Genomic DNA, 72,089 nt, shown 5'->3' on the forward strand with positions numbered 1-72,089 from the left:
GTGGGCACCACTAGCCACAGCACCTGGGCAACAGAAAATGACCACACCGGCTGCCAGCAGCTCTAGGGGCACCACCAGCCCAGCCCCTGGGCCTTCACCGAGTCGCTGCAATGCATCTTCCACCCCTCCAACCACCAGGAAGACCCACTCTCAATCCGGAACCTGCCGCAAAGGGCCGGCCGGCAACATCCGCACCTTCTGGCAAGCCCAGCAGGCTGAGAGGCACACCAGAAAACACAGGTCCAGCCAGCCCAGCAGCCAGACAGAACTTCGAAGATTACCACTCCCTCCAGCAGGAGCAGCACCCAGCACCTCTTCCCATTCGAGTAGGCAGAGAGAAAAAAGAACAGGCGGAATGCTGGGTAAGTGCTGGTTCTGGGGGGGCGGCATACAAGTCCCAGCATTCCTCTGTTCTATTTTCTGTCAGGGAGTAATGAATGTGACGAGGACTGGAGGGACCTGGGGGTAATGGAATATTACAGCTTGCTGATATATTTATGGTTGTGAATTTACATTTGATACTAAAAGACAAGTGTGAACTCGCAAATGCAAATATATGCACACTTAAATAAAACTTCAGTAAAATTGGTTCCCAAAGTGCAAAAACTACCTCCAGTATCTTAAGTCTCTACTTATTTTGCAAAATCAGCATTGGTAAGTCTTAAATTCATTTGATTTCTTTGAGCATCCTTTTATTTTTCTGTAAATCATTTAGTAATCTAAGGTCCTCGTTAAGAGTGGGCGGGTCACCCAATAAAATCTTACACCATGGGATTTCGAATGTATTAACTGAATCAAAGAGCAACAATTACAAGGTTTGGAGTAATAACATGTAGATTTTGTTTTTTACTACACTAAGCATGCATTGCATGTTCTGGCAATTATCAGGCATTTTAACTGTGATAAATTTCAGCAAGTTTGACCTGCCAAAGTTTGCTCAGGGAAAATTGCAGGGTAGGGTAACAGGACTTATCGAACAACCTGAAATTGATCAGGCCGCTCTAATGAAGGCCTGTGTCTTATAAATAGCAAAAAACTGGAAAAATACCTCAAAATTACTTTCCACTTACCATGTAATATGTAATTGATATTGAAAATAATCTGTGGATGAATACTCATAGGCTGTCATTTTAATTATAAGAAAACAGGAAAGCTGTACAGTAACTCTATCGTGCTCTGACCTTAACCCCCTCCCCCTCCAACATCTTCCCTGAAAATCTCAGCTTTGTGGTGCATCTTCAGAAATTAGTGGGCCAATGTAGGCGACTACAGTTTGGGTGGCAAACCATTGACTAGTTATAGAAACACTAAGGGGGTCATTAGGATGACGGGCAGACTTAGTCCGCCCACCATCGTATCGGAATTCGGGACCGCCCGCCATAAGGGCGGGGGTCCCGTGGGGGATATTAGGATGCGCCCGCCACAGTGGCGGGCGCTTCCTGCATTTATAACATTGTGGCGGGCGGTGCTCTCTGCACCGCCCCCCACAATGCTATAAATGCATGTATGCATTTGCATACACAAAGCGGCAGGCACCGCGCGGTGCCTACCGCATTGTATATGCGAATGCAGGGGGGTACCACAGGTACCCCCCCGTTGTGCACCCCAACCCCTCCTTCACTTTGGGGGCCCGCAGGGGGCCCCCAAAGTGAAGACCGCATGCCTTTCTGTGGCGGCATCGCTGCCACGGAAAGGCATCTGTCCTGGCCCATCGTAATATGGCTGGCGGTGTCTAAAAGACACCGCCACCATATTAAACCTTTTCCACCCAGGCCGCAAGGCGACTAGGGCGGAAAATCGGCGGACGGTCTTTCCGTCCGCCGTGGTCCCCCCTGCCATACTAATATGGTGGGGGGGATTCAGGAGAGGATGGCGGGCAGATTACCCCCTCCAGGCTCGCGTTGGCTACCGCCAGCCTGGCGGGGGCAATCCACCCGCCATCCAAATGGGCCCCCAAGGGTGGTGATGAATGATTTGCAAATGGGAAGCCGGTCCCTTGTGGGCCCAATCGAGTCTGATGATGCTGGCTAGCATGTAGCGTGATCGTAGCGGATGGTGCTTTCCTGTGCAGAAGTGTGCTCTTTCTAACAAGCAACATAGCTTCAAATTCTCACTGGAGAGAAATATCCTCTCAATATGAGTCTAACAAATGACCCTATCCAATCCACGTTTTTATTTAACAGTAACATTTTAATTTAAAAGACATTTTCCCCCCAGGGTGCGCCCTGGAGAAGAAGAGACCACATACATTGAAAACAGGAGCAGAATGAACATGAAATTCTTTGTCAGTGGACTGAAATGAAATTGAAAGTTCCCTGACATCAAAGGAGCTGTATTGCCTCATATAAAGCCCCAATGTTTCTTTAATCAAGGGAAATAGTCTGTTCACACTAAGCAGAGAAATAATTTTGAAAAGGAATGCATTAACACTGACCCCAGCAGAAAGACCATATAAAGCATGTTCCATGGGATTTTCTTTGATACTTTGGGGTCCTAATTATCAGCAAATGATTGATATCGCTAAGGTTTACTTTCTGTGCTGGAGTCTGAGGCTGGTGGAAAATTGCCTACTTTACTGCGTGTCAGTACAGGATTATGGGAATAAACCCTTTATAAGATCTCATGCAAATTGAATCCTAAAGGATTTCTTACCTTCCTCTACTGTCATTTTCTTCATTGTGTATTGCACCTTATTTTTAAACCATGCATTTCATAGGTGATCCAATCTCAGTGGAAAACAAATGAAATTCACAATTAAATGCATTTTTACTGAAAAGGCTTTTATATTGTACTTCATGTTTGTGTAACTTATATATTGGCAAGTTAATAGTAAGCACCTTCCTCATTAAAGTTAAAAAAAATGTATGCAGCTGTTTGCTATTCGAACAAACAAGACAGTGCACTCTCTTATCGCTTTATGTGCACAAATGTTTCAAACCAATACAATTTAGTAACATTAAGTGCCAGTTTGTGATGAGGGTGCTTGAATTTGTTAGAGGTATTTGCAGGATCGGAAGCAGCTTAGTAGCTGCACTAGTATTCGAGTTTAGTTTTGCATTCTGTTAATTACTGACGGCAAAAAACAAGCATTATCAAAGTCAACAGGTCTTGCTTTACTGTGCTACCACCTGTAAACACTGGCATTCACAAACATTGCTTGCATGTGTGACATGCATGAATGCTCTCACGCACCTTTAAGCCAGGCTTATTGAGTTTGCCAATCGCCGGAAAAAAAAGTACCAAAATAGGATACCTTTCTGTTTTTAATACATATAGGAGAAACATAATTGAATGTGACAGTGTGGTGGATGAGTGTCCTTTTCAGATGTGAAATAATCATCTTGTGGTTTAATAGAAGAGTTAACTTGAAGGTGAAATGACATACTAATATGAGGTGAGTAAAAGCCTACTCTATGTTCTGTGATTTTCCTTTCTAATGTATTTGTTGTGACCCATGGAGCACATGAATATATATTGGCTCCTTTTGTTAAATATACTGTGGGCAGTCTTATGGTATATAATGTTTTGTAATACCACTTGGTCCTTCCCATTATTCCCCTGTTCCCTAGTGGACTTGGAACATTCCATTGCCATTGTTCGTTCTGTTTTACAGTTATGGTAGTTATTTGGGAGTAATGGAACCAGCTGTGTAGGGGGCAGCAGCACAACGTCACCCCCTTTTCATGTTGTCGCAGTGAAATACTGTCCCCCTTGATGCCAAGCGGTGACAAGAGTGCTAGAAGGTCAGCAGCCAATCAAAAGTTGAAGGACATGTGTTCAACTTAAGGTGAACTTTAACCACCATTGAACATGTGGTTGAATACAAGGAACTGCGGCTACATCGAAGTAATGTTTGGGCAAAAGAAGTTCTTCCGTGAGGTGAAGATTGTATGTTACATTGACTGAAATATAAACTTTGCGAGCGTAAGGAAGTCCTCAAGTGAGGTTAACATTACCTAAGGTAATTGCCTAAAGTATACAGATTGCGTGTGAGTAAATTCTTGAGTGAGGTGAAGATTTACAACATACAAACGCACACATTTTTATCAGCACACATATGGGAACTGGCTGAGAGAGTGCAGCATATCTGGCTAGGTTTGGGCCCACCTTTGACTATGTGCAGGTATGTTATTTCATGGCGCAAGCACAGAAGCTAAATGGGAAAACCATCACTTGTACCCACTCTGTAATTCCCTTAATTACGCACTATTAGCGACTTCATTAGCTGTAGTGCAGAATTAGTGGAGAGTTTGTGTGCGGCCTGAGAGGAATTGTGCCAGTGAAGTGTGCGCAGCATTATTTACAGGACTCAAGCCGGTGGTCTGTGAGAAAAGCGCCAGAAAAGTGTGAGCGGCAAGAGATGTGCACAGCTTGGTCAAGTTTCAACAGCTGAGGAACATATTGGAAAGCAGAACAGTGCTCTGTAGTAATTTTCTTGTGATTGAAGTGTGGCAATACCAGTGAGAGGAATAGTGGTAATGAGATGGCACAGCACTAATTTGAGAATCAAGCCCATGGCCTGCAGTCGCCGCCGTTGTGGCTCGCGGGTGGGGTGCGGGGGGTCACGCAGGGAGGGGGGATTGCCCGGGGGGTTAATTTAATAATAATAATACAAAAATTAAACATATCTTTCCGCCAGCCGGGTCCCGCGTCTTCTCTGCTCCTGCTCTCCTGCCTCTGGCAGGAGCAGGAAGCAGGCCGCCAGGCTCCCTCCCCTAAGCCAATCATAATGCTGTAAGCAGCGCTGTGATTGGTCAGGATGCCGCCTCGCCAGGGTCTTATGGGGAAGCCATGTTCTCCATGCAGGCTGCATTGCAGCCTGCATGGAGATGGGCAGGGTGCACATGACTGGTATGGGCAGCCCCAGAGGTGGGCACACCATTCCTCCCCTGCACTGCTCGCAGGGCAGTCCCACCACCCCGTCCGCCCACAAACAAACATAAAATGGTAATAACTTTCAGTTCTTAGTATTTTAGGTTTCTGCTTCTCGCACTGTGAGAAATCAGTGGGGCGATGCTCCTTCACTCTAGTGGATGAGCTAGCCCTGATGGCCTGAGTGAACATTCAGCCAGTAAAGCGTGCACAGCATTAGACACCCACAGTGTGGATCTAGTATACAGCAGAGGGGCTACGGTGGTAAAGTAGCTCAGAAAATTGTATTTATCTTACTTGCATATGAAGTGTGTCAAGTCCGGTGATTCCTGTGGGGTGAATTAAGCAGACGTGGAACGAACTGTCTCAGCTTCCCTATTCCGGCTGGAGTTGCAACACCCCTGGGTGGGGCTGAGATATTAGCTTCTCTTTATAGAACACACCTCATGAGGAGATTCATTCTAACAGAGTGACATATATTCTGATGACAAATAGTATGAAGTTATGCTAAGCTTCGGGGATAATTTTCAGATAATTGCATTTCTCTGTTCATAGCTATAAGAAGTGTACTAATGTAACTCTACCATGGCTGTAGCTAACATGTTAAACACAACTGGAGGATCCTCAATACTGGCTCACTAAATATTGAGCAGCCAGATTTGCCTTCAAGCGCACAGCTAACCTACGAGACCAACTGGTTAACACACGGCAACGGCCCGAGAAAAACTCCAGAACACCACTCTGTGGAATCTACCCCCTGTATCAGGACATTACCCATGTGGTTCATGTAGTGCCTGTTCCTCCACTAGACACACTAAAACTCTTCAGATGGAGGATTTCTCTTGGGAACAATGTGAACACATCAATTGCAACACCAAGATTTGCGTATATATGATCACATGCCCCAGTCAACTCAGATACATTGGGATGACCACTCGACCCTTAAAGACCAGGATCAGTGAGCACGAGAGTACCATCTGTTGCGGCTGGACGGCAACCAGGATGACAAACCACTTTATCAAAAAAGGACACTCTTGTGAGGAGATACAGTGGACCGTCCTGGAGCCTAATCAGACATGGAGCAATACTTCACTCCTAGACGTGACCAACGCTGGGTTCATCCCCTTCGCACACACACAAAGGGCCTCAATGATGAGATTCCCTTGGTCGAACTGTAACACTCTCTGCACTGACTATGTTAGTCACTGACTTCAACAACATAAGCCCCCGCCCTCCCCGCTCCTGAGATGTAGGAGTTGGCACTGCCTGACTTTCCAATTCTTTGTCTTCTACAACAGTCACACCATACCCCTCCTCTACACCTTCACCATAGCCTCACTTTTTCCTTACAGCATATATGGGGATTGCCCCTCGTCTTTACACCACGTTCCTCCCTATGTACCTGCATCATGCCATTTTCCCTCCTGTGTTATCTACACAGCAGGATCCTCTAACTGGCCGTGCATCATATGACCTCCTTTAGCCTATTGCGAATAGTGGACATATTTCTCATTTATATTTCTTTTATGCCTTAATTCCCTTTTTGGCAAGCATTGCAGTGTCAGTTTGAGAGTAGGCACACCTCACCCCGTGGCAACCACAATAGGTAACCTCCTCCGGGTCTCAGCCACAACGTGCAGGTCTAAAGTAGTAGCTCTCTAACAACGGGCAGGTCTAAGATAGTAGTTCTTTAACTTCACGCAGGCACAATATGCAGGGACACCAACACTGCACCGCTGTGCATGCTCGCCTCTTCACTCCATGACGAGGAATTGCGGAAGGGGGAGCCGCCCAACCGCCAGCACAGTGACTATATCTGGGGCACTCTCACCTTGGCCAGACAACATGCAGGCCGGCGTCAGGACGGGTAGGTGCTGGAAGCAAGAACTCTAACAGAAACTGTAAGTAGATTCACAAGACCAATGCCGCCCAGCTCGCACAGAAAGTCGCTGATGTACTATCGCTGTGGTGCGAGTGTACTGTTCTCATCATGTGTTCTACTCTCGCACTTTTCTTCCCTTAGCCTGTTAAGGTGCAGGTCTACCTACGCACTAGCCTGTGGAGCAATTCTCCACATGACTCTAGGTAAGGGCATTTTCTCCCCTACTATCCACTAACAACTACGCAGCAGTGTTTCAATTATTTTTGCATATGAAGTGCTTGACTTGCGTGCGTTGGTCCTACGGGATGGGCATTCTTTTCACGGCGCAATACCACTACTAGCAACGCGACAGTGATTTTATCATGGTATTTTGAATACTCAGCATCACTGGATCATTGCATAATTTGCGCGCTTTGACATTCTAGTCACGGCGCTTACTCTACATATATTAGGATGGACAGTTGGTGTCAGGATGGCAGACCGGGAAGTGGGTGGAGGGAGGGGGGAGGAGTTGGTTCACTTTCCAACATTAAGAAAGGACGCATAGAGACAATAGTCTACATATATTAGGATGGACAGTTGGTGTCAGGATGGCAGATCGGGAAGTGGGATGAGGGAGAGGGGAGGAGTTGGTTCACTTTGCAACATTAGCGCTTGTTTATATATACACAACGTTGGATTCAAATATTGTTTTTAATCGAAAGGCCAAACAGACCCTATCGATTTGCTTGCTGCGCAACAACTACAATTGCAAACACAACAATGATGGACAGAATGTGGATCAATGTCACACATTCACCCCAGTCCAAAGATCTGGGCCCAAATCCATCGTTTTTCCACTCCACACCACCCTGGGTTAGACAATGGCGATATGCAAATCAGCGCTGACCCTGTGCCCCATGGGAACAGTCCAGTCCGAACTACAAAAGCCATGTCCTTCCCAGAACGGAAACAAGCATCCGAGGACCGGCCCGGTTTCGAGGTAACACCTCTCATCAGCCCGGCTAGCTTGATTCCAGTGGTGTGGAGTGCCTGGGACTCACGTCTGAGCATCCCCAGTACACTTAGAGCGGTAATTGCAAACACAACAATGATGGACAGAATGTGGATCAATGTCACACATTCACCCCAGTCCAAAGATCTGGGCCCAAATCCATCGTTTTTCCACTCCACACCACCCTGGGTTAGACAATGGCGATATGCAAATCAGCGCTGACCCTGTGCCCCATGGGAACAGTCCAGTCCGAACTACAAAAGCCATGTCCTTCCCAGAACGGAAACAAGCATCCGAGGACCGGCCCGGTTTCGAGGTAACACCTCTCATCAGCCCGGCTAGCTTGATTCCAGTGGTGTGGAGTGCCTGGGACTCACGTCTGAGCATCCCCAGTGCACTTAGAGCGGTAATTGCAAACACAACAATGATGGACAGAATGTGGATCAATGTCACACATTCACCCCAGTCCAAAGATCTGGGCCCAAATCCATCGTTTTTCCACTCCACACCACCCTGGGTTAGACAATGGCGATATGCAAATCAGCGCTGACCCTGTGCCCCATGGGAACAGTCCAGTCCGAACTACAAAAGCCATGTCCTTCCCAGAACGGAAACAAGCATCCGAGGACCGGCCCGGTTTCGCGGTAACACCTCTCATCAGCCCGGCTAGCTTGATTCCAGTGGTGTGGAGTGCCTGGGACTCACGTCTGAGCATCCCCAGTACACTTAGAGCGGTAATTGCAAACACAACAATGATGGACAGAATGTGGATCAATGTCACACATTCACCCCAGTCCAAAGATCTGGGCCCAAATCCATCGTTTTTCCACTCCACACCACCCTGGGTTAGACAATGGCGATATGCAAATCAGCGCTGACCCTGTGCCCCATGGGAACAGTCCAGTCCGAACTACAAAAGCCATGTCCTTCCCAGAACGGAAACAAGCATCCGAGGACCGGCCCGGTTTCGAGGTAACACCTCTCATCAGCCCGGCTAGCTTGATTCCAGTGGTGTGGAGTGCCTGGGACTCACGTCTGAGCATCCCCAGTACACTTAGAGCGGTAATTGCAAACACAACAATGATGGACAGAATGTGGATCAATGTCACACATTCACCCCAGTCCAAAGATCTGGGCCCAAATCCATCGTTTTTCCACTCCACACCACCCTGGGTTAGACAATGGCGATATGCAAATCAGCGCTGACCCTGTGCCCCATGGGAACAGTCCAGTCCGAACTACAAAAGCCATGTCCTTCCCAGAACGGAAACAAGCATCCGAGGACCGGCCCGGTTTCGAGGTAACACCTCTCATCAGCCCGGCTAGCTTGATTCCAGTGGTGTGGAGTGCCTGGGACTCACGTCTGAGCATCCCCAGTACACTTAGAGCGGTAATTGCAAACACAACAATGATGGACAGAATGTGGATCAATGTCACACATTCACCCCAGTCCAAAGATCTGGGCCCAAATCCATCGTTTTTCCACTCCACACCACCCTGGGTTAGACAATGGCGATATGCAAATCAGCGCTGACCCTGTGCCCCATGGGAACAGTCCAGTCCGAACTACAAAAGCCATGTACTTCCCAGAACGGAAACAAGCATCCGAGGACCGGCCCGGTTTCGAGGTAACACCTCTCATCAGCCCGGCTAGCTTGATTCCAGTGGTGTGGAGTGCCTGGGACTCACGTCTGAGCATCCCCAGTACACTTAGAGCGGTAATTGCAAACACAACAATGATGGACAGAATGTGGATCAATGTCACACATTCACCCCAGTCCAAAGATCTGGGCCCAAATCCATCGTTTTTCCACTCCACACCACCCTGGGTTAGACAATGGCGATATGCAAATCAGCGCTGACCCTGTGCCCCATGGGAACAGTCCAGTCCGAACTACAAAAGCCATGTCCTTCCCAGAACGGAAACAAGCATCCGAGGACCGGCCCGGTTTCGAGGTAACACCTCTCATCAGCCCGGCTAGCTTGATTCCAGTGGTGTGGAGTGCCTGGGACTCACGTCTGAGCATCCCCAGTACACTTAGAGCGGTAATTGCAAACGCAACAACTACAAGGCATGCATAGAGACAATAGTCACAAAAACATATTGTGTACACACAAGCATTGTGAAACTAAACATATTAGAAACGTGCGCTTACTCTTTTCTTTCTCTTCCATTTAACCAGACTGAGCCACAGCAACGCCTGGCCGGGTACAGCTAGTTCAATATACAAACCAAAGATGAAACTTCCTTATTGGAATCACTAATACATCTTATTACTCTGTCGACTCAACATGAGCAGTACCCTTTGAATCATGAGAATTGGTGGAAATGCATAGTATCTCACCCCTTGCCAATGTATGTGATAGGCAACCACTACCAGCACATCATGGTCTCGTCTCCAACTGAAATATCTTTTTGCTGCATTCTTAAACTTGACGTAAAGAGATGAATTTCTCAGAGCCCCTTCTCTACTGTTTCTTGACAAATACATGGATTTAACATCTAGTCTCTATAATCCCCCAAATCCCTCAAATTCTTGTCTGTCACATGATTCACCTGACCAGGTAACTAATTGATATATACCTTGTGTTCCAACTAAATATACCACAACTGCTTGACTAAATCAGACCATTCTCTTGATCTGGAACCCCTAAGAGATTTATAGTTCAAACCGCTGTACCAATATCCACCTCACCAAAACTGAACAAATTCCTGGTTTTCTCTGAAATCTCTGCAATGCCAAAAGGCTTGTACTTTAATCTCTCAGCCATTTTAGCTCTCGCCTATGCAGCACACACGCACTGCATAGGAGGAGACCTCTTGATATCGATTCGCTTTTTGGGCCAAAAATGAGCACGCGTTGCATTGCTTTTAATAGCAACGCATGCAGGTTTGGCAATTCCCTTGCAGGAGCGAGCATTCAAACCATCTGTTTGTAATTAACAGATGATTCCTGCTCGCTCCAGCAATGGAAACAGGCGCAGGCCCCTCCTTTCTCCCCGCCTCCTGCTGCCTCTCGTCAAACCTTTTTTTACTTTGAGCACGAGGCACGCACGCTTGTGTTTGGAGGGGGTGCAACAACTCAGTGACGCTATAATTTATACCATCTTTTAGGTGTTGGGGAGCATGACCTTCAGATGCCCTGAGGCTCAGATTGTACATTACGGTGGATGTAACCCACTTCAAGAACAGATTACCAAACTACACCTGATGATAGAAAGAAATGCCAAGACATGAAAGTGAAAAACAGAATTCATTACTTACACATGAGATGAATGGACCCAGGGTTCCCCTAAAAGTCAATACAAAACACACCAGAGAGCAGAACAGGTCTGGAAATAACCATATATGTGACTCTGAGACAATAGGATGTGTATGTGAAAGAAAGTTGTTGAGAGTTGTAGGTAACCCAAAGCTAGAATGATTCCCATCAGACCACCTTAACGATGGAGTTAACGTCACGTGGGAATTACTGTACATACCATACCTCCTCCGACCAAATAGTGCCGGCGTGGAGAATGGATGTCAAAAGTCTAGCCTTGATGTTTACCATAGAGTGGGCTAGAATATGTGCAGTGCTCAAGTAGTGGTGATAAATAAAATTGACTACGCTGATTCTGTAAGAACATACATGGAAGAATCTGTGTGTCAAGAATAAAAAGCGCCAGTATGGGAACTACCCATTGGCGCTATGTAGAACGGTCGACATGTTTCAGCCAAAGGGGATTTGCCCCGGCTTTCTTCAGGACCTTGAGTGTAGACTGGCTACTGCAACCATTCCTACAGGTAATGTGTGACAAAATTATTGTAAAATGTAACAATAATAATGAGTTTACTAATAGACAGATGAATATCTACCAGGAACTTCAACGCTTTAGACGTCCACTGGCGTGGGAGAAGCTTATCTTCTTCCTGTCAACAAATAAAGATTCATTGTACCACAACACTAAATTACACAACCACAACCATCTGTACACAGAGAGACTATATAGGAAATAACCATGCATGAAAAATTTACATTCAGCATATAAAGAACAGCATAATAGCTAAACCACCTAGAGGCATTTCCTCCAAGTGATACTCACCCAGCCTTGTATGGGTGAAGGCCTCACCTCACCCGGCAACCGCTCGGGAGTATGAGGCCCCGCTCTGTGGTGTAGAAAAAGGGGACACCGTTAGCATACTGCTCTAACGTGCCCCGGCCAATAGCTCTACCCATCTAACCCAACGAACGTGTAATAGGTACCCAACTGACACACCAAAGTACCCGCACAACCAACCATATGACACACTTAATGCGATATATCTCATTTCGCAAGGCTTAGTCTAGACCTTTGATAGTGTCTCTAGGCTGTCTGCTGACAACACCTTAGTTCCTCATTTGCTTATATCGGCTGGAAGATTAATACATAGCCCAGTCACCTAGCACTAGTGGGAGTAACTGAAAACGGCCCAGGAGTAACCAATATGGCTCCCCACCGTTCACAACTACTACATTGTACCCTTGCAGCATCCCACTCCTATAGAGAACCGGGACCAAACCACTGGTCTTATTAAATCTAATGGATGCTCTGATGTAAAGAAAAAGGGGGAGAGCCCAGAGGGACGCTCACCTGTCCGTCGGTGCCTCCGGCCAAATGAAGAGCGGAAGTGGAGGTGATTGAGGGGCCGCCCATCGCCCTTAAGTAACCGCCGAATGGTTGCTGGTGAGGCAAAGAGCCTACGTCCAAACTGCGGATGCAGGCGCGAGGGGAAACTAATCCCTCGCGCATGCGCAAATACTTTAAAGCAAAGACAATCTTTTAATCAAATCTATTGATATTAAGTACATAGATTATCGTGCCGGTATCTTGTAACGTTGTCTTCCCCTTGTATGGATTCTAAATAAATAATGTATCTATAATAGGAGCCTACGCCCTGACTATGGAAGGGGGCGCGAAGGGGAAACTAAAAGGGGAAACTAATCCTTCGCGCATGCGCAAATGCTTAGAAAGCAAAAGCAATGTTTGTATTAGGTACACATACGCGCGTTAGTATAATAGGATTGACATACCGGTCTCTTATATATCTGTAATGATGTCACCCCCCTATCTGAGTTTTAAATCATGTTTCTATTTGAATTCTGGGTTGATAGTTGACCCTGAAATTACGTTCAAGAGTAAGCCGGAAGACACTGTTCCTCCAGGCATGCGCCTAGAGTGTAGGTATAACGATAGTCACCGAATGGACAGCACTGCAAAGCGCCATTCGGTAATACACAAGGTAGGAAAAAGCAATGGTGGTTTGGAAACCATATTCAGACACCATATTTAAACAAGCAGGAATAACTTAGTGACAGTGCAAAACTTTACCCCGTCAGGATAGTTATATAAACAAAGTGAAGTATTTGCATGTTGAATGATGGAAAAACTTGTTGTTCAAGTAAACTGCGTCATATGGGGAGGGCCGTGACAGTGACCAGGCGGACAGACGGGTAACACATACAATTAAGTTGGGTGAGCTTCAGGATGCAAATAAGCATTGTTCGCAACCGTTTTAAATAGACCCGCAACTATACAGTTGCTCTAATTACTAAATACAAAAACTTTTATGGGGGGGTCAAGGGGAATATTTAACGACCTGACTGCTCGCTCCCCTATTGTCAATACAAAACACACCAGAGAGCAGAACAGGTCTGGAAATAACCATATATGTGACTCTGAGACAATAGGATGTGTATGTGAAAGAAAGTTGTTGAGAGTTGTAGGTAACCCAAAGCTAGAATGATTCCCATCAGACCACCTTAACGATGGAGTTAACGTCACGTGGGAATTACTGTACATACCATACCTCCTCCGACCAAATAGTGCCGGCGTGGAGAATGGATGTCAAAAGTCTAGCCTTGATGTTTACCATAGAATGGGCTAGAATATGTGCAGTGCTCAAGTAGTGGTGATAAATAAAATTGACTACGCTGATTCTGTAAGAACATACATGGAAGAATCTGTGTGTCAAGAATAAAAAGCGCCAGTATGGGAACTACCCATTGGCGCTATGTAGAACGGTCGACATGTTTCAGCCAAAGGGGATTTGCCCCGGCTTTCTTCAGGACCTTGAGTGTAGACTGGCTACTGCAACCATTCCTACAGGTAATGTGTGACAAAATTATTGTAAAATGTAACAATAATAATGAGTTTACTAATAGACAGATGAATATCTACCAGGAACTTCAACGCTTTAGACGTCCACTGGCGTGGGAGAAGCTTATCTTCTTCCTGTCAACAAATAAAGATTCATTGTACCACAACACTAAATTATACAACCACAACCATCTGTACACAGAGAGACTATATAGGAAATAACCATGCATGAAAAATTTACATTCAGCATATAAAGAACAGCATAATAGCTAAACCACCTAGAGGAAATGCCTCTAGGTGTACAGTAATTCCCACGTGACGTTAACTCCATCGTTAAGGTGGTCTGATGGGAATCATTCTAGCTTTGGGTTACCTACAACTCTCAACAACTTTCTTTCACATACACATCCTATTGTCTCAGAGTCACATATATGGTTATTTCCAGACCTGTTCTGCTCTCTGGTGTGTTTTGTATTGACAATAGGGGAGCGAGCAGTCAGGTCGTTAAATATTCCCCTTGACCCCCCCATAAAAGTTTTTGTATTTAGGTACCCTAAAAGTCACCATGTGGTGCGGTCCTAGGTGCGGGCTGCACTTGGGATACCTGTGAGTACTTGGAGGGGGCTAAGCATTACCAGGACTAGGGCCTTTCGTTGTCTCTGCCGTGGGGTGGACTGGCTGCTGCTGCCCGGCCGGGGATGTATGGACAGCATGGAAGGGGCTTTAAGTGGTCCAGTAATTGCTGAAAGATTTCGAAGAAGCAGCCGCAACAGCCTCAGATCCCCAGGGTGCGTCAAGCTCGTTAGCCAGGATGGCTGCACTTGCTCAGGCTGCTTTTAGTAACTGAGGCTTCTTGTGGGAGTGCTGCTCGGTGGACACTGCCTCCCAAAACACTGAGATCAAGAGTGACAACTTCGCTTTGTGCTGGAGAATAATGCATCTTGTAGGCATGCATTTGTAAGCAAATCTTTTGTGCAGCAAAGACGTGATAATATGGTCGCTAATCTGCTGTGTATGGTGAATCTCTCACCGAGGCAGAGGGCATTGGTCGGTTGCTTCAAAGGGATGTTTTCGCCATCATTGTTGGACACAAGAAACAACTGTGTCTCCTGAGCGATCTCGTATGAAATCTCATTTAAGCGTCTACAAATCGGCGTGCGACATGAAGCAGCTTCTACCAGCCACTTGGCTGAGCAAACGGGAATATCTGTAAATCCAAAAGAATGGAGAACAAGCATTGGCATTGCCTATAGCTCTCGCCTTTGGGACCTTATAAGTATTTAATGATGCAGCACAATATCCTTGGTGCAACAACATTAACTGTTGCATGGCTAAACACTTATAAGGTCCTAAAAGCGAGAACTATTGGATATGCCAATGCTTGTTATGCATGCCTTTCTCCTCCTCAGAGCACCTTCACCTGTTTCCTCTTGCCGTAATCTTGCTCTCCACTCATGTTGACTTGTATCTAATTCCTAGACAAACTTGGTAGTCATTCCAATAACGGCTCACCCATGCCAAGTCTTCAAAATCTCCAAGCACACATTTGCCCAAATTTACCTTTTTTTCACGCAACGCAGTGCAGTAACCAAAGTTGATGCACTGCATTTAGTAAAAGGGGGCAATCCGGACAGTCTTATACTTACAAAGTATAGCACTGCTGCTGCCTTTTCTATTGCGACCGTGCTCACACAGGCTGTCTAGCACCACACACACACATACATTTATAGCACAGTGCAAAAGTTTGTATGTTGCTCTAGCATTGATTTTGAACTTGATGGGAACCCTTCCAGTTAAAAAAAACTATGCTTAGATAAAAACTTTTCGCATTTTGCATATGTGCTGCACAGTGCAGTACACATGCAAATTTAGAAAGGTTTGAAGAAAAAAGAACATGTCTGCTATTTTGTGCCTGCCTTTAGGAGGTATCAATATTTGGCACAAAGCCCTGTCTATCAATCTTAGTAGATAGAGCATAACATAAAAAAACCACTGTAGGTTGCATTGGAACGTCCTTGTGCAATCCACTAAATGTTACCTTGACACAAAATATTCAAATCAGTGCAAAGTATTACTTTGCATTACTTTAGGGTAAATTCTGCTGGAAAGTAAATCCCAAATAAACACTTTGCTCCAATTTGCATCACCTTTCGTGACAGTGTAGCCGTGCAAAGTGTTGACACATTTTGCCTCACTTCTCTGCATGGTGCTCTGAACATCAATCACCAAGGATTCACTGAATTTGCCACTCACATGCTTTTCATGTTCTTTTCCTCCTTTCTTCGCTTACCTATATTATTTTCTCTCCCTTCAAAAAACTCTTCACGCAGAGAGATCCCTGCCAATCAAGAGGTCATCTTTTGTTACAGTGAGCGGTTTTCCACCACAGGAGCAGAGGCCATGGCCTCTGCTGACCTGGAGACCTGGAGGCTTGATAGGCCTCCTGCCAGGTTCTAAGCGACACTGTTAGTTTTTATGTTTTCTGCGAAGTCTCTGTCAGAGTACATTCATACTAGAGAGCATTTTCTATCAGCTTTGAGACTTGTGAAAACCTATCTCTATTGGCCTTGCCATCTGATGAGCATATACTCAGGGCTACACAGCACCTGGGTTAGCAGAGCAAGTGTAATGGTACAACAAGCACTGTGATATTTATTCTTGATGTAATCAAACTTCACCCACAGCTTTTATTCCAGATTAGTACATGAAGCACCAACACAAAGTCGTACATGTGGTCCTGGTATAACTGCTTACAAATGTTACTATTGCACACACAACATTGTTTAGGTGGTCCAGCCTAATTCTGTCTGAGGACACTTTCTTGTGACTTGTAGTTTCTAATGCACTGTAGAGTGCCTGATTTAAAATCAGCCTGCACCACTCTTGGATAATATGGAAGTTCCCCCAAAATACATTTGCTTGAATCTAAAATGAACTTCAAATCTGTTGCAGTTAAAACTGAGTTGCCGAAGATTCCACAGGCATTACTTTGAGAGCCGAGGAAGGTAAGAAAGGAAGAGGGAGGCCCATTCTAGAAAAACAGGTTCAGTGGAAATTCTGAATTTTATCTTTTGAGAAGATTGCAAAGTTTTTCCTTTCATTTAATCAAACAAAGGTTATCATTTTCGCCAAGTAGGTTTCATTCTGATTCAGCACCAAAGCTATAAAATGTATGCAGAACGTTTTTCTGCAAGTTTGCCAAATACAAATCTGAACTCTGCAAAATTCAAATGTGAGCAATATTTTTCTCTGTATATGTACCCTTTACTGAGTTTTGTTATATACAATGTCATTGCATATGTAAAGTCGCATACACTAGGCAGAACCATTTTGTTCTACTTGAATAAGTATTCGTGGGGTATAAATTGTCACAAAGATCATGATTTTCACAGGTAAAAGGCAAAGGGAAAGGCTTTGCAACCCTGGTATAATTTAAATATCACTAGAGAACTTGGCAAAGCTGCCAAAGGAAAAGAACATCAACAGTGGCATACATTTGGACAGGGAACTGAGTAAAATTGTATTAACAAAGACACAAAACACACATGGATGTAAAAAGTAAACGATCCAACTCCCCGCCATCCAAAAATAATTTGGTATTAGAGCATGTTGTGGAAGTGTTTTAAGTCATTTTCACCAGTTATTATAGTCGGTATTTGTGTTTCAACTTCAGCAGACTAGTTGAAAGGTTTTGCTTTTGTAATTAGGTAGATTGTGCAACAGGGGTAGGCCAGAAATTGCTCCACGTTTTGATGGGATTTTCACGGACCTTGGTGGATGTGCTGACAGGGGTTGCAGGATCGTCACAGAGGATTATCCATCAAGTCCTAGGAGTCTACCTTAGCATATACTCAGGGCCGGACTGGCCGCAGCAAGCGATTTCCTGGTGGGCCCGTTGGGTGGGGGCCGGTTGAGGACCGATGGGGCCTGGTTTTGGACCGGGGGGGCTGGATTTGCAGCAGCACCGAAATATCGTCCCCCTGTACCAAAAGCAGCCAAATTCACAACAGCACCACCGCGGCCGGTCCGATGTAGTTTCCAGGGCTGGTTTGTGTTCCCAGTCCGGCCCTTCATATATTCCACTCTAGTGCAACACAAGGCACCTTTGATTTCATGGTGTAGATGGCTTGAGCATCTACCAAGACATGAGATCCAAACTATTAAAGAAACACTCATAAACACTAACAAATACATTTATGCATAAAAATTTACAAAAGGAATTGTTTAAATGTGTTCATTCAGATGCTAGTGTTATCCAACTCAATCATATAGACCACAGAAGGGTGAAAACCTGAGTAAACTCGAAGTTGTAATCCACTTCACACAAATATGTCTACAGTAAATTCCTTGGCCTGCTGAATGAAACAATATGTCTAAAATCAAGCTAAGCATCACAACTTCAACATTCAGCTGAAACTAAGCAAATTCATCACAAGATATTAAATGGGGTTGAAATGAAGAAATATTTGTGCAATATAAAAACTTTTTGCATGCATTCGAAAGCCATACATTAACTCACCTTAGTTAACAGCAAGGCATAAACTATACTTGCAGCTACACAAGAGTAATAGGCTATTTTACAAATGGGGGTCTCTAGTTGGCCGAGGTATGCACGATGTCAAAGTAGTGACCCTTCCTTCTAGTCAGGGCAATGGAGTTACACACTTTAGATAACTCTTGCTTACCCCCTTGGTAGATTGGCACGAGCAGACAGGCTTATCCCAAAGGCAATGTGTAAAGTATTTGCACCCAGACACAGAGTAACACAGTGAAAACACTACAAATGGACACCACAACAATTTAGGAAAATAAAGTGTTTTTATCTCAACCAAACAAGACCTAAATGACAAAAATACAACACACACATTTCAAAATATGACTTTTGAAAGGTTTCAAGCAACTATGTTCATAGACATCTTTGGATATGTGATTTTACACAATGTACCTTTAGGTGTGCCAACATCCACAAGGCCAAACAGCCACAGAGAAGGGAAGCATTGAAAAACACAGCAATGCATCAGTTCCTGAGTCCTTGGGAAGGGGATACAACAGGTCTGCTGCTCGCAGGAGAAGTGATGCGTCAAATCTGGACTGTAGGGGGAACTGATGCGTCGATTCCAAGACAGCTCTGGTCTGTGGGTGATGTGTTGGAAAACTTGCTGCACAGGTGCAATGCGTGGAAATCTGGGACACTCTGCAGGTAGATGCAGCAGTGGCAAACAGGCGCTCTGTCAATGTATTCAGCTGCTGTCCCACAATGCATCAATTCTTTCAGCCTCACAACAGGGCCTGCTTTGGAGTCAGCACAGTGATCTCAGACGTCAGTGCAATGGACTCTGCGTGTGACAGATTTTTAAGTCGCTGACAGGCACTGCATCAATTCTTTGGCCGTACAGCAGCTGTGCATGGAAATTCTTCCAGCACAGCAGTGCAACATTGGAAAAACAGGCACTGGAAGGGTAATGCATCAACTTTCTTGGTTTCCTCAAGTATTTTCAGCTTCCAGCACCAGGAATAACCTTCAGAGGCCCAGAACTGGAATAGGCACCTCCTGGCAGGTCATAACTCCCAGCAGTGGAGTTCAAGGAAGCTGGTGGTGAAGTATTTTTGTCCCTGAGACTTCAGAACAGGAGGCAAGCACACACAGGCACTTGGAGATTCTTCACAAGCAGGTTCACAGCAAAGTTTCCGCCTTTGTCCTCCCCTTGCAGAAGCAGCAACTGCAGGCCAACCCAGCAAAGAAACACACAGCAAAGGGGCAGCATCCTCCTCACAGCTTGCAAAGTTTCCACTTTATTCTTGATTCCAGAAGTAATCTAAAGTTCTGGAGTTTTAGGTCTAACATTTATACCCCATTTTCTCTTTGTAGCCTGTGTTGCAAGAGTCTCTAAGCTCAGTAAAAAACAGTTCTACCCTCCGTTGTCCAGCTTCACTAAAGGAGGTGGAGACAGCATTATGCAGAGCTGACACAGCCCTTTCAGGTGCTAGTAAAAACTTCCTCCACCACCCCAAATGTAGAAATGGTCTATTCAGTCTGGCTATGGGTCACCAAGGAAAGGCAGGACACACCTCAACCCCCCTTGTGATTGTCTAGAGTGAATGCACATCCCCATGTCCTGTCACTCCAAAACTAGACAGTGAATACACAAACAGGCAGAGGCACACAGGATGGTTAAACAAGAAAATGGCCATCATCTAAAAGGGTCATTTTCAAATACCCAATTAAAAAAACCCTGTCATTAAATTCTGAATTCAAAAAGCCGATACTCCAAATCTCAATCTTGTCCCAATTGAAAGTTACACTTGTAAGATTTTACCAGGCAGCTACCATGTTAACCTATAGGACAATCAGCCTTTCAATACTGAAAAACAAAATGAACAGTATTTAACTATTAGGACATGCAAAATGCACAAGCACATGTCCTACCTTTCACATACACTGCGCCCTGCCCATGGGAGTTACTTGGGCCTCCTTGAGGGGTGCCTTACATGTAAGAAAAGAGAAGGTTTGGGCATGGCAAGGGGGTACACTTGCACAGTCGACAAGACAATTGAAAACTGTGCGTGCAGAAACTGCAGTGGCAGTCTGAGACCCATTTACAGAGATACTCATGTGGGTGGCACAAGCAGTGCTTCAAGTCCACAAGTAGCATTTGGTTTACAGGCCCTGGGCACACACATTTACTTTACTAGTGGCTTACCAATAAATCAAATATACCAATCATGGATAACCAATAAGAATCTCAATTTACCCAGGGAGCACTTACACTTTGGCATTGATCAGCAGTGGCAAACTGCCCAGAGTACCTAAACCAGCAAAAACTAAGCTCAGCACACAGTCCAAAAATACAGCCGGTAGAGGCAAAAAGACATGTTAAACCAAGCCAAGGATGCCAGGTCTAACACGCTTTATATCACTATACTTGAGGGAATGATGGAGCATAATGCATATGATCCACTCAGGTCATTGAGGTGTTCTCTGGACATAATAAACCATGACACAAATGGTTAATACAAGCCAACAGAACCGCAAGATAGCTTTTGGACAATAATAGAACTTAAAATGTATATCTTTAACAGCAGCCTTCGATACCGTGAGTCGTCCGGTAATAATTCAAAGGCTTCAGGACATTGGTATTTTGGGTACTCCTCTTGCTCTACTGTCCTCGTTTCTTTCAACCAGAAAACAAATCATCCATTGGGATGGACTTCAGTTTGAGGAATTTTCGCTTCCGGGAGGAGTCCATCAGGGTTCTGCATTATCCCCTACTCTTTTTAATATCTACGTTGCCCCATTGGCTCAACTAATCAAGAGTTTTGGTTTCACGCTGGTGTCATACGCCAAAGACACTCAGCAGATAGTGTCAGTAACTCAGGCAGCGGATGTCATGGCAGCGGAATTTTCTAACTGTATCTCGGCTCTGATGACCTGGATGAACTCTAACTTTCTAAAATTGAATACCGAGAAAACGGAAGTACTAGAGTTTGGTCATAAAACCTTGATCTGGAACCAGAACTGGTGGCCATCCGCAGGCAGGGTCTGCCCAGTACCAGTCAATAAAGCCAGAAATCTTGGCTTTATGTTCGACAAAGAACTGGATTGGGTGGCTCAGATTAACCAAGTATCATTAGCTTGTTTCTTTATGCTGAAACGCCTCAGAAAGATCCTCCTGTTTATCCCCCTCCCTTTGAGGAAAACAGTGATAATTGCCACAAATCTTTCGCGAATTGACTATGGCAATGCGCTGTATTTAGGAGCTGGTGTAACACAACTGGCTAAATTGCAATCAATCCAAAATGTGGCAGCCAGAGTGCTGCTTAATTTACCCAAACATCATCCCGCATCACAGGCGGTAAAACAACTCCACTGGCTCCCAGTGCAGCGGCGCATTGAGTTTAAATCACTCTGTCTGGTTCACAAAGCCCTATTTGGTGGAGGAACAGAGGACGTGCAGTCCTTGTTTTCTAGCTATATACCAATGCGCGATCTAAGGACGGCCACTCTTGCGTTGGTTAAATTTCCCAAGATAAAGAAAGTAAGATAGGGAGGAAAACGTTTCTCCTTCCTCGCAGCTAGGTTATGGAACTCAATTCCTGGTCACCTGAGAAAGGTAACCAATAGAATGTTGTTCCGAAAAGAAATTAAAACCCGTTAATTCTGGTATGTTGTGTGGTCTGTTCATTTTTCTCCAGCGCCAAGACGCCTCGGCATTAGTGTGCTCTATGAGTATTTCATTAATTCATTCATTCATTCATAAAAGTCACATCACCCACTTTTGTCTCACACATTTACTTAGATACTACCCGCATAAACGTGGCACTTTTAGTAATCATCAGAATGTTTATTTAAGGGGGCGTGGCTTACGCATCGGACAAGATGGCGGCATCCTGCTGAGCTCCGTTCGATAACGGCGCAACAGAACCAAATTTCATCCACTTTTGAGACCATGCCAGGTGTACTCAAAGCTGGTCACCCTCATTGCTTCATTGTGGCAACCTCTTGAGCCTACGCAAGCCTATTTATATCTGTTTTTCGCTTTGTTTAATCGCAGCAATTTTTCTCGGAAGTAACGAGCAGACGTCATTTTGTGCAGTGCAGCGCTCACGCTGCATCTCACCTCAGACTTTCTCCTGTGACTATTGATATTTAAGGGAGCTTCTCTACATTAGCCCTCATTTTCAATCATGTCCCCCATATTTCTGCTCCTGCTTTGGCTTCACTTCATCCCAATGCTGCGGTGCCCTAATTTTATGTTTCTCTTTAAGCCTGCATCTTTACTTGGTTCTAGTGATTTATTATCAGCGTCTTGTCATAATGATTTCATTGAGAACATGACATTGGAGTTTATGTCCAATTGGTGCCCACTGAGCATGCTGTTTTAGAACTGGCTTTTTACTACCTTCATTCATCGCTACACACCCCTCATATGTCTTAATAGCATAACATTGTAGTGAGATCAGTTCTTCCCCCACTCTCTCTGGTGCCTGTTCCTGAGGTGTTGTTGGCATATTTCCAGTTGTAGTGTGTTGATATCCTACTACTTTTTCTTTTTTTTTTATGGGCAGACTCTCTCCTATTAAAAAGCCTCCTCAGCATCAGATACTTATTAGTAAAATGTCTAGCGACTCGCATGGCCTTTCCACAGCCTCCTCCTCTGGCGTCAAATCAAAAAGAGTTAAGAATGACCCTCCTTCTCCTATTCAGTCATCTTCAAATCCGGTCCTGGAGAACTTGGCTGGAAGGGAGTGCTTACACCAGACACACCTCTTTGGGACACCCCAAGACTGGGTACACTTCGCAACAGTAAAGGATTCACTCAATGGGATCTTATTGGTATATCTAGGGTTGGAGACATGTGGAAGAAAGGGGTGACGGTTGCATTTGCCCAGTTACAAGCGACATACCAGATTACCAGTTACGGAGCAAATCCGATACCTACAAATTAAACACACACTTACAAGAGTCATACCACAGGGTTCTGATCTCCTCGAGTCCTCACCGCTCGAAGACCGTCTACTGACAGACTACCTAAAGAAAAAAGCAATCTCTCTTACATACCACAAACTGATAAATAATCAGAAAGATCCCACACACAACCTGAGAAAAAAGTGGCAGACCGTGCTCGGTGATATGGATGAACAGGACAGGCAGGAGGCACTAGCATCCGTGTGTGAAGTGACAATCCCATCCAGGCTCCAACTGGTGCAATTGAAAATACAGCCCAGAACATACTACACCAGAACAACACTTCACAAAAAGGATGGACTGAAACACCTCTATGTCTACGGGGCTGTGTGCTAGCAGGCACTTTTTACCACACACAGTGGGACTGTCCCAAAATCACACAATACTGGGGGGCTGTCATGGCCATGATCACCCAGGTATGCAGCTTCGAGATCCGTCCAGAACCACGGAGGTGCCTTCTCAATATCTGAGAGCAAACTGACCTTAATTATGCAGCACACGCCTGGGCAACCCTAGGGATCACAATCACTAAACAGAATCTTGCTCAACATTTGGGAGCGCCAACTGACCCCCTACATCAGCATTGGTGTGGTGACTTAGAAAGAGCAATGGTGGCAAAAATAGCAGTATTTATTCATAGAGGGTGTCCCCGAAAATGGGTGTGGGTGTGGGGGAAATGGAACTCATTCCGAGGAAGCATATGCACCCCTCCACTGGATGAATCTGACTCAGACTTAAGTGACTAATGCACACATACTGTCATGGAGCCACATGGACATACTATGATCAGCGATTGAAAAGTGCACTTCGAGAACGTTGAAAAGATGCAAACATTTACACCTTGCTCCCTTCAATGCACTACCTTGTACAATGTATCATCTGAAAATAACAAGTGTCATTTGTAATCAGCAATGTTGTAAGCATATAACAATAAAAAAATTAAAAATCCGGCCCTGGAGGCAATTTTTGATGAATTTCCTGCTCTTAAGCCATTTATGAATGCCACCAACTATATTGGAGCAAGACATTCAGAAACTTAAACTGCACACCGAGGATCTTGAAAATCAAAACAGAAGGAATAATCTACGTATATATGGTCTACAGAGAATATTGAAGGCCCTTATCTTCTGTCATTCTTGAAGAAATTTCTACCTGAACTCTTAAGCCTTCAGTCTTCTGCTCCTCTAAACACCCAAAGAGCACATCAGTTTGGTCACCTCCAACCTCATTCCTCCAGACCACGTGGCATCATAATGCTCTTTCTAGAATTCACCGACTTAATGCATGTACTGACATTTGCCAGAGAGAAACGTCGTCTTGTTTGGTCTGGTCATAACATCTTTATTTCCCAATATCTTTCTACTGCAACCAATGCTCAGCATAAGGAATTTTTGGCGCTACGTCCTCAAATGAGATCTCTGAATATCCGCTATGGCATATTACATCCCTGTCTCTGCAAAATTACTTACGAAGGTGTCATGCGCTCCTTTGAAGATCTGACCAAAATAAAGTTATTTCTGCAATCCATCACCAAGTCACCTATGGACACAAATGTATAATGTTCCTAAGTAGTTTCAATGAGATTATTAACTTCTCTTGCTTCTAATTTTACTCCCTAGTTCTTTCTTCTAATTACTGGTTACGTGGTAGAAATGTTCTTTGTTTATTTTTTTATCTTTCATTTTTCTCTGATGTTGCTCTTGTCTTTAAGTGCTGACATGCCTGTTTCTCTTGTCATTCTCTTTTTGCTTCAGATCTGGCTTTTTGTTCTTGATCTGTCTCTTCTTCCCTCTAACTGTCCCACTTTTCTTGTGTTCCCATTTTTATTAACCTTCTTTATCCCCTTACTTCTATCACTTTCTTTCTTCCTTTTCTTTTTCTTTTTACAACTTTATATGGATTTATTCTCTTTATCATTTCATGTTTTCATAATTCTTTTATGTCATCTTGTTATTGACAAATGGTGTCTTTTTATTCTCATTGTTGCTTTTGCAGTGTGTCATCAGTGTTCCTGTACCCTTGTCTTTAAAGTGATACATGCTTAATGTTGTGTCGTGGAACATTTGTGGTTTGGAGCACCCTGTCAAGCGTCAGAGGGTACTCTCATTTGCCGAAGTTAAATTGTCAATTTGCTTTTTTGCAGGAAACCCACTGTAATTACATTGAATCTCTGGTTGTCCAGGTTGTCTTTTTACCTGCAGTCAACGGTAAGGGTCAGGTTGCAATCCTTTGTCACAAATCTCTAAAAATTCCAATTTTGTTTACTGAATGTGACAGAGATGGACGATGGGCAATATTTCATGCCAAGGTTCATAACAAACCAATCACTTTCTCAAATATTCATGGTTCAGTTAAACCTGACCATGATTTTTGGAATATGATTAAATTAAAATGATCCTCCTTTACCGATCCTAACATTATTGTGGCTGGAGACTATAACAAATGGCTAGATCCTTTCTTGGATAGGAAGTCAAAATGTAAATTTAAACCTGATAAGTCTCACAAAAATATTTCAATCTGCTATTGGCTCTCGCCCACTTTTTTATGTATGGAAGACCTGCAATCATGATAAATATGAATTTGCGTTTTTGTCAAATGTTCATCATACTTTGTCACACATTGATTATATTTGGGTTTCAAAGCCCCTACTACCCTCAGTGCAATCTTCAGAAATTGGATCCCTTTTTATTTCTGACCATGCCCCTGTCTCTTCGTCATTTGATCTATCCCTTAGGAACTCTAAACATGCCCGGTGGAGATTTAACAACTCACTCCTATCTGACCAATCCGATATATCTAAGGCTTCGTCTTTCATAAATGAGTTTTTTCTGTTCAATAAATTTACTGATACTTCTATCCATAACAACTGGGAAACCTTTAAGGCATTCTTTAGGGCTTTCACTATTGCCTACATTACCAAAAAGAACAAAATATTGAACTCTCAGCTTCTCTCTACCCTCAAACATATCAAATCTCTTGAACACTCTTTCTTCACATCTAATTGTCCCAAACAACTCCTAGACCTTATTAAGGTGAAATCCGATTTAAAAAAATTGGCTATAATTGATGCTTGCAATATTTTACTTAAAATAAAATCCAAATATCACGGGGTCAAAATAAAGCTGGTAAAATGTTGGCCAACTATTTAAAAATCCAAACGGAAAAGAAAACCATTGGTCCCATTTGTAATATTGCCACTAATAACTTACTTCATTTTGATTCAGATATTGTTAATACTTTCCAATCCTATTATCATTATTTATATATGGATGATACTCATCCTTCTGAATGTGACACCCAGACTTTCTTTGATAACCTTTCCACTCCACCGTGTGCGTCAGGCGCAATGACTCTCCTTGTAAAGAATATATCTCTTCAAGAGAACCTTGCTGCAATTAAATTCTTGAAGAGGGCCAGGGCTCCCGGTCCAGATGGTTTTTCTATTGAACTAATTTCTTCTTTCTCCTCTATTTTTGCTCCGTGTCTACTTGAACTTTTTTTAATCCCTCATATCTAAATCAAAATATGAGGGATCTTTTTAGATGCTCCTATTGTTATCATCCCTAAACCAGACAAAGCTCATACCCTATGTCAAAATTATCATCCAATCTCATTAATTAATTATGATTGTAAAATGTTTGCAAAAATTCTTGCCTCTAGGTTGGATGATGTTATACCCCTACTAATCAAACCTGACCAATCTGGCTTTATTCTAGGTCGACTTACTTCTGATAATGTTAGGATGTTTTCCAATATTTTTATGTTGGGGAAAAAGTATCCGGATCCTCTAGCTGCATTATCCCTTAATGCAGAACAAGCATTTGATTGTATAAATTGGTCATTCATGTTCAAAACCCTTCATTGGTTTGGTTTTGGGCGCAAATTGATCTCATTTATTAAAATATTATACTCTGATCCCGAGCATCTGTTTCTGTTAATGGTCTTTTGACCCCATATTTAAATTTACATATAGGTACTAGACAAGGTTGTCCACTTTCCCCTCTTTTATTTCTTTTATGCATTGAACCTTTCCTTGAATGCATTTGTCACAACCCCTTAATAACTGGTTTTGAAATTTCAACACAAGTCCCATATCTTGATCTATCTTTCTAAACCTTCGTCCTCTCTGCCTCTCTTCTTACAGGAAATTGATTTATACTCTAAAGTTTTTGGCTATAAATTACATTTCTCCAAAACTGAGGTCTTACCTTTAAACTCTGCATGTTATCAATTCATCTTTTCTGCCACCGATTTCAAATGGTGTCCATCTAAAATTAAATATCTGGGTGTATGGCTTTGCCCTACCATCCCTCATACTCTTTTTCACAATTTTAATGCACGAAAACTTAAGATTCAACATTAATTTAATTAGTGGTCTCCTCTTTTTCTATCTTGGTGGGGAGGATTGAACACAATCAAAATGATGATCGTTCCTCTCATTCTTTACTTGCTTTCTATGTTACCCTTTAAAATTCCCAATTACTATTTTAAACAACTTGACTCCCTCTGTTTTAAATTCTTGTGGAATAATAAATCAGCCCGTTTTGCCTTATCTAAAATAATTAAACCAAAAACTGATGGGTTGTGCGATTCCCTAATTTTGAATTATATCACACTGCTTTTTTACTTAGACAATTTAATGCTTTAAATAAATAAGCAGGATCATGATTCACCGATACCCACATGGATTATTTTCAAACCTTTTTTACTACATTAATTCTCCTTTTCTGACATTTGCTCTAAGTCCAATTATACCTTCATTTCTCACTACACCATTTTTAAATATTCCCAACATTTGATACATTTACTGATTACAGATGGTGCTACTTTTCAGCAAGCATTTCTTGCTTTTTCCATTTGGTATATTTCTTCCATTGGCAGAATTAACGTATGAGGACAAGGAAGAGCTGCTCAAATACTTCGGGCCTCTGTCTGTTAGGGTCTTCTCTGATAAATGACGGCTGAAACGTACAGCTTTTGCAACTTTTTCTAACGACAGTGTAGCAGCTACGATAAACCAGACGCGAGAAGTGTGCCGAGCTGTGCCGAATGCCTGACCCCAAGATGGCCGCCTTTTGGGACATCTGACTCATCAATTTTCCAATAATGGCCACCCTGAGTGGGCCACTTTCCAAAGCACTCCTTCTCCACTTGTTGGGGAGGAATCCAGCATTTATGCCCTGGAGTCTCAGAGACCCCTCTGAGAGAGGCCACATCGACAAGGAAGTCTCACACAGCGGAGACCTGGTTTTTAATCCCATTACCGCTAGGAGCACAGCACCAGACACCATGACCGGCGCGCTGGATGGAACTTTTGGACTATGCCCCCCTAGGCGGAAACTGTAACCTTTTTGAATGTACTGCAGTGCCCGAGCAACCTTTGGCCGATGACTGGTGGAGCTGTTCCATGCAGCTATAGAGGAGTTTGGCTCTGGTTCACCCATTGGCCGTCACCTACCCAGCCGGACGTCGGACACTGTTTTTCTTCCTCTTCCAGTTTTGCCTCCTACACCCTTCCCCTCCTCTTCCCTCCATTATTCTCCATCTACCTCCCATATTCCTTCCCTCTCTCCCCTAATCTTCTCTCCCCTTGTCTATTTTTTCCTCATGTTTATGCTATGCTTTTGTGCTCATGTAATTCCTGTAACTGATGTAACTTTGTAACCATGTTCTGAAACAATGATTCTTCCTCATATAAAGCGCTCTGATACCTCCGGGCCTAGCCAGCGCTATATAAAACTCAATCAATAAAAATAATACCTTCATTAAGTTTCGACACAAATCATTCTACTTCAAACACTGGAAAAAAAGGTTATTTTTTATGTTCATCAACTAGTATCCCATAACTCTGTCATACCCTTCATTGCATTACAAAAACGTTTTAAATTACCTCTATCCTACTTTCCCCAATGCTCACAATTTTCAAATGCTCTACAATCATTCTTGTTATCCAAAAGTTTCCCTGATTACCCCACTTTATTTACATCCCTGACCCCTTTAAACACAATCCTCCCTGACTCCACCACTAAAGCTTCTCTTATATATAAGCTTCTGTCTACTCCCATATCTGACAGACCAAAATCCACCATAGAATTAGCATGGGATCAAGACCTCTCTATAGTCTTTTCCATTCACAGATGGAACAAACTTTGGCAAAAAAATTCACTACCTTAAGAGCTGATAACATTACTCAATCTTTATTTTTCCTCTATAACGGAGCGGTTTGTATTACAGGTTCATATTCGTAAGATTAACCCCTCGTCCTCTCCCCTTTGTTGGTCTTGTCTCTATTTGGATGGCACATTGTTACACTTAATATATTATTGTCCCAATGTTTATAAATTCGGGAAGTCCATTTGGTCTACGTCATCTAAGATATTTAACTGTCCTATCCCATCATCAATTCAAAATGTATTTTTTGGATCCTTGTCTGTTACGATTTTTGCGACACTTCACCAAAGTTGAAACTGTTTGATCTTTTTATTTCTCTTGCATTTAAAGCTATTTTAACTTGTTGGAAAGATAATTCTAAAGTATGTACCTTAATGTGGTGGAATCTCATTTGCAACGAACATAGAATTTCTACTGTCTCATCATCATCGTTATCTCAAAAAATCAAATCTGATTTATTTTGGATTCCCTTTACTACTTTTCTATCTTCACATCAATCTTTACCTTAGCTACTTATTTTATTTTCCCCCTTCCCCTCTCCTCTCTTCTTCTCTTTATGTTTTCTTTCCCTCTTCTTCCTATTTTTCTTTCTTCTACTTAAAATGTATTCAACTATGACCTGATTTAATATGTACCCTTAATTCCTTTTACTTATGTTCCTCCATAAGATGGTTACTTTACTCATTTGTATCATTACTCCTGTAGCAGACAGTTCCTTATTATAATAACTTTTGACAATATACGTGTTTGGTTCTATACAGTAAAAAGAAGATAATATATTTGTGTACTCTGTTTATGAAAAGAAGATCCATTTTTTTAAATTAAATATGTAGATAAAGATATAGGACTTTGGTGCAACCATAATTTGTTGGGATTTTAAGAGCATTTTCTATCTAGATTGGGTTTGATTTCTGCAGGTTCGTTTTTACAATAGGTCATTTTTGCAATTAGAAAGTTCAGGCTCTGTTTGCCTTTTATGAAAACGATTTAAATTTAACATAGAGCAATCGAGAAACTCTGCAGTATCTAAATGCATTATCGACTCTGATTGGGTGATAATATATATCAATAGTTCATGTGAATTATGTAATAGCCACTCATTATTAAAAATAATACACATGTTTGTTACCATCCATGTAGAATACTGTTTTTGAAAACACTGCTTTTATGCAACTAAAGCAGCCAATCATGTAATATATTTTTGTCTGCTCTCCTATTTAAAGAAAGGCCTCTCAGTGCTGATCTCAAGAAGATCCGAGCTAAGGATTTTATCATCATTATTAAACGATTGAAATATAAATGGACCACAAGAAAACGTTCAGTAGGACAAACTCTGTGAAATCCATGTTTACCTTGTGCAAAAGGAACAGCTCTGAATTATTAACAGTTTTTATTTTTCACTGCTCACCCACGTTTAACTGTCTGCTTCTCTCATTGTAGCCCTATATTGTTATCTTGCCGTGCCCTCCTCCTGCCCAATCAGTGCAAAACATACAGTAATTATTCACTTTCTCACAATTTGATGACAATAAGATAAAAAAGGACAGGTTTTGAGGAGCATGATTGAGATTACAATACGCGAAAATATCCTGGAATGCACATCGATCTGGCCACCTTCATACCTCCTAATGAAATAAATTTTTGTAGCATCTCTTGCAATTTCCTGAGCAGTTTGTGTAATGTACAGTGTGATAATTTGTGCAAATAATGTGAGCTATCTCAAGCACTATATACCTAGCGGCCTATGTTCTTGAAAATAAGATCATTCGAATTTTAAAACCGTGGTTTTATTTGATGGAGATTTGTATACACTCGCAATTAGTATAGAAACCAAGGAGACGACAGTGAAAGACGCTCTTTCCCATACAATGTATGCTCTCCCGAATGGCTGATATGGCAAAACAAAAGCATATTCTCCTTAAGCCCACTTCAATCAGGCGAGGCCTTGCAGCATTTAAATGCTATTATTCCATTGCTCTGGCCAGTCGCTCTTAATGGCAGGGCGAGCACTTCGGCATGCTTAACAAGGAGCTGCGGTCTCTCGTCGTGAAATGATGGTGCATATGCTGTCCACTTGTCCAGGACCCCTGCACCGTGAGAACAAGCAAACATTCATCATCCGCAGATGTCCGCCAGGCCCAGGTGACTGAAAATTCAATGCGCAGCGCTTCCCACAATAGGTCGGATGCTAATTGGGAGCTGGAGGAGCTCAGAGTAGCCCTGAAGCTATTCTCTATCTGCACAAGTCTCCCAGACATGTGCAGAAGTCAACAGTCCCTTTGTGTGCTTTTCCTTAGCTGAGAATTATGAACGAAATGAGAATTCCCTGCACTTGAACACATTGAGAATCATCTGCCCTAACACCCCCCTATGGTTTCTAAAACACACTTTCTGTGTTAAATAAAGGCGAGGCAAGCAAACCGCAAAAGTCAATGTGTAACTGCAAACGAATCACCTCCAAGGTACATGAAGTTTTGTTTAAAAACACACCTTCTTTGTACATTTTGAAGACTAAAGTCATACCTTTCATTCACAACATCACCAGGTGCCTGACTGTCAATAGTGCAGCAGGTGCAGCGTTACCAGGGCCTATATCTCTCAGCGGCCCTATGAACGACCACATTTTACTGTATTTCGTTAGACACCTAAACATGCTGTAAGGGGCGAAGATCTAGCAATCAATGATGCAGCAGGTGCACTGGCACCAGGTGCCAGACTGTGAAAGGCCCCTCTGAACTCCAAATATTGATTGTTTTTACTACCAAAACAGACTGTCATGAGTGCCTATTTTCCTGGCTTGCATTAGGGCCCCATGCGTCCTCACTAGGTCGCTGGTAAGAATCTCTGCTTGTTGCCTGCACCGCAACCCATTGCACCCTAGCAACGCAACTAATCATTGCTGTGATCGAAAGCAGAGTTTTTGCCACAGGAGCCATGCCTCACGGGTATGGTTTCTGCCTGTTTTTTGCATGGCGAGCCCCCTGTTGTGCAGTGACCATGAAAAAAAGGATTCATAGGCCATCTAGTGAATGTTGACAATTCCAGACCCTAGAAAACGATGCTTAGAATTAAATACATTATTCTATTGCATGGTAAATATTTTGCCTTCTGTTGATAGCTTAATGGATTCCAAGCAGGGATATGTGTTTGGCCCTATTTTAACAGGTCAGAATGCTGGTGGATCCACTCAGTCTGTCACCCTCCATAAACAACTCATCCTAAAAGAAAAGAAAGAAATGTATACCGAATTCAATGTCTTTTTTGTACAAAAAGATAAACTGGTTCTTTGACCTTGATAGGAGAAATAGTGGATGTTACTGAATTCTGATGATTGCCTTTGGAGTTAATGAGTCTCTATTGCTTGCACTCAGATGTCACTAACCTCTACCTCATACTAGAAGAAATTCTTGTGGTCTGATTCAATCAAACCAGCCAAAGAAGCATGCAAATTGATCCTTCACTTTTACATTCTGTTCAGATCTCAAAAAAATGCACCATACAAGTGTGCAAATTCACAGTCACTTCAAACTGCAAAATTCCTGTTCTTGACGGCATTATCCTTGTAAAAAATGCCTTGGTGCTTGCTGCAGTAACTCTGGCAATGGACAACGGTGAAGCCCTGTAGGCTAGTTCAAAGAGAAAAATGATCTCTCCAATTTCAATAGCAATCCGAGTCACAATACCCAGCATATTTTTGGCCTAAACACTACAGGACTATTTCATTCAAGAACTTAACAGACTCCCTATTATACATTTGTGGCGGTACGAAGTTCGTTTTCTCTGTTTAAAATATGTATACATCCTGTGTTCCCCTTCTCCACTATTCTGTATCCATGACTTGTACTGCCCTCAAGTATATCTGCCTCTTGAACGCCATTCATTGTGTCACTCACACCTCATAGGTCTGATTCTGCTAAGGGTGGTAATAGGAAGTCCATTAGCAAACTGGTATTTCTTCATCTGCTGTACCTCTGGTGGATTTGCCACCATATTTAGTTGTTCCTAAGTGCCAGACACCCTTTTTTTTTATATTCCTCTCTCCTTCATTAATTATAAATCATTGGTAACTGTGTGTCAGAACCCCGTTCAGAGTGCCACATGGCAAGCAGGAGCTGGTGGGCCCAACCGTAGAGGTTGAGGCCTTTTAATCCTGATGTCATGGGATCCAGCCTACTATGGATCCTGAGCAACTGGGCCAACTACCCCTTCAACACTTGACTCTCAGTAGTAGTGCAGGTCCAGCAGACCAAAGTTACTCATAGGGGAGGTAGACACAGGGGGTGAACACAGGCTCACAACTCAAAATACACTCAGTAACAGCAATATATGATTGTAGATTGTATAGTCAAATACTTTCCTTTGTTAAAAAGGAGTATTTATATACGAACACAAAGTAAAATTCGACATTCACAAACAATACACTCAGTCTAGGGCTCGTAAATCAGTCTTAACCATATTACCACATCATCAGGATCCGAGAAACCAGAGTCTTCGAGGGTGTCCCCTTTATGGACCCTGAAGCTGTAGCGGCTGCCTCCAGCAAATCTTTTACATGCAGCTCAGCAGGGCTGTGGTCATGGGTGTCCTTGAGTTGCTTGCACACGATCCTGCAGCAGCCAGCAGGTCATTCATGTTCCTTCAATGCTGGTAAGTTCCTTGTGATCCTCCCCACAGATGGGGAAGGTGAAGATGTCATGCTGGTGCTCATTTGCGGCTTGGGCCCATGTAGGTCACCATGGTGACCTCCTCCGACAGTCACAACTAGACCACGCTCCTTGACTTGTGCCCCTGGACCACCCGGCATACGGGGTCACCTTTCTTCCTCTGTACTTGGGCTACAGATCGATCAAAATACCAACAATCTTCACAGTGGCCCCATCACGCATACAGGGTTGCTGACTTAGCTCTGCACACGGGCTACTGCCAGAGCAGAACTCTTCATGGCAACCCCAGCTAGCATACAGGTTCGCTGATTTAGTACCTGCACACGGGCAATGACCCATTCAGTGCAGCAATATTCACGGCTCACTTCACCGTCGCCTTCCTCTGACATATGGAGTTCACCAACTTTCCTCTGCACAGGACAATGACACAATTGGTGCACAGCCATCTCCTCACACCTTGTTACATGGATACAATATCCAGGATCCATCACTGGACCCTACTCCCTCCAACGCTCTCCTCTCCCTCACAGGGCAAACTGGTCTTGGCAAGCAGGGAGGCACTGGTGGCCAAGCTCCAGGGACAGGTGGTCCTGTAGTCCCTGGGTGATGTCCCCTCATCCAGCTGGGAGACTGGCAGGCCCTGGCCCCCAGTACTGGTCACAGGGCAAAGTCTTGCAGATCTTCTCCTCCTAGCACAGCCCGACTGGCTGCTTGACAGTTAACCATTTTGACGGCCTCAAGCACCCCTTCTTATAGTTCATTTCCAGACACCAAATATGATTTAGAGTCTGAGTCTTTGAAGTTTATATTGAGGGTCTGCTTCCTTTAGAAGTACCCTCTCCTCTGCTTGCTATTCTTCCAGAAAAGTCAGTCAAAGCAGGAGCACTTCCATATCTGGTAGCCCCACAACACAGGCCATGATAGTGACTAGAGAATAACACCTGGATGTCATCCTCAGTAAAATGTGTATCAAAAGGTTACTCCATGACCTCAGCCCAACTCTTATCAGTCCCATCTCCTTCCTGTGATGTGCCTAGGCCCATTGACTACTCTATGAATGAAAAGATGCTTTTGAAGTGTACTGAAGATTCTGGCCCATCCTTCATCCAGGGTGTACCACCTAGTTTACAGGACTGCAACCAATCTATATTTTGTGATTACTCTACCTCCACTTCTCATGTTCCTCCAGTCAGTCCTGGGTATCCCAAAATGGAACCACGATTCTTCCATATACTGCACCATTCACAGGCACACATACACCCACCATATGTACAACACAAATCAACTATGCAGCACTGCACACCAACCTGATGTAGGCCAATGGTGAGTTACACACACCGCAGCAGAACTTTAAATGAGTGAGTATGTAGGTCTCACTCCAGTAACACAGATAAAAAGGACTTGTTCACTCCCATTGATCACTATACGAAATGCTGCCGCCACCGCACTTGTGCTGCTTAACTTCTGGTTAAAGCAGTAATGTTTCACCACAATGAGGGCAGAGCTTTGGACGTCCCTGTCAGTCCATAAAGACTGCAATCCATGAGACAGGTATATGTCATGGTGCACATGCATGATCCTTGTTCGTCCTTGACAACAAAAATCAGCATTTGGGACCCACACATCATTACAGTTGGGGCACCCACGGCGGGGTACATGCCAATCACCATGCAAGGGACTTTTGAATCTCAACACTGTGCCATAAATGGCTGCAAAATTTACAATTTTTCCAAGTAAAGGAGAGCAACAAGTCACCTTGCTGCATTGCATGGAAGTAAGAGGGAAGGAAAGACTCATATCTATCAAGTCTCCTTTTGACTTCCTAGAGCCGATGCAGGCATCCTTGCACCATGAAGGCACAATTGTTTTTGTGCAGGAAGGGATATCTATTGTCAGAGGCACCGCCGTGGGACTGCCAAAACATAGCTCGCCAGACACGAGGAAATTCGCTTTCAGGTAGGCGGTGGGCACACAGGTTTGGCAGGGCAGGAGTGGACCACCAGTGTGGCGGTTCGCTCCCACACCGCCAAACTCATAATAAGACCCTAAGACAAGACGTGCACTGTTGTCAGCATCTTTTTTATACAAGGCACCATCTGGGGAAAATATAGCAAATATAAAATGAAAGTAGAATTTAATTAATTGTCTTCTAGAATACTGAATTTTAATTTGAAACATGCTAAACAGAAGGAAAGTAAAGAGGGTAGCAAGAGCAGAAAACACAACGTCAACAGAATCAGGGATTTCAATGGCCCCTCTAAATGGCATGGAAAAAACAGAATGTTTTTTTACATAAAGAAATAAACAATAATTGTTGTAGGATATTCACAAAGTGTTGACGAACACAATGTAGGATTAATTCAAACGGTAAAAATTGCACGTTGATTGTCTCACAATATATGCCAGATACTGAAATAGCTCCACAGACATAAAACAATAACATCATTATACTTTCATAGCAAGGACGCTATGTGTGCTTTGAAAGCCTTGACTGAGACATGAAGATCCAATGAGGCCAAAATACTCAATCAAAATCACATTGTATTGTCAGGGACTAGGCTCATAGTGTATCTAGATCAAATGGTGCTCACGTGATAACTCATCATTCATCAGAGATGATCAAAGGAAACAAAACAATATTGATTTCTCAGTAAAGCTAATGAACTGCAATCAATACAACAATAAATCATCCCTTAAGGGACTTTTGGCAAAATCGTCACAAAACTGCGAGAGGACGTTTGAACAGCAAGAGTGAACATTCAAAAAGAAATATTTAGTAATGGTGAGGCTGATTTTTGGTCTGGGGATGTGTGAAAGTTGACAATATTTAGACTGTCAAAAATATGTTTTTAAGTGTGTGTGGCGGGTTCCCCAATGCATCCCGGCTTTTAGTGTGCATGGTAAGCTAGTTGTAAAACACATAGGTGACATAAATGCTCTTATACCACTGTTCTGTTGGATTAAGGTCTGGACCAGGGAGGAATCCCAGCTGAATAGGCTCATAGACACTGATTGCCTGTCCCTTGACCATGTAGACAAGATACCCTAGATCACATATGTTAAGGGTGCCTTTAATACCTTGGGTAGGGAAAAACCTATTTTATAGCCCCCATTCCGTGCACACCTCTGAGCTGATTTGGGTGAGGGACCAGTTTTTGAAATGCAAATCATTACAAAGAGAGCAGACAGAACTGATGAAACCCACGGTGCAATGGCATATACTTATAAATACTGTTCTGACCATGAAACTGTACCTAACCATTGTAACTAGTGATTGGGACAGATTTCTGCTGACCAGATTTAGATTTAATATGTTCATCTCTTCCTGGGTTCCCCAAGTGTTTGGAGTCTGTCTGGTAGTTTGGGTCCTTCCAGCTGAGACAACGTGTCTCCAAAGGACACCTTACATTTTATGATGTTTTGCAGATATTTTAGTTTACCTAAGATAATATTTATTAAGCCTCCTCTGAAATCTTTGAATTTTACCTACCAACCCTAATGTTTCTTCAGCTCCTACCCACTGAAAATATTATATTGACAGTATCCTGCTTTTTAAGAGCAGTGCTGAGAGTGAGCCATTTCATGCCGGACCAAATTTGTTGCTGCCAGTGGAGGTTTTATACATATGTTATTGAGGCTGTTATTTTTATGAAGTATTATATTTGCTGATTTTATCATTTTAGGTATACTCTGCATTTGTAAAGTATGTATGACATGTTTGTGCTTGTTTTATATGTACTGTGATATTATGTTTTTATATGGTTATGAACTTAACTGAATAAAGATGTACTTCTTCTTCTAGATTTGTAATCAAATTGATGCTAACCTTTTTCATATTCCGACTTAAATGATTTTTCACTATTTTGGGGTACAAGCCAAGTGTTTTAGTAAAAACCCAATGATCAATGGGCTCTTTCTTGATCCGGCTTATATATCCACTGTTTTCAATAAAAAATATTTAAAGAACAGCAATAATGTACTACCTGTGCTACCATAATAACTTCTGGATACTCCCTCACAGAGGGCTTGATTCATAATGATAAGCAAGAACAGGTGTAAACTATGCAATGCTTAGGTAATGTGTGTACATGGTCGGAGTAAATGGCTGTTTCCATCACAGTTGTGCATGGTGTGCTGCTTAAGTATGGTATTTGTGAATGATTGATTTACGGCTATATTCCATAACCCTACTTTACCAAGTGTCCACTAGTGCATTATGACTTGCAGACTAACTTCCTAATACCTGTTAAATCAACAAGCACTACTGACAGTGAAGGTTGTTTTGGAATAGGCCATTGCAAGAAAGTATATAGTGATGAATTAAGTAAGACTAATTGTTTTTGAAACTCCAAAAGCGATAACAAGTAACCATATCCTCCATGACTCAATTTGTTTAGATCTATCAGCATATGCTAACTTCCTTCCCAGTGAAAAACACATATCTATCAATGTGCTAGCTATAACCCTTGCACAAAAACATATTTGCAGGTTTCCATCTCAGTTGAAATTATCTGTGTGCCATCACCTCATAGTCAAGTGAGCGATATCAATTTGCAAATATGTTTTTGAATTACTTTTATTTACGTGTCTTTGAGAACTAAGGTTGAGGTAAAAAGAGCAACACAGTGTCCAAAAACATTTAAGCTACAGGAAATCACTGAAAAGAAAATTCTATGTACCCTGATAAAAAATGATTAGTACTCTATGGGTACGAAGACATCCATAAATTATATTTCAGATTTCCATTCTTAGTGAAGGGTACCTTTTTTGAGCTACTAATAGAAAGCACTTAGCTTGAGAACCAGCGAATAACGCTGCTAACATTCAACGTCAGAAAATAAGAAAATTCATGGGTAAAGATAAAACAATTAATTTACTCAATACATTTATTTTATTAGGCTGGTAGCTAGAAGAAATGTGGTGGCCCAAGACCCTTTTCAGCTCACATTTTAAAGATGGTCCAAACTTTGCAGAGCTATAATGGTTATAGAAAAGGGCGGCAATGATAATAGACCACTAAAGGGTCAAATAAGCATTTCTTTGGTATCCCAATAATGACCAACCTTTCTCATCTATTTGTTTAGATTGGCTAAAAAGCCAGAAACAAGTTAAGAAGATGCTGCGATATATCTCAAATTCCAAACATTAGTTGTAGAATTCTTAGATTGTCTACTGGTTCATTCATTACCAGTAAGTCCATCTTACTCAATGGGAAGAAACTCTGGGGCAGATCTACAAGAAAGTGCCACAGCGTGGCACCGCAAGCCCTTTGACTGCGCCATGCTGCAGCACTTTCAGAGCACAGGAATGTGTCATATTTACAAGAATATGTCGCATTGCTGTGCTCTTTCCTGCGCTGGCGCACAAACAGCTGCCAAGCGCCGGCGCAGGCACCCTTACACCATGTAAGGTTGCCTGCGCCATGGGGAGATTGTTTTTGTGCAGGACGGGGCACCTTCCTGCACAAAAACTAAATGCTTTTTTCCTCTTTCAATGTGTGCTGTAGAATGCAGCACGCATTGAAAGAGGAAAAAACAAGGAGAAATGAAAACATTTCTCCTCGTTGCGCCTCACTATGCCACCTCTAGGGTGGGGTAGCATTCAGACGCATTTCCAGATTTACGATTACTTGTAAATCTGGAGATGTGTCTTGTTCCATAGGTGTTGCGTGGGAACACCCACAGCAACACCCATGGAACGCCCCTTCAACGCAAAGTGCTGCGTGTGAAGAGGCCATATTTACAAGGAAAGGAAAAGTCATGCAGGGTGGCTTTTCCTGTCCTTGTAAATATGGAGGAGTTCCCTGCGCGACCAGTACGTCTTGAAAAGTGACGTACTGGTGGCGCAGGGGGTTTGTAAATCTGCCCCAAAAAGTATTGGATTGAGCTCTTGAAATAAACCCAGCCACTGCTTACTATTCAAGTCCATCCAAATCATGTTATCCATGTCGAATTCTCGCCCCTCACCGAGGCAATCCTCCTTTCTTCCATTTCCAAAACATTTTTTTTGCAAAGTGGGCAAATACAAATAAAACGATTGATATATCTGTTTTACCTGCTTTTACTTTATTTCTCATGTAGAGGGCATTCCAATTGCAGATTCGCATAGCTGTTGACCATTAAAGTGTTTTCCCCATGCCACCGACTGACATTATCACTTACCAAAGTGACAGAAGAAATGATTTGGCCTCCACTAACGAAATAGTAGAAATGATCCCAGCAGCAACCTTCTTAGTTGGAGATACCAATGCCTTATGGGTACCAAGGCGAGGATATGAATGGCAGGCCCTATATAACTTCAAAACAAATTCACATTAGGATGTCACTCCATGTAACGATAATAATTTAGGGAGAAAAGCAGCACACAGATTTCAGACATAATGGTCATATATCTCCTGTAACTGTAATTATAACTGCAAAAATGTATATATGCTGCAATGCTCATAGAAATTCATGAAAAGGAAACAAATATGAAAACAATGGCACTAATTGCAGTAACTATCTTACAACAGACATATTGTGTAACTCATGTGTTATAGTAAACAGGGTTAAACCCAAATGGAGTCACAGGGACCTGGGTAGATAATTGTTATGGACAGGGGATCCCGGACTTGAAAGAACAAGATATAGACAATACAGGATAATAAAGCATGGAATTAAAGAGGAGAAACAGATTCAAAGTACCATGTTTTTATTCACAGAGTACTTGTAGAAACCTTATCATAGGTTATATGATGTGTATCAACAAAAACATTTTTTTTACTTTTTCAGATTATTTATGCCCACATATGATGGAAAAGTGAAGGAAGGGGGGTGCCGTGAGGGAATTCAGTGAAGAAGGTGAAGGGTAACACAGTTCTCATTGGTCAAACAGAAAAGATTCATTAATCAATACTTCTCTATACAATCATAAGATTGTCCCCTGAGATCAAGAATTTCTATTTACATGCGGATAGACTGGGCACAAGCTACAAGGACGATCAAAACACGATTAACTGAACATAAAAGTAATATAAGGACTCGGAATGAGAAATCAGCTATTGCTGTACATTTCAATGACCTGAGACACAACATTTCCCAACTACAATTTATGGTACTTGAAACCATTACAACCAGTGAGAATCAAGACGTGAACAAAAGATTATTGCAGAAAGAGATTCAATGGATTTATAAACTGGACTCTTTGAAGCCACATGGGCTCAATGACCACCTGGAACTCTCATGTTACCTATGAATCATATTATGTATAGTGACTCATGATGATTTCATTAATTTCATCAATTCAATCATTTTCATGTTTAAATTGACACTGACATATAACAATTAAGGTTTTGTTTAATATTGGATGTATCAACACATTTTTTAATGATTTAACACTTGTTCTCCCTAAGGTTTACACTCACTTTCATATACGTTTTTCCTTTTTCAAAATGGCCGAACTTGAATTCACGCATTGCTCTATAGTCCGTTATCACTTTTGGCAACATTGCACTGACATCACGCTAGAGGCGTGTGCATATTATACAGCGTTGTCGCGTCCTTTACACGCAAACCCGGCTTGGAGTTTATACACAGAGGCTACTCTTTGAAGAGCGGTAAGAGACGAATTTGAATTAATGTGAGACGAGGGACACATCACGTTTGCATACGAGTGGTATCATGTAGTTTATTTTTATATATTTTAATGAGACAAACATATGATCTTGAAAGTTTACGGGTGTCAGGTGTTTAACATTGTCAAAGGCACGGAGGTTTAAACACGGACATGATCTTCCTTCACATTACCTTGTCTAGCACTATGTTTGTTTATCTATGTGTCATTAATTCATGAAACTTCACTACGCTGTTGGTACATTCAGTATTACCATGTCTTCAAATTGGTAATGATACTGTTTAGAATGTGATTTATGGATGAAAAATGTGTTTTGTGTAAACGATATCTTTATGTTGCGGACCCTCATAGTGGTTTTTTATACTTAACAGATTCCCCTGACAAAATGCCAGTTATGGGCACGAAATGCATTGGGAGTATGCCCTTTCAAGAATTTCTAATGATGTAAAGAACACTATAATTATTTTTGATGTGAAATGCAACATCGAGTGAACATGATTTATTAAAATTCAAATTCAAAGATCTTTATTGATAAAAGTTTTGGATGATTCAATGATGAAATAAGGAATTATAACATTCTAGAGATCAGTTGATCCACACAGCAGTGCTCAGAGGGTCGTTCCCTAGATCAAGGGAACGCTGTCTTTTGTTCCCCTGAGATCAAGGCCACATGAGAAAATATAGCACATGTCATTACAAATCTTATAAGCCAAACAACCCATATAGCTGTACAATTCTTGCTGGTGATGGGAGTTGGTAAATTAGGCGAAAACAGTCTACGTTTCGACCCTGTAACATGTAGGGATGCTTGCCCTTACAGCGCAGGTCTTCTTCAGGACAGTGGGGGCGGTGGGCTGACCTCCTAGGGTTAAAAAGAATGAAAGAACTAATCAGGGTTCTGGGTCTATGAGAGATCCCTAATTGGCCATAGCAGCGAAGGCCTGCTTGGACAGCTCATTAAAAACATACACAAAACGAGGACTGTAGGACCATTATGGTTCATCACGACATATTAGAGAAACACACCGCTGGGCTAGGAGATATCTAACCCAAGTCACGATGTTGCTGAACTGAAAAGAAATGTGTAAATTACCTTTAGAAAATAAATAGGGTACCGGGCGCGTCAAAGACCGCGCGGTCTGAATCACTGGACCTCGTAGTAATCTGGGGGCCCGAACAAAAATAAAACTAAGATTACACTTGAAATACGGAAAATTAGAAAGTGAACACATCGCAAAAGCATTTGGCCATGCATTAATTACCTCAATGATCGTGAGTCAATTGCTGGAGAGTAGAGGAGATCAATAGCTGGAAGGGGAAGGGACTTAATTAGCACCTTGTACTTATCGATCCCTAAATGTAGAAAAAGAACAAGGGGTTCAAACTACCACTCATTAGCGACTCACCTATCCAGTTGGTACTAGGGCACGGCAAAGTCGCAATGGGGAATCAGGAAAGCAACAGATGCTCACGATCCCGTGATCAGGAAGTTATCTCGATGCTCGTTGGTCTAGGACTTGGGAGTTACAGGAAAGCAATACCTGGAGGGAGTGGGACTTAGTTAGTAACTGGTTCCCAATACCAGATAACGATGAAAACGAGGGAAAGGAGGGGTTCAAGCAACCGCTCAACACCAACTCACCTATCCACTTGGTATTGAGGCACGGAGAAGTCGCGCCGGGGAACCTGCAGGCAACCAATGCTCAGGTCCCGTAACCAGGAAGTAAGGGAGGAGGCATGGTCACGCATATACCGCGTTGTATGGAAAGTAAAGAAAGACTGAGCGTCCATGTACTGGTTCGGTTGCCAGGTGACCAGAGGCAACAATGAATATAATACGAGAGAGTATGATGGAATAGCATTGCAAAAGCAAAATGCGCTACAATCAAGGTTGTTCTATATTTCTAAAGGAAAAGGGGCCAGTTGGATCATAACTCCATTCGGGATGGTACAAATTGTGGTATAAAAACTTTCTCAAGTTGAGTGATTCACATAAGGATTACAAAAACCGAAAGTCATTCGGCGCATACATTAAGACACCTGTGCGTGTACCTAACCAACACATGGTGCAGACAAATCATTAAAAGTGGTGACGGGTACTACAGCGTAGTGAAAGCAAACGTTAAAAGGTGATTGGGGTAAGATACAATCACGTACGTGTGTGTACCTACCCAACATGGTGGTAAAACACATGACATTATCAATGAGCAACAAGTAAAGTTAGTTAGAGCTACGTGTATGTACCTACCCAACATGGTGGTAAAACACACGATATGACAGATTGTGGTAGTAGTAGTGAAGGCCAGAAGGAAGTCATAGAAAAAGAGGATTACAGATTGGCAAGTTGTGCAAAACTGTTCTCAGACTCATTTAGACCATTTTGCACAGAATCAAAGTAATCAATCCATTTGAGTTCTCTGATATTAAGGATGGGAGCTATATTACCTCCCCTGGGGCCCATTTTTACATGTTCCAGTACAAACCACTTTAGACTATCAGGTTGATGGTTTTCTTTTGTACAGTGCTCAACCATAGGCGCCCCAAACACTTTGCACCTAATGCGACTGCAATGTTGCAGAAAACGCACTTTAGCACGCTTTTGGGTTTTGCCAACGTATATTAAATCACACTGGCAGACTACACAATATACCACGTCCGTAGTGTTGCAGTTAGTGTGTGAATTTAGACTAATGCAGTGATGTTTGAAACGAAATTCCTTCGTTTGAATTGCCGATGGGCAGGCTTTACAATTGCCACATCTATAGTGCCCCACAATTGGTGGCAGGTTCCAAAGTGAGGTAAGGGTAGATATAGTCGTTGTATCCAAAAATGAACATACTACATGGTCACGAATGTTTTTGGCCTTTTTAAAGGAATGCAAAGGTAAGCTGTTACTCTCTAAATCATCCGAAATCATGTCCCAATGCTTGTTTATAGCTTTTTTAATTGCATTGCTCTTAGTGGAGTAAGTAGTCACACATATTAGGCATGGGTCAACATCGTTGGTTCGTTCGCTAGGCTGTAGCAGAGATTCTCATGGGTTAAACCACGCTCTTTTTCTAGCCTTTTTGGTTAGATGTTTGGGGTAGCCCAGTTCAATGAGGCGGTTCATTAAGTTCTCAGATTGCTCCATGCAACCATCCTTCTTGCTGCAGTTGCGGCGGATCCTCAGAAACTGACCAAAGGGCAGGTTGTCCCTAAGGCCTCTCGGATGGGGACTAGAGCATTGGAGTAATGAGTTCCGCTCAGCTGGTTTCCTGAAGAGAGTAGTATGTAATACTTCATCTTCAGCAACGATGGAGAGATCAAGGAAGTCTATTTTGTTCTTGTCAAATTTGATGGTAATTTGGATATCCTTAGATTTCATGTTGAGCCAGGTGTAGAATTCCAATATTTCGGTTTCAGTGCCCATCCAAACAAAGAGGATATCATCAATATACCTCATCCACAGTTGAATGTGCGAACTGAAAGGATTAGAGTTATTGAGAATAAAGGTGTCTTCAAAAGTTGACATAAAAATAATTGCCAGATCAGGGGCGTAGGCAGCCCCCATCGCTACCCCCTTCGTCTGAAGATAGAAACAGTTTTGAAATACAAAATAATGTCTCATCATTGAGATTTTAAGAAGCAAAAAAATGAATGGGGTAGGCACACGTACCGGTGCCTCACGTCTATCCAAGGCCATAGCAACCACAACCAAAGCTTCTTCCTGGGGGATACTGGTGTAAAGAGACACAATATCACATGTTGCCAGAAGTTCTTCATTGGAATTAAAAGGACGTCCGTCCATTATGTTGATGGTATGCGTGGTATCACGTAGATATGTCTCCGTAGGTTCAGCCAGTGGTTTCAAGGAAAAATCAATATAGCGGCACAGAGGTTCGAGTATGGAGCCGCACCCTGATACTATTGGTCGGCCCGGGGGGTTCTGATATCCTTATGCACTTTCGGTAGTGTATATATAGTAGGGAGGCGTTTTTTTTTTTGTTCAGATACTGGAATTCCTGTTTGGACACAAAACCTTGGTCCAAGCCATCTTTGGTTACTTTAAAGATTTCCATTGCAAGATCTTTAGACGGATCACCAGCCAGTTTCTTATAGCTGATCCCATCTCCAAGCTGTCTCATAATCTCATCTGTGTATTTGTCCAAATCTTGGATAATTATTGCACCGCCCTTTTCAGCAGGTTTGACGATGACATCCTTGTTGTTTTTTAGAGATGACAATGCCAACTTTTCTGCCTTGCTGATATTGTATTTGGTGTATTTTTTCTCATTGAGAATCTTTTTCACATCCCGTAGGACTATACTTTCATACGCCAAAATCCTTTGGGTCATTGCATAGGTGGCAGGGACAAAAGTCGGTGGTATTCGGAGACCTGTAGTTGATAAGTTCGTCTGTGGCGGTTTATTTTTGAAAAAGTACTGAAGTCTAATTTTCCTGAAGAAACTGTGCAATTCAGCTATTGTTGTGAATACGTTCGGTAGGGCAGTTGGTACATATGATAAACCTCGGCTGAGCACTTTGACTACGTCATCATTTAGAGCATAAGATGAAATATTAATCACTGGTGTGTTCACAGGTTTCACCACCTGTAATTCTTGCGACGGGTGGACCTGCTTCACTCCTCTCCCTCTCCCAGTGTCCCATTCTGCTCCCAAATTCTGTTGGCCCCTGCCCGTGCCTCTGTTCCAATTGTTGCCACGGCCCCGTGGCGGTCTCCACCCTCCCTGTCCTAAATAAGGGTTTTGTGGGTATGATGGATCGTATGAGTCTTGATAACCATAAGGTCTGCTAGGACCAGCCTGTTTGGAGTCTTCACCAGAGCTGTATGATGAATCGGAAAATATTGTAAAGTTCCGTCTGCCCCTGAAATCTCCACGTCCCCGGCTGATGAACCCCCACTGTGGGTCTTGACGATAGTAGTCTTCTTGTAGGTAAGGGTAGGTCTTTTTCTTATCATAGAAGCGTAGATCACGTGCAAGCTTCTCTAGTTTCTTCTTGATAGCGGCTGTTTCAAAGTCTTGGAGTGTCGCAACCAACTTGGTCAGAGCTTCTTTGGAGTTGGTGAGTGTCGAGTCACCAGCAATCTCTGCTTTCAAATCGGCTATCTGTTTTGGCAGAACTTGGACGTGCTCCGCCGCCGTCTCGATTCCCAACACCATCCAGTGTCGGGAACAATTGTTAGCGACGAAGCTAAATCCTTCCCTGAACTTCGGGATATCCACAAAAATGGCTGGTTCTACCTTTACTTGTAACCCATTCGCCCCCACTGTCCTGAAGAAGACCCGCGCTGTAAGGGCAAGCATCCCTACATGTTACAGGGTCGAAACGTAGACTGTTTTCGCCTAATTTACCAACTCCCATCACCAGCAAGAATTGTACAGCTATATGGGACGTTTGACATATAAGATTTGTAATGACATGTGCTATATTTTCTCATGTGGCCCTGATCTCAGGGGACCATCTTATGATTGTATAGAGAAGTATTGATTAATGAATCTTTTCTGTTTGACCAATGAGAACTGTGTTACTCTTCACCTTCTTCATTGAATTCCCTCACGGCACCCCCCCTTCCTTCACTTTTCCATCATATGTGGGCATAAATAATCTGAAAAAGTAAAAAAAATGTTTTTGTTGATACACATCATATAACCTATGATAAGGTTTCTACAAGTACTCTGTGAATAAAAACATGGTACTTTGAATCTGTTTCTCCTCTTTAAATCCATGCTTTATTATCCTGTATTGTCTATATCTTGTTCTTTCAAGTCCGGGACCCCCTGTCCATAACACATATTGTGTAACTCTGCAGATGCTAGAAGAGACCCCTGATTTACTTCCAGAATAATTATTAATATAGTTTGCCTTACTTTTTGTTCTGGTTCAGAGTATGCACAGTCATGTTGGAGGATTTGCTTGAGCAGTATTGCTACACTGAAATGTGAGAAAATAACAGCTTGGTGGAGGCTGAATGGACTCTCCCCTTTGTGGAAGTTGACTGGCAAAGAGTGTGAAGGGAGTCAAAGAGCTCCTCCATTTTAGGAGGGTGATGCAGTCATGTTGATTTCCATATTTTAGATCAGAACGCATCCTGGCATCCCATTCCTCCTTACTTAGGGACTCAGATTATGGGTAGAGCTCTATTCCTTGAAGGAGCCATTTAGAGACACCAAAGTGTTAGTTCTTAAATGTATAGTGTAGCAGCCCACAAATTGCTGCACGGACATTCTGTTGACCACTGTCATTCATAATCACTTGCTGCATTTGATTTCAGTTTTAAACTGGCATCTAGTTATCAAGACATGTTGTAGGATTTCCATATTTGGATTCATTGGTGGATTTCTATTAGAAACTATTACTTTTCTGAAACCCACTGAATGGCAACACTTTCCTCTTTGGATGGTTGATCATCAAAACATCCTTCAAGGTGTCTTGCACTATTTTCTTAAATACAACTGTGACAGAGAGCCTACTACACTACATAATCTTTGGAAGATACATGTACTCCATTGATTTGATACTTCTGTGGTTTCTACACTTTTTAATAAGGGACCAAGTACATAAGAATCATCTAAATCCTCCGATAGAAAGCACTTGTGTAATACCTTCAAGTGGTGTTAACCATCTATTCAAAGCAAACAAAAGAATGGCTTGGTTCAGTGCAACTCCAAGAAGCTATAGGGGTTGCTAGAATTACAAGCACATGTTCATTAGACATAGACGGACACATAATATATCGAAGGCACAAGCCTTAAAATTTGACGACCAGAGTCACCACAGTAAAAAAAGAATGTATAATATGTCCTTATAAGTGGTCTAACGTATAGGTGCACATCACAGCAGTTCTTGTCAATGTGTCAAAAAATTGACAGATGGTCCCTAAATTCCAAAGCGAGATTTTCTTTAAAAAATATTTTTTAAAAACAAATCACACCATGGCAGTTTTCTCCCATTATGTTGGGGTCATTTTACAGATTTCACTGACCCTTACCACCAAGTTTTACCCAGTGATGATGGGCAGTAACACCTTGTCATTTGACTACTGCCCTTCTAAATTGGGTAGGTGGTCCAATAGTCAAATCTTTGACAGCCCATTCTTTGTTGTACCGTTTGTGGATTATCTTGGAGCCGGACTAAGTTCCATGGTTGAGATACTAAAGGCCTACCCACCTGTAAATCAGGCAGACAAACTAAGGATTTGGCACAGAGAGTAATATGTTTCATTTGTGACAGAGTACCCTGTCCGATAAACTCTAACTCTAAATTAGACCCTTACATTTTGCTTAGATTCTAGCCACAGGGATTTTGAGTCAGATAAAAAAGTTATTTCTTCTTGAACCCGTAATGGGAATAGTTACGATCAAAGTTACAAACCCCTCATCTAGTTATTGAGTATAGTAATTAAAGTTATGTCAAGCTGAAGGAGGATGGAATTACACTTCCACCCATCTGGAAATGATTAAGAGACTGCTTCCATTTAAGATAGATGGCATAGATGTAAAATTTGTTGAAATAAAGATTAAGAGAAGTTTAAAGAGTATTGTCTCTTTAATACTCTGGGGAAATGAAGAAAGAAGGGGCATATTAGCAAGGAATAGTGATATTTATCGCAAAATGCGCTTAGCGCATTTTTTTTATCGCTGCCTATCGCTGTATATGGTAGCAGAGAAAACATGCTATTAGCAACGTTTTTCTCCATTGTGCTAAAATATTCAGCGATAGCGGCGAAATGCTTGAATATCGCTGGAAATCCAGCGATATTCACCCATTAACGCCAATGGGGACTTAACCTGACAATCCACCTCCTATTGGATAAACAGGTAAGTCACGTTTTTAGCAGAAGTTAGATTATAGCCATAATCGCGCTTAGCGCGATTGTTTTTTAATCACTTTGCCTGCCTTGCTAATAGGCGAGAGCTGTGTTAGTGACTGCTTTCAGTCGCTAACAGTTTGAGAACGCCCACTTTACATGTCATTAGCGACATATATCGCTGACATGCAAAGTGGGCAAAAAACCGGTCGCTATCGCCTGAAAGCCGTCGCTAACTGCTGTCAGCGACAGCTTGCTGATATGGCGATAAAAATATTGCCGCTTTAGCAGCAAAAAGTGCAGCTAAAGCGGCGATATGGCCCTTGCTAATATGCCCCGACATTTTAGAGAGATTTGAGGGCTCAGAAATCCAACAGTGTCATATTCATCATTATTATGGACAACTAAATAAGAAAATGGAGTACAGGACAGTGAACGCCAGTGCATTGTAAGGTGCAGTTAAGGCTCTGCAACACAAGACAAAAGTTGATGATAAGGCAACCTCTAAAATGAAACTTGGGGAGAAACAAATCCTAGATTGGTTAGACAATTCTGGCTTTACATCCATGAGAAATATTGTGAGGCTCCTCTATGTGCCATAAGCAGTTGACTTAGAGCAAAGAAATAAAACCTACATACGTAAATTTTTAAAGTACACTCTTTAGACTCAGGGCGATTTAGGAACTCCGGACTTCATTGAAGTAAATGTTTAAGGCTGCAGTATGCTGTATAATGTTATAGCAGAGGTTAATAGATATTTTATACAAACATATAATATCACTGTGGTATTTTCCTATCACATTGTTTGGAATAGGCACTATTCGCATACAGTTCATTAGGTTTTCATCCCTTCTATGTAGTTCTATTGCTGCTTTTTGGTAAATCACCTTTCCGTCTCAAACCTTCTAAACTTGCAGCTCACAACTAATGTTCCAACCTCCACGAAGACTTCAGACCAGAATTAAATATTGATGGACAGCCCACAATTTTCTATGGGAACAGAGTAAATTCCTTTGCTTCTATGTTCGAGGGGCCGCCCGTCAAATTTATAAATGACTGCCAAACAGGCGGTCATTTATAATGCATTTGTAGAAATAGCCATCAAGGCAGTTCTTGTCAATGCATATTGCTGTTTGATGTAATGCTGCAACAGAAGGACATATCCCTACACCAAATAGTTTTCTTTTTTTATTTCAAAAAGAAAATCCGAAACAGGATTTTCTTTTTTAAATAAGAAATACTCCCCTCATCGTGGGAGTCATTTACTATGGTGGGGGACCATTATTTTCTTTTACTGTCCATTACTGCTAGGGTTTGCCTGGCAGTGACAATTATAAAATGGCTACATGTCTGCCCTGCCCATCCTGATTGGGTGGGTGGGTGCATAGCTATTTTTTGATGGCCCTTACTTAGTCAGGCCACTGTAGAAGTCCACTGTAGAAGTTTGACCACAGGGGAGACAGCGTTGTTTCCGCCATGACCAAACTTAAGGTCCATCTGCAATTAAATTTGGTAGGTGGACCATTATATTGGTGGTGAGAGAACTGGGTCGCTGTTACAATGGAGTACCCTCTATGCCAAGATATAATTCAGGCCCATAATCTTCTAAATTGCATTACACCACCAGTTCAATTACTTGGGGGGTGTGGCCAGCAGCTGATGGGAACGGACGGGAGCTGAGGAGCTCTGACCTCCGTTCTCCCTGTACCCAAATATCCTGTGCCCCGGATGCAGCTGGGGGCGCGGATTTATTGGCTAAGCGAAGCCAGGTGCCAGGAGCGAGGGGGAATGACCTCCTTAGACCCTGACACGAATGTAAAGGCTACGAAATAGGAGCGGCACAGACGGGCGCAGGCAGAATCGAGATGGCGACTGCCCCACGAGTAGTGCTGAGTACCTGCCACAGACAGCTACAGCAGTAAGTGAAAGCGGCAGCAAAGGTCCTCCAGCACTGCAGATGGCCCTGCGACACGGCAACCATGGCAGTGGGTCGAGAGGGGCACGGCGCAGCTAGTGATGGTTCTGCGTTGAGGCAGAGGGAGGTCAATGAGGGCAGCTGCAAAATTGCACCCACGCCGTGGAGATCCTGAAATGGCGGCAAGGACACGGTGAAGAACTTTGAAGGCATAGCCACCTGGTTTCAGGAATGGTCCCGGAGTGCCGTGAATGTTGGAGTGCGGCTGGAAGGGCAGCGAGGCACTTAGGATCCAGGCCGGCAGAGAGGAATTGGGAGCAGCGCTGTGAGTACCTGTGGATGCCTGAGGGGTGCAGTCCCGACTGAGTAGTGCCTGAACTGCCCCAGGAACACCCCTTAAGTGCTCCATCTGAAACCAGAGGGGTTCCCTGCAGAGAGGTATCAGGGAAGCGCCAGTGTGGAAAGAAGATACTGCACCACCCATACTGGCTGAAAGAGAGAAGACAGTCCCCTTGGAGCAGTTGAACTCATAACCTGTTGGGGAATCGGACCTTAAGGTGGCACAGGGGAGACCTGGAAACCCGAGGGGCTAATTGAAGCCGGGACTGGCCCTCACGAACTGTGACAGGTCTCTACTGAGGCGGCGGAGGGGGCAGCATCGCAGAGATGGCTAACAGGCCATTGCCTTCCCAACAATAAACCACAGAAGCAGCTGGACCTGGAGTGGTGGAGGCACGCAGCATGCAATAAGCACCGCTAAATAACGGTGTGTTACATAACTGCACGGCGACAGGGTTTGCTGGCAGGGAAGACAGGGACCGTATGCCCAAAACGGACCCTGCTACAGGAATCTGCAGTAGACATCACCCCCTTCAGAAAGACGAGTGTGGGCCCTTGTGCTGCTGCTAATCAATTGTGCAATAGCCGCTCAGGTGGTGCAATGCAACTTTGGAAGGGGACCGTCCTCCACGCACCGCGAGTGGCATGCAGGAGATGCAGTTCGTGGTGCTCCGCTGGATCCCTCACACTACCAGTCACTCATGAGAGGTGCCGGCCCTGGCTAGGGGCTGCATACACTCCAGGGAGAGCAGAATTGATCCTGAGGAGCAGATGGTATACAGGTGTGATCATTGAGACTGCAGGGGCATCTGGATGATCCACGCTGCACCACGTACGGCGAGCGGCAGCAATAGAGCAGGGCATTCTACTGAGTTCCAGAACCAGCTGTGCACAGAGGAAGAAACCCAGTGCTTACTTGGGACCATGGGGAGAACCCAAATGGACGATGAGGAAGAGGTGTTGGAAGTCAATAAAGAATTGACTCCCAGGAAACTGATGCTAGCGGACATTATGCAAGCAATCCCGGTCTCCAGAGAAACAGACGCAATAGATGCAATAGGCACAGATCTGAACCTATTAAAAGATGACCATATGAAGCTCCAAGAGAGGGTGACTCTGGGGGGGTACACCAATGCAGATGGCTGAGATACAGAAGACGCTAGTGGACTTAGAAATGAAAGTCAAAGTGCTGGAAGTTCGAGCTGAAGACAGAGAAGGACAATCCCGATGAAACAACATCCGACTGGTCGGAGTGCCTGAAAAGGAGAAGGGTGAGAATATGGTTCAATTTCTTGAAGACTGGCTGCGAGCAGAAGTGGCTCCAGAGTGGTTGTCCTCCTTCTATGCACTGGATTGAGCGCATCGAGTTCCAGCGTGACCGCCAAAACAGGGGGCCCCTCCTAGACTGATAGTGGCATGGCTGTTCCACTTCAGGGACAGAGACCATATCTTACAGCAAGGCCACCAAAAGCCAGGAATAAAAACTGACAATAGCGCAGTAATGATCTTTCCAGACTTTACCGGGGAAGTCCAGCACAACAGGGCATCCTTCTTAACTGTTGAAAAGAAGCTTCGCCAGTTACAACTACCATACGCCATGCTCTTTCCAGCACGGCTCAGAGTAGCAGACCCAGCGGGCCGCGATTCTTCAGCACACCCCAAGAGGCCTGGGATTGTCTGGACATGCAAAGACTACCTTACCAACGTGGCTCTACAATGGACTCGCCACAAAACAGTCCCAGCAGCAACAAGTCAGGGCCCAGAGCCCCATCTCCAAGAGAGCTTAGTCTGGAGCAGAGGAGAGTGCTGCAGGAGGTAGCAAGACACAGCCACAGCAGCTCCAGCCCTACATCTAGTAAAAGTGGATTGGAAGCAGACCGATTAGATGGATCACCAGCTCCTAGTGAAACTGACATCTCAGAGACGGAACTTCCAAAAATAAACCCTCAAACTGTGGATGACATTGTCTGAGAATGGGGACCTAACTGTCCAGAAGGTTACCTCCAGGGGCAGGATGTACCTTCCATTTGAAGGGGCGAGCAATGGTCTCTGCTGGTAGTGGCATCACAACAAGAAACTTCAGATTGCTGGTCTGGGTCCAATTGATTGGTACAGGTATTGAGGGAGGTGGATCGGGGGTTTGGAGCCGGTACTGTTGGCTGGATACCCCTTTACTCAATAGTATATGTTTTCACTGTTAGACACAGTTTGGATGGGGACTAGTTCACCGGTACCTGTCCTGGGGAGGGAGAGTTAGGAGTTCTGTTTGGTTCGTAGACTGGGGTGTTGTGGCAAGCGTGTCACTGGGGCGGACTTTATCGGGGGAAAGGTTTCATCATTACAATGGAGCCCACATTAGATCTAAAATGTATTTCATGGAATGTGAGAGGGATGCAGACAATGACACAACGATATAAAATACATGCATATTTGGCCAGTAGTGGGGTCCAGATTGCATTACTCCAAGAGACCCACATCACGGCAAAGGAGGGAGTGGCAGTTCAACGTCGGTGGCGAGGGCAGGTGTTCTATACCAACGTCTTGGCATTCGCGTGAGGGTTCCTGATATGGGTGAGGGCGGGAGTACCCTTCCAGTGTATACAGCAAATTATAGACCCTGATGGCAGATCTGTGGTAGTCTCTGGGAGTCTAGATGGTAGGGATATAGTACTGGGGAGTATCTATGCACCCAACACAGACCAATCCAATTTATTCGCACACCTTTCTAGGAAGCTGGCCCCCATACTCATTGGTTTGGTTCTTTTGGGGGGTGACTTTAATTGCATACCATATGGTGCCTTTGACCGCTCTCATCCCCCGCTTTCTGATGCACCCACACATAAAATAGCAGAAGTACGGTGGAACTGGTAGCAAACGTGGGAGTTAGTGGACTCTTGCAGAGCCCAGCACCCCAGCACTCAGGGCTACTCCTTCTTTTCGGCACTCCATGAACTACATGTGCGCTTGGATGCCATTCTCTGCTCCTCTGATGTACATCAGGGAATACGCAGCAGTGAAAACCTCATTCGGACGATCTGTGATCATAACCCAGAGTTGGTCTGTCTCAATTGGTCCCTAGTGCGGTACAAAATACCACGTGGCGGTTGAGGCCGGAGACCCTTGAGGACCAGGTGTTTCATGCATTGATAGGCAGGGCTATTGACCAATATTTCCACGAAAATGCTAACACAAGCACAGACTCACTGGTAGAGTGGGATGCATTTAAACAGTCATCAGGGGGCGCTGTATATCAGAAATGATGGGTACCCGGAAGGTCCTACTCCTAGATGTACAGAGAGCTGACCAGCATCTCAGAGAACTAGAACAGGAAAGGCCGGGGAACGCAGACAAAGAGGGAGAAATCTTAGAGACTAGAGAGGCAGTAGTAGTGCAGGTTGAGCACCTTTGCTGCTTTGACTATAAGAAATATTTGACGCTGGCCCATTCCGAGAGAGACAAATCGGGAGCCTTACTGGCCTGGCTGGCCAATCCAGCTAGGAGTGGTACGACCATATTAGAGGTTAGAGATGAAAATGATGAAGCGAGATATGATCAGCAAGGCATTAATGACTTGTTCCTAGAATACTACACTGAGTTGTATAGGAGCAGGGTGATCCTAGTGGACGACGACATGGACAGATCCATGCGAGACCTAGACCTACCAGCTTTAGATGAAGAGTTAACAGATACACTGGGGTGGGACGTGGAAATGAGAGGGGCCGTTAAAAATATGGCAAGAAACAAAACCCCAGAAACAGACGGCCTACCAATTGAATTTTACCTAAAATATATTGATCTATTAGCCCCTAAATTGGTACAGTTATATACCGCGGAAAAACAATTGGGACACCTGCCCGTCTCAACTAGAGAGGCTATTATCATACCCCTGCTTAAGCTGGGGAAACAGCCATGGGACAGAACAGCATATTGGCCCCTTAATCTGTAGTACAAAATTCTCAGCCGTATACTAGCTACTCCATTACCCCCACATATGACAACATTGATCCACAAGAACCAATCAGGGTTTATCCCCACCAGAAACAGAGCGCTTAACTTTAGGCAACTACTGCGTGTGTTGGGGGCAGACACTTATGAGAAGGACTTGCCGACAATTTTCACAGTGGACATAAAAAAGGCATTTGATAGCCTAGAATGGCCATATCTGTTCCAAGTGATGCAGCAGTTTAGGCTGGGAGATAAGTTTGTGGACTGGACTGCGCTTCTATACTCTGGCAACACTGCTCGGGTAAAGACGGGGAACTTGATTTCGGATGCCTGTGGGGTCGGGAGGGGAACGAGACAGGGCTGTCCCCTCTCCCCCCTACTGTTCGCTCTTGCGGTTGTGCCGCTTGCCGCCCGGGCCCGCACAGGCAACATTATCAAGGCCTTGCAGTTGATGGGCTGACACATCATATTATTGCGTTGTATGCGGATGACCTTTTGATGTTCCTGGCAGATTCAGGAGAGGCACTCTGAGGAGCGAAGGACTTACTTTAGGCCCTCAGGCCCTGGGCCCAGTGGTGGGATTAAAAGTGAACTGGACGAAATCTTGTTTATTTCCGATGAAGGACGGCAGAGTAGGACCACGGGAAAAGGAGGGAGTGAGATGGGAAGAAAGATGCCTCACGTAGCTGGGCACCCAAATATATCACACTCAGGGAGACCTCCTAGAGGGCAACATAGGAAGAGCTATAAGGAGCACGAAAAGTAACTTTGACTTTTGGAGCACTTTGCCACTATCCGTAGCAGGCAGAGTAGCCTTACTTAAAATGGTGACCCTACTGAGACTGTTGTATTTCTTTGGAACCCGCCACACTACTTCACCCACCTCAGATCAATGGTTAAAGGGTTTTTATAGGGGACATGCAGGCGGAGAGTGGCACTTAACGTACTGAGACCAAGAGCAGAAGGGCGATGGGTGGTGCCTGACTTTGAGGTCAGCACAGCTCCAATGGCTTATGAAATGGGTAGCGGGGAGTTTAAGGGGAGTGGAGGACGTGGGCGATGATCTGATGACTTTGAGGCTCCTATCCCGACTTACTTTAAGACTCCTGATCGGGACCCGGGCCCTCCACATGGAGTTGGATACAGCTAGATGCTGCTGGCACAGGTACCTGTGCCAAGCCAAGATTGGGTGCCCCTATACCCCAGAATTCCCGTTACTTATATGCAAGGCTTTACTGCACGGGGGAAGCTGGCAGAGATTGATGAATTGGGTGGACCAGGGATTGGTTGCGATGGGAGACTTGTATGAGGAGGGTGCAATGATCCCATTTGACGACCTGTGGGACCAGTATGACTTATCCAGGGGGCATTTCTATTGCACTCTGCCCTCACTGCGGCCATATGAAAGCACTGGGGGAGGGGACTCACCGAACCACCAACGCCGTTGGGGTGCCAATATGTAGTGATGGCAGCAGGCACATTTAAGGAGGTCACCTGTTTGTACAGGCGCATTATGAGGGAAGCCTTATCCCCCCTATTGGAGTTGCGGCTAAAGTTGGAGGCAGAGAGCCTGGAAAAGCACCAGAAATGCGAGATTCCAACTGGTACACTTTTACATATTACACAGGGCATATCTCACTCCGGAGAAAGTATTTTGTGACTCATACTGTGGCCTGCCCCCAGTGTAATACAGACAATGTGGACTTCAAGCACATGTTCTGGGACTGCCCACTACTGGGACATTTCTGGGAAGAGGTGACTGTGATATTGGCTGAAGACACTGACAGAGACACTGCGGCATCCCTCAAATATTGCTTGTTGCATTGGTTCCCGCACACGTCAAAAAATCAAATCAAATTGCTAGGAGCACATTTTTAGACCTTTGTCCCTTTTGGCTCCTAGCCAAAAGGGACATTGCCATGCACTGAAAAGCAAAACAAGGTCCAAGTGTAGCCAGGTGGAAGAAGGAACTCATTAAGTGGGCAGAATGTGAGGGGAAAATCAGGTTGCAATTCGCTCAAAGGAAGGAGAGTGAGAAAACCTTAGATTCAGCCAGAGCATGGGAAGCTTTAGTTGTTGCCCTAGATGCTGATGAGGAGGAGGATCCACTAGAAGCGCCCCCAGAGGGATTAGGCTAGACCACATCACCTGCCTTACCTGACAGGGCCACAAGTAGAGGGTCTCTAGAAGTAGCAATGTTGTAATTTAACAGTGATTAAGTTGAGCGTTAGCAAAAGACATCTTGGTTTTGGCCATTATCTTGACATTTAGCGGCATCCATTTTGGATTCACGGCAGCCATTTTGTCTGCCACACGTTGCCTCGTGTCGACCATGTGCTTTGTCCTATCTTTCTGCTCATGGCCTTTGAATCTGCCCGGCAACAGGCTATTGATAACATTTTTGTGTTTTGCCGCTGACCGTTAGTCTCCACATCTGTTAATGGTTAGCCTTAGATTGGAATGTGTTAGCTGAGACCCCAAGACTGTTAGCTCCTCCCACTGATCGATTGTGCCTCTCGATATTGCCTTATATGGACATAAAATGTGCTCTTGTGCTTTGTACCGCCTTCTTTTGAGCCCCTGTGTGGGTATAAATAAACCATGTGTCCAGTAACCCTTTGTGCTACTTCTCGCAGTACCGAAGGGTACTGGTTGAATTATAGCACCACCTCATGAGGTGTAATAAACGTTATGTTTTGTATTTCCAGTTTCCGTGCCAACTTTTTCCTTTGAAGTCTGAGGACTCTGTGCACAGAAGGGCGAACCCCTTGCACTAGCGGGCCTGGCTGAGGCCTGTTACAACAAATTGGTGCCCGGCACGTGGGGCTCATCGGGTCGTGACAAAGGTTCGGAACTTCGCTTTGGACGCGATCGCTGCCTGAGAAGACCCGAGTCTTGGCACCCGAGGCGGTTCTTCCCTTCTTTCCGATCCAACCATCCAGGCGGCGCCAGTCCTCGACTGAGATCTCTTCTGTTGGTCTGCCATGCAGTGACCGTTTGATCAAATTTAGAACTTTGCAGTTGGAACCTGGACAGCCTACGATTGGTAAGAGCCGTTTTGCGGCGCCTGTTGTAGGTTTTGGAATTTGGATGCCCTTGTGTGGTAAGGTAGTTTTAGGAACGCTTACCGTGGCATATTTGTATTTGGGAATAGACTAGTCTACTTGGATGTGTATGTGTATGTGGGAAATATATGTGTTGCAACTCATATAGGCAGGTAATGCGAGGACTTTTCCTCAACTTTGATTTGTATAGCGCAATGTACTAAGGGTACCTTAAGTTCTCTTTCCCTATAAATAGTGTATATCTTGCACTATTTCTTTTGACATGCCTGTTTTAGCGCACTTCGAAGGTTGTGCTGCTTTTGTAAGAGTACCAGTTTACGACTTGAGGAATCGCAGCCGGCTCCCCCCGAGGGGACACCTAATAGAGATATGTATGTGAAGTTTGGTCTTTCTGCCATAATGTACAGCACATTGTGGCACAAATACACTAAAAAGGATCCTGAGTTACGTTGGCCACTGCATGGGTCATTTGATGCGCGAAAGGTTGAGTATGTGGAACGATGTTTGTTTGAGTGACGGTCTAGACGTGATATGTTTGAAAGTTTGCGAATGTGGGAGAAAGAAGTACGACAGCAAGAGAAGCGTGAGCAAGCGTTTATTAAAAAAGAGCAGCGAAAGAGTGTGTATGAGAAAGCGCTTGAGTTAAGAAAGAAAGAAGCGAAAGAACTACAGGAGTGAGAGGAAAAGGAACGTAGGTTGCAGATATCTGGCCAATATTCTGTCCGACAGCCTCTCTATCCTGTCCTTAATAAACCGCAAGATGATTTTTTGTTATTAGATCGACCTCCACCTCCGTATGCCGTTCCGTCTGCTCCGTCTGGAGGCAACCAGGATTCTGATCTGGACCAACGAAAAGCGCGGGACACTCGATCCATGTTATCTGTTGAGCGTTCGTCCGAACTCAGACAAGCTGCTCGTAAAGCATTACCTAATATTGACTCTGCTCCTGCACTTTTAGTTGATATAAAGGATTGGTCGGAAAAGGAACAGTTATATTTTCTCACAACGTTTGCTGATGAAGTTGTAGAAAAGTTTCGAAAATACTCTCCAGTTTTAGAACCTAATGATATAGCAAATGATCGTAAACAGTTGCGTGATGGTTCTTTTGTTTTTTCCCAAGTAGACGACACGGTTAGACGACTGATTAAATTACGAAATGAGGCGTGCCACCTACAGGAAGAAAAAGATTGCGGACGCCGTTCCACAGTCCAATCTGCCCGGAGAGGTGCAGTCTCCCGTCTTCGAGACAGATTAGATAAAATCTACCGATATGAGACCTATGCGGGAAGCCGCGCCCTTGTATGTCCCTCCTAAAGGGGTGGGGGATAGTGATGATAAAAATTCGAATGATTCTAAAGGATATTTTATTTATATTTGAGTGTACACTCCTTGGAGTAGGGCAGATGTAATGGCACTTAAAGCAGCATTGCCTGATCCATGTAAAAATCCGGCAGCCTTTTATGAGGAAGTTGAAGGTGTTTTAAATTCCTGTACTATGACCTTATGTGATATAGATTTGTTTTTCGGTTTAATTTTACCCCCATACAAGTGAAAGACTGTTCAAAAAATTGATGACGGTGTTACTTTCGGTGCTGAATGGAAACATTTAGAACAGTTAGATGTGGATAGAGAGCCCGCCCAAAAACCGCATCGGTTAATATTAGATCTTCCTGCAGCCATTTTGACTAAACTCAAAACGATTCTTCCCCCTAAAAAATTGATTGGACTGTTCTAGCATCGTGTAAACAAAAGGTAGATGAATCGGTTTCTGCTTTTTTCACGCGTTTTGAAGAAGCTTTTCATGATTTTAGCGGCCATTCTTTAACAGATCATACTGGCCGGCATTCATTTATCGATAAATATGTTACGAATCTGTTACCAGGGATATCCAGCCGTTTAAAAGCTAGCGAAAGTTCTTGGACTACTTCCTCTCCGGCTTCTGTTTTAACGATGGCTCAATATTATGAGCGCCAAGAAGCGGAGGCGAAGGGGAATGAGGACAAGAAATCTAAAGAGTTAAAAACGAAAGTTATGTTGGCTCAGGTTTATGGTCCGCCTTCTAGAGGTTATGATAGGGGCCCTGATAGAAACTATGATAGAGGTGGACGAACACCTCTCAATATTCCTTACACACGTACAAATTTATCAGTCAATCAATGTGCATATTGTAAACAGCTTGGCCATTGGATGCGTAATTGCCCATTATTACGCGCGCAACAGGGCGCTCGTGGGCGGGGCCAAGGGAGAACTGGTTACGGATCCTCGGAGCCGGAAATGTGAATGATCGTGCTTGTTCCGATACAAATGTACGTCCGCAAAATAGACAGAACACTTTCGATAGACGAAATCAATATCAAATGTCCGATTATGTTCCGCCTGATCTGTACGATTCTCCCCATGCATAGGATTACCTAGGATGGGGTAAGGAATCAGTTGAAGTTCCAGTAGATCAGACGGGTCCCTATGTTACAGCACATGTTTTGGGTTCTACTGGTCGGTTTCTGGTTGATACAGGAGCTACTCGTAGTGCTCTGTCTAAGCAATTGGTTCCAAGGGCTCCCCTGTCTGGCACGACTATTACTTTGATAGGTTTCGATGGAACACCTTCCCCTAGCCCATTGTCACAACCACCTCCATTTTATGTTGATATATTCGGTGCTCCATGTCCGTTCTTGCTTTCCCCTAACACACCAGACAATATTGTGGGCCTTGATATGCTGAAGTACTTTAGAGCCACAATACAATGTTCTCCTGAAGGGGTACGAGTCATTTTAAATGATAATTATTCTGAACTTGCCAGGATTTGCCTTGTTAGAGAAGATGTTGCATTAGCCACACTTCCTGAATCCCTCTGGGCCACATCAGACACTGATGTGGGTCAAATGGTTATTCCTCCGGTTCAGATCAGCGTCAAAAAGGGAGCTGTGTTACCTCGTTTGCCACAATACAGGATTTCACAGGAGGGAGAAGAAGCACTCATACGCATCGTGCATTACTTGATTCGAGTTGGGGTGGTTGAGGAAGTTCCATACAATGTATGCAATAGTCCGATTCTCCTGATTGTGAAAAGAGATACTGACACACGAGTTTACAGGTTCATTATTGATTTGAGGGAGGTGAACAATATTTTCGTACCACAGTATCCTGTGGTATCCGACATCACAACACTTCTTACTTTGGTTCCTCCGACTGCTACTACATTCTCTGTGATAAACTTGAAGAACGCTTTCTTTTCGATCCCTATTCATCCTGACAGCTGATATTTATTTGGTTTCACTTTGAATAATCGATCGTACCGATTTTGCAGAGTTCCTCAAGGCTATACTGAGAGTCAGAGTATTTACAGTCAAGCATTGAAGCGGGAACTTGATTATTTTGTATAGCCCGAGGGTGTGGCTCTCATACAATATGTCGATGACATCTTGTTGGCAGCTGACACTCCAGAACAGTGTGAAACATGTACTTTGTCTTTGCTTTCTTTTCTTGCTTCACACCATCACAAAGTCTCTCGAAAGAAACTGCAATATTGTAGACCAAAGGTAACCTACTTAGGTCACCTTTTGTCTAAGGAGGGGCGTGCATTGACATCAGATCACATACAAGCCATATTAGATACGCCAGTCCCCAGTACACAGAAAGGAGTACGTGCATTTTTGGGTCTTACTTCCTTTTGTAGACAGTGGATTCTAGGATTTTCATACATTGTTAAGCCCTTGTTAGCACTCTTGACGAAAGATACCCCAGTACCCCTCCCCTGGACAGAGGAATGTGAAAGTGCCTTTCGACAGTTACGACTAGCTCTTTGCTCAGCACAAGTGTTAGGTACACCAGATTATACGAAGCTTTTTACACTTTACGTACATGAGAAAGACGGATGTGCATTGTCAGTGTTGGTTCAGTTACACGGCGATAAGCAACTCCTGTGTGCATATTTTTCAGCAGTTCTTGATCCTGTTGCTAGAGCATTACCTGGATGCTTTCGCTCAGTTGCAGCAACAGCTGTGTCAATCCGACAGAGTGAGGGAATAGTTTTGTCACACAAATTGTTAGTGCTAGTGCCACATGCTGTTGATGCCCTTTTGAATCAAACAAAGACGCAGCACTTAACTAGCGCTCGTCTCACAGGATATGAACTGACACTATTAGCCCCCCACATTACATTGAAGAGATGTGCAACTTTGAATCCAGCCACTTTGTTGCCATATCCGGTGACTCAGCCTCAGTCACGTGAAACGCACAATTGTATTTTTCTGACTGAGGAACAGACAAAGGGTCGCATTGATTTGCAGGATACGCCCCTCCCAGATGTGGATGGTGAACTGTGGGTTGATGGGTCCTGCCCGAAGCTACCAGATGGTACGACTTCAGCTGCATATGCAATTACCACGCTGGAGACAATAGTGGAGACAGCTCGCATACCACAGAAATCGGCTCAAGCAGCTGAATTTATAGCTTTGACGCGAGCATGTGAGCTCAGCGCTGGTTTGTGTGTGAACATTTACACAGATAGCCGCTATGCTTTTGGAGTAGCGCATGATTTTGGCCTACTCTGGAAGGAAAGAGGCTTTCTTACATCTCATGGAATGCAGATAATGCTTGGAGAGTTAGTGCATAATCTGTTGGCTGCATTGACATATCCGAAGAAAATAGCCATAGTGAAGTGCAGTGCACACAAGAAAGGAACAGACAAAATTGGACAGGGAAATGCCTCCGTGGACCACGTAGCACGTGAAACTGCGATGCAGAGAAATACTACGTCAATGTATGTAGTGAAGTCGCAAGCTGAAAGATGACACGATGCTAGGCAGGAAGTGCGAGAGATACAGAAGACAGCTTCTGACAAAGAACGTGAGCAGCGGTCTAAAGATGGAGAGTTAGATGACGAAGGTTGTTGGAGAAACAAGCAAATGGATTGATGGAAGCTGCCTACAGCTTTTGTACAACCTATGGTTCAGATGGCACATGGGCTAGCACATGTTGGAGCTTCCGCGATAACAAAAATGCTTACGCAAGTTTGGGAGCATCCAGAGATTGCTAGCACAGTAAAAGAGTAGTGCAGTCCTGCTTGATTTGTTTGCAATACAATCCTGGAAAGGGAACGCGAGTTCCATCTGGAGGTTTTGCTACACCGACTGCACCTTTTGAAGTCCTGCAGATGGACTACATTCAGCTTGAGCGGTGTAATAATTTGAAGTATGTTCTAGTGGTGGTTTGTGCTTTCAGCAAATGGATTGAAGCATACCCCACGAAAGACAATACTGCTATTACTACTGCTAAGGTGCAACTGAAGGAGTTCCTACCTAGATTTGGTGTTTGCAGACTCCTATGGAATGATAACGGGCCTCATTTTGTTGGGGAAGTTATCAAGTACGTTTTGAAGGGATTGGGAATCAAGCAGACATTTCATGCTGTGTTCCATCCACAGTACAAAAGAGAAACGGTCTGAGTTACAGGTGTATTAAAATCATACAATACTGTAATATTTAATTGATCGCACAATCACCATCAAATTCGAAATGATTGAAAGAAAATTTGTAAATTATTCATTTCATTTTCATTGGCATTTATTCATGCAAAGTCAATGTATGATCAAGTTGCAGCCAATGGTCCTTAATAACAAACAGAAGTACTGATACGTAATTGTCAAATCATTACAATCGGTATTCAAATTAGGTGCTCTCAGTGAAAAAGGAAGGGGTTAGTGAAAAAGTGAAGGGGACAGGGTAAAGGTGTTGTGACATAATTATTACATCATATTAAAATTAGAAAAACCTCTACAAACAAATTAATGAGCAAAGGTTCCCAAATAGCATCACACATAGACAAGGAGAATTAATCTCGTATTAGGATCCTATGGTGTGTAGAAAAGCGGCGTAGTTCTACGTTTCGACCCCTGGTTACGCTAAAGGGTACATTGTGGCCTCATGTTGGGGTCTTCGTCAGGAAGGAGGATAGAGCATCATGAGACGGTCACCACTTATTCCGTCTAAAAGTGGGCTCACACAAAGCTCCGAAGATTGTTTCGTGACGTGCACGCAGTCACTAAACCATCTTGGACAGGCAGTGAGATCCTCTCAGCTGGGGTCGTGATGTGCTTCTTACTTCGATCGGGGATCTACCAGGAGGGATACCGCTCCACCGGCGTTCTGCATCGGACTAATCTGATCTATGGACCCAGGTCTTGAGTTTTAAGGGCCTACCCCTTCTACACTTGTGTTCCATCCACAATCAGCAGGATTAGTGGAGAGGTACAATGCTACTCTGAAGCTGAAAATTGCGAAAATTGTAGCTTCCACAAATTTGACTTGGCCAGATGCGTTGCCATTGGCATTGTTGTCCATTAGATCAGTACCACATTCTAGGACGGGTCTCACCCCGTACGAGGTGGTATTGGGACAGCCAATGAATATATGGGGAGTTCCGAAACCAAGTTCTGTGTATGATGTACCTTGTGTTTTAATGAATGACTATTTGGCAAAATTAACTGATAATTTGGTTTCTATTCATCAACAGGTTCGAGAAGCGCTCCCCGATAAATCCCAAGGTGAGGGCCATGAACTCCGTCCTGGCGACTTTGTCATGGTGAAAGTTTTCGAGAGGTCAAGCAGCCTGGAGCCGAAGTGGCATGGACCAGAACAAGTACTCTACGCCACAAGAACGGCAGTGCGAGTGACCAACAAAAGAAACTGGGTGCATAGCACTCATTGCCGGAAGGTCTTATCGACCTTGGTGGAACCTGCTGTGCTGACCGATCATCGAGATATCCTGACTACGGAGAAAAGCCCAGCTGTATCACCTGCCGGATCTTCGTGGGTTCTTCCCGGACCAGACAACTCCTGGAGCAGCGCGATACAATTTGAGATCAAGAAAGTGATTTTTATAGGGGTTTTTTTCTTTGCGAGACTGGTTGAGCAACCGCTCTGGGTAGTGGAAATGGAAAGCCAATATGACAAGGGAGGGGGATCAGCCCTGCTAGTGTAGTGACACCTGTCTTGATCTGTGGTGAAGAAACCAATGTCTACCCAGGGTAAAGAGCTCATTGACTATTTTTGTTTTCTATTTTGAAGAAGAATTGATTTTGTGACTATGATAACTACTTAAAAGAAGATTTTAGGAGTAATAGGTGTTTTTGTTGTTTTGACAATTATAGCAGTGATCACTTGGTCCGTTGAAATGATGATTCCTGCTCGTGAGGTTTTTGTAATTTCTACTTCTCCGATTCCAGAAGAGCATCAGCATGTTACTCTTCCGTATCATGAGTATAAGCATCGAGAGTCCTTTGTAAATAATATATTTGTTCAGATGCTCCACCACACTCACAACGCCACGAACACTACAAATTGCTGGATATGTGGTATGCTTCCAGCTCATCAGAAGAAAGGTGGAACACCGTTTATTCCACTTCCTTTTTCGCATAATGATTCTTGTCGAGCCTGGTACACTCTTCTCTTTTCGAACCGAAAACCTGCAGTAGGTGGACTTCTCTTCCGTTTGAATAAATAGTGCTACCAAGAAGAACATGGGTATCCCCAAGCAAATGGAACTATATGGGAATGGGAAGAGTATCGACCAGATAATGTGTCTACGCCTTTTGTTTTCACCCACACAAGAGACTCTACCACAAGCAATGAATCTGTAATTACTGTAACACGGACTAAAGCGGACCTATGTGTACAAAGTACTGGACGAATTCCAGTTGGAGTTAGCGATTGTGTTGTTGTATTAAATATGGATGGAATAAATGATAGTACCTTTTTGGCTTCACATAACACATATCTAGTATGTGGAAGTCATGGATATCACAGATTACCTGTAGGGTGGTCTGGCATATGTTATGTTTCTTTCTTATTGCCCCCTGTTTTTCTAGCACCTGCTTCGTATCACCGAGATTTTAAATTGTTTAGACTATAAATCGCTATAAACGGACAATACAAATTGATGATGTAGACCAAACAGATACTAGTCTGCAACAATATGTTGATTTTAATTTAGGCCTGTTTTCTTTTGTGGGTGCCGCATTGAACAGTAGGAAAATACGACGGTTGACTAGAGTTGTGGAAGCTGTCACTAATGAAACTGCTGTAGCCCTAGGAAATATTACGGAGGAGTTGCAAATTGCCAGAATTGTAACTCTTCAGAACCGGATGGTTCTGGATGTTATGTTAGCAGATAGAGTAGGTGCATGTAAAGTTATCGGAAGTAGTTGTTGTGTTTTTATCCCTGACAACTGGCCTTCTGTATATGAAGCAATTCTTAAACTGCATAAAAAAGCTGCTGATATTAATGAGAAAAATGGTACCTGGACTTTTGCTGGATGGTTTTGGGCTCTAGTTTCTGCCTGGGGTTGGAAATTACTGACTGTTCTATGTATTGCAATTGCAGTGATTTTCACTTGTTGTATGTGTATCCATTGTGGCCCAATGCTATGTTCTATGTGCATAACTGCTTGTATACCATCTAAGAGAAATGCCATGAAAACCCAACAAACGTTGGATAAGGAAGTGACAAGTATGATGTGCATAGATATACAAGATGAATGCACAGTTTACCCCAAGAGAGCGTATGTCTTTAGCTAATGCTAAAAGGGTCGTCTGTTGTAATTTAACAGTGATTATGTTGAGCGTTGGCAAAAGACATCTTGGTTTTGGCCATTATCTTGACATTTAGCGGCATCCATTTTGGATTCACGGCAGCCATTTTGTCTGCCACACGTTGCCTCGTGTCGACCAAGTGCTTTGTCCTATCTATCTGCTCATGGCCTTTGAATCTGCCCAGCAACAGGCTATTGATAGCATTTTTGTGTTTTGCCGCTGACCGTTAGGATCCACATCTGTTAATGGTTAGCCTTAGATTGGAATGTGTTAGCCGAGACCCCAAGACTGTTAGTTCCTCCCACTGATCGATTGTGCCTCTCGATATTGCCTTATATGGACATAAAATGTGCTCTTGTGCTTTGTACCGCCTTCTTTTGAGCCCCTTTGTGGGTATAAATAAACCATGTGTCCAGTAGCCCTTTGTGCTACTTCTCGCAGTACCAAAGGGTACTGGTTGAATTATAGCACCACCTCATGAGGTGTAATAAACGTTATGTTTTGTATTTCCAGTTTTCGTCCCAACTTTTTCCTTTGAAGTCTGAGGACTCTGTGCACAGAAGGGTGAACCCCTTGCACTAGTGGGCCTGGCTGAGGCCTGTTACAACAGCAAGACACTGTCTGTACTATATGTGGGGCCTGATAGAAGTGCCTTGGGGCTAATGTGCAACCTAAGCTGAAAGAAACAGGAATTACAAGATGGGGTTTATATACCAGTGACACGCTTGAGGGGTGGAGAGGGAGGGTGGGCTATTGAGGGGAAAGGGTTTTCAATCCAGAACAATGCCACATACAAACGTTCCAAATTGAATAATACTGGAAGTATGCTCAAGGAGTTGCCATGGGAGGGGGGGAGTAATATGAGACTTGTAACGATCATTACTACTTTTTCCCTACTTCTGTGTAAAGTGCATAGAAAATTGGTGAATTATGATCCTGATCAAAATAACACACAATGTATTGATGTCAACTAGAACTTTATGTCCAATTCAATAAAGTTTGTTTAAAAAATAAAATCACCTGTTTAATTCCTCTTTTCAGTCTTTCAATTGGTTTTAACATTTTAAATGTTTGTTTTGCACCATCCTACATCCCTCTGAGCCACTCAGCACACCCACAATTATAGTCCGAGCCTTCTTATGTCTTTAAATAAAATGCTTTCTTTGGAAACCTCCAAAAATGTCTCCTACCTCAAGGATAGCACCAGATATAAATATTGAACACTCAGACCCAACTCTTCAGTACACCTCTGGACCTGTTGAAAACTAATAAGGACTGCTGTGCTCTGCTTTTCCACTGCAGGAAGGACTGGTACTCTGCTGCCCTGCTGCCCAAGTAAAGAGGACTGAACCTGCATTTTGAATCCAGGACCACCAGAGTGACTCCAAGGGCTAGTTGGCTGGCCTCCTGATCAGAGCCTCGGGGACAGGTAAGGTAAGGTAATATTTATTATGCATGATTAATTAAAATCTTTCCAAATACATAACAACAAAGTTTTCTTGTACACAGATAATGTAAACATAAAAACAGTGTTGAAAGACCATCAATAAAAATGTTCACAATTTATACAATTGACTATTATTGGAGACAATAAAACTAAAATCCTTGTGCTTCTGGGAGAGCTAGACTGGCAATAACTTCCCTTGGTTGACCAGGCATCCTTACACAGCATAACCAGGTGCGTTGTTCTGAGCTGGTGGACAACATTAATTTTAAGTGCTAATGCGACTGTAAGATGCTATTAGTTACTTTTAACATAGTAAGGTGCATTTTCTTTTTTTGAACCTATAGGCAACATTAAATTAAAGTGGTGGTGCTACTATAAGGTGCTATTACTCGCTTTTAGCGGCTCCCTTCAGGTGACCCTTGTGCTACCTCACTTTTGTCATACTTCTGTAAGCAAAAAATATTTGGGTCTCTTGGTTACTGTCTCAAAGAATTGTGTTAGCCGACAGTTTAGCTGAACCTCAACAGGGTTGAAGCAAAGCTTTACTGCCTGTCTACAGGTCCTGGTGCCGTAATACCTGAAAAAAGGTTATAACAAGGTGTATCTTATGTCCTTTAGGTTGGGACAATTACAGATGACGTGAATAATATCCTCCTTCCCGGTTTCCACGGAGACGACAAAGCGGCGTACTTTGTCTCCTTTCCCATGGAGGGAGATGGGGATTGTTGCAATAACCCCCAATCGTAGCTCGGAGAAATTTTCCTCTTTCCTTATTTTGACGACTGTACTCAAGTAAGATTGTGGCTTGAGTCTTGCATAGTCACTGAGCACTATCCAGCCATGTGCCTTTTTTGCAAGCTCTGCTTTGTCTTCTAAGACAGATAACATGGACGTTGTCTTTTTCAGTATTTTTTGAAGGAAAGATGATCTGTTGGTGTTACCCAGAGTTCGGACAGCCCCAGTAGCTTGAGGGAGTCAAACAAATAATCCCAGGCTGGGTATTTGCCTTGAGGAGATAGCTTGTTACAGAGGTGGGATTTTAAGGACTCTGCCTCCGCACTGCGGATTTCATGCCAACTTTTTACATAACCCCCCTTCTTTACACTGATTGTCTTTGGAGCCCAAATTCCAGCAGCATTTAGGCCGGTAAGACGTATTTTGGGAGATGGAAAATTGCTCCATGGGAATTGGCTGTTACTGTATCTAGGGCTGCTGCGTCTTTGCCTTTAAGAGCCTCACTCCTGTTAGTGTTGGCAGCAGGTTAGCTCCCAGTACTTGTAGAAAGAGATCGAGCGTGAGGTCGGGAAGCCGTTTCTTCAATTATTTCATTGCTAAGTAAGTCATTATTCCCTTTCTCTGCATGGATTCTAGCTGTTGTTTAAAAGAGCTTTTATGGTCCATAAGTATTCCCAGATATTTATAGCTTGTTACCTGATCCAGATGATGCCCATCTAGGTACCAACTGTTTTTCTTCTTTTTATGGTAGTTTACTGCCATCATTTTGGTTTTCTTAAGATTGATTTGGAGGGCGTTCCAATGTGAGAAGCTACTTGTCGTATTCAAAAGATATTGAAGACCAATGGGAGTCCGGCTTATCAGTACTAGGTCGTCCGCATATAACAGGTTTGACAGTAACTTGTGTCCCAGTTTTGGAGCATGGGATGTACAGCTGTCCAACTCCCCTGGGAGATCGGCAAGGAAAAGGTTAAAAAGAAATGGTGCAAGGACACACCCCTGCTTGAGGCCTTTCGAGGTCGCAATTTGTTTAAAAATATGTGTCCCTACACCTAATTTAATCCTGACCCAGTTGTCTGTGTGTAACTGTTTGAGCCGACCCAGGAGTGATTTTGGTAGACCCCAGCTTTCAAGTTTTCCCCAGAGTTTGGCCTGGTTAACGTGGTCGAAAGCGGCTGTATAGTCCATAAAACAAAGGAATAAGGGGATTTTTGCTTCCTTCGCTGCGTCCATTAACAGGGTTAGGGCCAAGATGTTGGTTGTAGTTCCTTGGACACTGCAGAACCCGGTTTTATTTGTAGGAATGATAGAGTTTCCTGAAGCTCAAGAAGTTAGTTCATCCAGGATTGTTCCGGAGTAGTATTTTGCATCTACGTTGATGAGGGCGATTAGTCGATAGTTATTCGTATCGTTCCTATCCCCCTGCTTAAAGATAGGACTAATGATTGTTTGATCGCTCTATGCTATGGATTGTTTGCCAAAATTTAGCGCTGTTTTTTTGTTTGGCATCGTGAAGTATCTTGGCCCATAGTTCATCATTCTTTGATCTTATCTTCCCCCACTTCTTTCTTTTTTGTAGTGCCTTTGCTTTCCGGAGGGTTGACTGCAAGTCCAAGTTCTGTGGGGTTTTACGAAGCTGTCTTAATGTTTGGTTTATGGTACTTTTTAGTGTTTTTGATTCCGGGCTACTTGTGAGCCTAGTCAGGGCATCTTCCAATTGTCTTTATTTGGTCCCTATCCTGTTCGCAAATTTTGGAAGATCGTAGTGACATTTTCCCAGGCTTTTACCGTTGGAGCTGCTGATTCTTTTTCTAGATTATGTAATGTTTTGGCAGAGGCTGATAATGCTTCAATGTTGTTAAGATTACACCTTATATGTTTAAGGTTTGAAATCCCTTCGATTTCAATGGGATTCCAAGCATCTAGTATGACAGTCGGACTCGCATTTAACATCACTTCCTGCGGTAAGTGGTCACTATGTTCATTGTCACCTATTCTAAAGGTTGCTATTTTGTTGAACATAGCTAATGTTGTAACGTAAAATTTGGGTAAGAAGAGGTTTTTGAAGGGTGGAATGTAGCCACCGTTGGGTTATCCCCGGGGAAGCGGCCGTTAGGTGCTCTTAAGTTTAAGTGTTCAAGTTCTTGAAGCAGATGTTTTGAACATCTTGTTGATTTTAATTTTTGCTGAGCCCTGATTCGGTATCCTCCATACTGCTGTGAGATCATGCACAGGGTCATCATCTGATCCTGACCCAAAAAGGTGTAAGTTGAGGTCTCCAGCCAGGATAACATGATCGGTATCTTGCTCGCCCATAATCCTTTTTATTTCTTTAGTCAACTTCTTTACCGCTTTTTGTTTGGAATGTATATAGGTGTTGATTATTATGATTACTTGGGATACCTTGTTGAACTTGAGCGGTATCATCGCTGCCTGTACCGCGCTTGGTGTTGCAATAT

This window comes from Lissotriton helveticus, chromosome 9 (genome assembly GCF_964261635.1).
Source record: "Lissotriton helveticus chromosome 9, aLisHel1.1, whole genome shotgun sequence".
NCBI classification, from domain to species: Eukaryota; Metazoa; Chordata; class Amphibia; order Caudata; family Salamandridae; genus Lissotriton; species Lissotriton helveticus.